This window comes from Triticum aestivum, chromosome 2D (assembly GCF_018294505.1).
Source record: "Triticum aestivum cultivar Chinese Spring chromosome 2D, IWGSC CS RefSeq v2.1, whole genome shotgun sequence".
Classification (NCBI taxonomy): Eukaryota; Viridiplantae; Streptophyta; class Magnoliopsida; order Poales; family Poaceae; genus Triticum; species Triticum aestivum.
In genome coordinates, this window is record NC_057799.1 from 35,536,469 (window position 1) to 35,608,557 (window position 72,089).

At 46.7% G+C, this 72,089-nt stretch overlaps 1 protein-coding gene and 2 pseudogenes across 2 annotated transcripts; 2 read left to right on the forward strand and 1 right to left on the reverse strand.

Annotated features, from left to right (window-relative positions):
- The first annotated feature begins 21,088 nt into the window (after window positions 1-21,088).
- On the forward strand, window positions 21,089-30,942 carry LOC123048549 (uncharacterized; annotated as a pseudogene).
- A 2,184-nt stretch (window positions 30,943-33,126) lies between these two features.
- On the reverse strand, window positions 33,127-35,575 carry LOC123051351 (uncharacterized). 2 transcript variants are annotated; one of them, XM_044474213.1, is made up of 3 exons: window positions 34,869-35,575; window positions 34,365-34,686; window positions 33,127-33,515 (listed from the first exon to the last, which is right to left on the reverse strand). In XM_044474213.1, the coding sequence occupies exons 1-3, from the start codon at window positions 35,391-35,393 to the stop codon at window positions 33,499-33,501; spliced, it is 864 nt and encodes a 287-aa protein (XP_044330148.1). In that variant the 5' UTR covers window positions 35,394-35,575; the 3' UTR covers window positions 33,127-33,498. The 2 variants fall into 2 exon arrangements, with proteins under 2 accessions (XP_044330148.1, XP_044330147.1); XM_044474212.1 differs by having other exon boundaries at window positions 33,127-33,539; window positions 34,869-35,572.
- Window positions 35,576-60,665: 25,090 nt separating this feature from the next.
- On the forward strand, window positions 60,666-61,892 carry LOC123055588 (uncharacterized; annotated as a pseudogene).
- The last annotated feature ends 10,197 nt before the right edge of the window (window positions 61,893-72,089 follow it).

Sequence of the window (72,089 nt, forward strand, 5' to 3'; positions counted from 1 at the left end):
GGAATCCCAATACCAGCAGGTTGGGGTGTTGGACAAGTAACTGAAGGAACGGCAGAAGAGGAAGATGCAGAGCAGAAGGTTAAAGATGCAGTTCCTCTGATCATGGCCAAGCAACAGCTGCTGAACGGCCTTGACAGCAATGAGGAGATGAAAGAGCTTGTGAAGATAATGGGCAAAATCGATGTGCTCTGTAGGATGATTGTCTCTTTATTTGCAGTGTATGTAGCACTCGTGATGTATTCAGTGGCTACGACATGAGCACTTTGCTGAAACTAGTAATGAATGAAACCTGTGTAGCAGGCTGGGCGTAGTGTTGTGAACATCTAATGATTTCTATTAACGGAAATCAGGGGGTATCCCCTTTTGCTCATATAAATAAATAAATAGCAGAGGCCCTGTCGGGTCAGCTTTGTTCTCATTCGAAGACGTCGAGCAAATTGCAGTCCAACAGCAAACTATGTCATCAAATTCAAGTTTCACAGCCAAATATGAGTACAACTAAACAACAATGTCATCATGTTTTAGTTGTCATACAATCACCAAACACAAATCAGCATACATAACAAGTGATGTTCTCACAGCAAAATACTAAACAACATGTTCATCAGGTTTCAGTTGTCATAGCAAACACAATTTCACATAGTAGATAAAAAAACGTCTTCTGACAGGCAAATACGACAAAAGCAATGTAATCATCATCCGCAGCAGCAGCGTCAACATCTTCGCCATGTGTATCAGTCTGAATCGTAATTCCCCACGGTGTCATCTTCTTCTTCGTCCTCAACGTCCTCGAACGTTGGCTTCTTCTTGATCAACTCTTGTATGTCCACAGCACGACAGGCAATCTTTTCGCCGGCGTCATTGACGTGATGGTTCTCAAAGATATTAGGAACATCTGTGTTATCTTGTACATCAGGAGCAGTGTAAGCATCATCTTGTTGTGCAACTTCATTAAACGAATTCCTCTGCTCAAACCTTTGCAATACTCTCCAGTCATCGCTACGTGCAAATGTGTCTTCCAAGAAAAATATCTGTGTTGCTTGATTTGCCAAAATAAAAGGCTCGTTGGTCTGGTACGCCGCCTTGACATTGATGGATTTGAAATAATCATCAGCTCTGGGTTTTGCGATCCTGGAAAACAGGTTATACCAACGACAGCACAACAGAACCACACACCGATGATCCTCGAAACTGGAGATATACTGCAACTGAACAATGTCTGTTATGTTAGCATACATTTCAGTTGTCTCTTTGTCATACGTATCCGTGCTCATGATGGCACTGTTTTGTGTCTTCCTGCCTTCGTCTCGTGCAAGGGTGTTGTAGCGCACATCTCCAACAACGCAAGATTCATAATGTCTTACCCGAGTATCAGGACCCATTGCTAGTGAGTAAAGGGCATCATCAACTGCCTGCCCATCCTCCCGCATCTTCTTAACCTATGGTTAGAAAATAGACAAGCTGATCATCTTATGTACTCAATATATTAAAAAAACTGACAGTGCACTTCAAAAGCTTACATGGTTCTTGAACCATTTCGCAAATCCTGCCATAACCAGTTTGTCAATGTTTCTTGGATTTTGCGGCAGTAACTCCTCTTTGTAGATGCTGCACAACATAGTGATCGCGTCAAACATCTAAATATATAAGAATGTGCTGCAAGTTTAGTAGATTACGATGTATAAGCTGCAGTACTGCACTTACTTGATATAAGGTAGTATCTCAGGACAGTTATTCAACACATACCAAACCATTTTGTCCAAATCTTTAGGTTTGTCCTCTTGTCGACTCTTCCCTGTAACTCGAACAGAATAATCGAAAACATTGAGCCCGGGATTGTCTTCACCCACCTCTTTGCTAAGCTGATCAGCTGTTTCAATGTATTTTGAGCAGAATGTCAACGCTTCTGTAGCAATGTAGGCCTCTGCAATGGAACCCTCGGGTCTAGCTCTGTTCCTAACATAGCCCTTGAAAGTGCCTAGCCGCCTTTCAATAGGGTACATCCAGCCATACTGTACTGGACCTCTAAGTAGTGCCTCATCAGGTAGATGAACAGCCAAATGCACCATCACATCAAAGAAGGCTGGAGGATATATCTTCTCAAGGTCGCATAGGATAGTTGGTATCTTGTCTCTAAGACGCTCCAAAGCATCTATCCTGATATTCCTACTGCAGAGTTCCCTGAAGAATTGTCCCAACTCTGCAACTGCTCTGTATAAGTCAGGGCGGCCCAATCCTCTAAGGATAACAGGTAAAACCCTTTGAAGTAGGACGTGGCAGTCATGAGTTTTCAACCCTTGTACCTTGTTTCCATCTGCACTGACTCTCCTTTCAGGGTTGGAAGCAAATCCATGTGGGAATCTCACACGTGACAGGACCTCGCAGAATTCTTTTCTTTTTACCTTGTCCAAGACGTACACAGCTGGTGCCATATCCCGTGGTTTACCTTCATCTTGCACCTGCAAATCCTTTCTGATACCCAGGTGTGTCAAATCAATCCTAGATTTTAAGGTATCTTTCGTCTTGCCTTCAATATTAAGAAGTGTGCCGATAATGCTGTCACATATATTTTTCTCGATGTGCATCACATCAAGATTATGCCGCAGATCCAAATCTTTCCAATACTCCAAGTCCCACAAAGTGGACCTGCGGGTAAACAATAATCTCTCTTCTACCCTGCCACGCTTCCTTTTCCCGCTACCATTACCAGGATGGTTTCCTGGTGTAATATGCCTGACCTTCTCTAATTCCACTTGCAACTCATCGGCGGTGAGCCTCTTTGGCGCATCACGGTTTTCATGCTTTGCATTGAACACATGTCTTCGGTATTTTCTAGGATGCGGCTTGTCCTTGGCAAGGAAACGGCGGTGTCCAATGTAACAGATCTTGCTAAGTATTGCGTATGACAGCGGATTCCTGTCACAGCGAACACATGCATTGTAACCATGTGTCGTTCGCCCTGACATAGTGCCCAAAGCCGGATAATCATGGATGCACCAAATTATAACAGCACGCAGAAAGAAATCAGCTGGTGGGCTGCTATATAGGTCTCGAGTGAGAACACCCTTCCATAGCTGTTGAAGTTCCTCCACAAGAGGCTCCATGAACAAATCAAAATCCTTTCCAGGACTTTTTGGACCTGGGATGAGCAAGGCCATCATGTAGTTTGATTCTTTGGTGCAGACATTTGGAGGCATGTTGTAAGGGATAACAAGCACTGGCCACATGCTATATGTGGCGCTCTGGTGGCCAAATGGGTTAAATCCATCTGAAGCTAAGCCAAGTCTAATGTGTCTCGGGTCAGCAGCAAACTCTTTGTGTTTATCATTGAAGCTTTTCCACTCACTACCATGAGATGGATGGCTCATTACATTCTGATCTCTGTACTCCTGGTTCCTAGAATGCCACAGTACATCCTCTCTTGTTTCAGCATCATGAAACAACCTCTGCAATCTTGGTATAATTGGAAAATGTCTCAGAACATTATGAGGAATCCTCTTCACAGCATCGCCATCTTTCCATCTTGATGATTTGCATTTCGGGCATTCACTTAAGTTGGCATAATCCTTCCGGAACAGAACACAATTATTCTTACAAACATGGATCATATCATATCCAATTCCAACTGCACGAAGGAAATTCTTCATTTTACTGTAGGTGTGTGGCAGCTCAGACGCATCTGGGAAAGATTCGCGGAAAGCAGCCAACATCGCATCGAATGATTTGTTGGTCATCCGCTCAGATGTCTTCACCTGAAGAAAGGTGACCATAGCTGAGAATACTGACAGCTTATTTCCTGGGGTGACAGCAACGTTGCATTGTTCCAACATGCGGGCCCACCGTTTTTCTTCTGCAGGTGAAAGTTCACGGAATGCACGAGCATTTCGTAGCATTGTTTCAATGTTGGTCAAACTCACTGGCTCCGCCACCACCACCTCCTCCTCCTCTTCCACCTGAGCATCAGGCAGATCAAGATGGTGATCTGCTGCTTCCACGTAGTCAATAACATTGACGTTCACAGCTTCACCATGATGAACCCACCTAGTATATGTGACCGACATCCCATACAAGTGTAGATGATTTTGCACAGTTGACTGGGGTCTTGTAACTGAATTCATACAACTGCTACACGGGCAGAGCACATCTGATTTCGGACCACCGTACTCAGCTCTGATAAAGTTCATGAAGTTTTCAACCCCCTCGACATATGCAGCGGAGAATCTTCGAGCAGAAGTTATCCAAGTCCTGTCCATCTGTTAGACATACAAATTAGTTCTTCTACTAGATATTACAGGAAAAACATATATGCTTTTTTATGAAGTCCAGAAAAAAATACCTAGGTCGATGTCTAAAGCTATGGCAAGATATTTGGACGAGCAGATCTAAGTAACGAAATATATGTAAAGCTAATTCAGCAAACAGATTTGAGTGCCAAATTATGGCAGGCTGTTTCAGCAGTCAATGAGGCCGAGCACACAGCCATCGAACTATCGAAGGCCATCGCAGCAACAAAGATCGAGTATAAAACGGTGTAGAGCTATTTCACCTAACAGATTGGCTACTAGACCATGGCAATCTACGTCACAATAAATATATGGCAGGATATTTTAGCAACTAATCGGCCTTGGCATGCCATCTCAGCTAAGCAGATTGAGTGCAGAACAGGGCAAGGAAGCTTCTTAAGCAGAGCATATTGACAGTAAACTACTTCGGCAAACAGTGAGATTAACAGCGTCTATCAGCTAACATTCAGCGCTACACCGACATGAACGGGGCCTCAGTCTAGAATGCGCGTACCGTGGGAGAAGCTGACCGCCGTGCGTCTCCACACGAACGTCGCCAGCGGTGGCGGCGCTGACCGCCGTGCGCCTCCACAAGAACGTAGCCAGAGGTGGCGGCGCGGCTAGAGGACGGCAGTCTACGAGAGCGTACTGTGGGAGCGAGAGGATCGCCGAACCGCGGCGCCGACGTATCGGCGCGGCGGGGAGGGCGGCTTTGGCGGAGCGAATGGAGTGGAGGGGGACAGGGGGGAGGGGGTTTGGGGAATATTATTGGCTAGTTGGCCGAAGGGCGGTTGAATCGGATTTGGGGGGAATTTTTGGGTGTGGGGGGGGAGGATTTTCGCGCGGTGGGCGGGGGGAGTTTGGCGCATGGTCGGTTTCTCCAAGTGCAGTCCCACGTGTCAGTGAAGAGGCAAGCCGAAGCGCGTTCCGTTTGCGTGAGCCGTGTGCAGGACCGAACGTGTGTGGGGTGCAATGCGACCGCGACAGGAGTGCTGTGAGTGTACCGCCTTTTTTCCTTTTAAACTAGGTGCTTCGCCCCCTCAAAAAAAATTGTTGCTTCGCGCGATCCATCGATACTACTACTAGTAATCCGGTAATCCCGACTAAAACGGCGCGGCCGGGTCTTTTCCCGCGCGATATGCTGGGAGGTTGGCTTAGTTGGGTTTTTTAGGACGAGTAATGCTACACCTACGTAATCCCAGTTACGTAATTAACGTAATGTGAAACGTGTGAGCTGTTGATTGTAGATTGGGGGGAGGGAGGGGCCCACCACCATGAAAATCAGGGGAGGAGAGAGAGAGGCAATTTACGTTAACCCTTTCGTAGGTTCCCGTAGATGTAGAAAGATGTGAAATGCGTGAATGTGTAGTGGACGTACTATTGGAGTGCCTAAGATAATTTGTGTATGTATAGACCCTATGTGTTTATTTTACTTCGCATGTTAGATTTGTCTCGGTTCAATAAAAAGCAGAGTTGGTGATGATGGTGTGCCTGTCATCCTGCAATATAGGCCGTCCGATCTATATCTAACGGATAGGAAGGAAACTATGACAATTTACCCGCACTCCTCTCCACATTTGCAGATAAGGCTTTCCCTCGTTCATCCTTTTCTCCCACAAGATCTTGATCTTCCGTGCAACGCACGGGCATCTTGCTAGTACTCCTACAATATGTATATTATTGTGAAAGTTCATATACACCGGCCGAGATTAATGCAAACACGGCAGATTTTCATTACATTTCGAACTTTTATAGGACAGAAAAATAAAAGAAACCCGACCCTAAACCTATTCTACGGCGGCGACCGACGTCCTCCATCTGCGATCTCTATGTACGGGGGCGGGGTTCAAGACCCGTGAAGTGAAGGTGCGGTCTCCGGCGAGGAAGAGTAGAACACGGGATACGGACCGGCCAGTTGGCACACCATGCCCTGCCGCCTCCCATGCCCTACTCATCCTCGGAGGAGTCCCCGACCTCGGCGGTGCCGGACGTTGGACGGCGGCAAGTAGGACGCGTGGCTGACGGTGCTCCCGTCGTCGGCCGCCAGCGTGGCCACCGCTTGTGCGGTCGCGTCCGCGTCCGGCTACGCCGCTATTGCGTCGCGAGAGGCGACTTGAGCGAGGGCGGCGACCTCGAGCTTCATCCCCGAAGACAAGCTCTCCCGCAGAGCGTTCGCACTTGCGGTCATGGCGGATGTGGTGCCAGGTAGGAGGACGATGCGCTATGGTGTGGAGGTTAGCTGGGCGTTGCCGCTTTAAGTAGCGCATTCCGGTGAGGCCAAGCGTCCGGGTGCGTCATTAAGTCGCCGGAGTTGGTTCCTCGGGCACCGAGCCTCTTAACGACGGCATACGGACGGACGGCATGAATGCGGGCAGCTGGCGCCGGCTGGGAACGCACCGTGCGACGGCGCGAGGGACGAGGGTTTTTGGTGTGCCAGGGTAGTCAGCTGCGGTTGTGGCAACGTTGGAGATGCCCTTTGCTCACATGCGATCCCCGCATGTCATTGAAAAAGCAAGACGACCCGGCATGGTCTCAGGTCCAGAGGATGCAGTTGGCCGCGCTACACCACTCCGCGGACGCGTCGCGGCGCCCCGTGCATCCTCGACGAGCCGGGTGTTGGGGTGTGTTTGGATTGTGGCCAAAGTGCACCTTACCAAAATTTTGGTCATGACCCAAAGATTGGTCTTTGTTTGGATGGTTGCCATTTTTTTGGCATGCCAATGAACTCTAGCCAACTCTAGTTCATTTTTCTTGCCAATGTCGGCCAAATCATGGGCAACCAATACCTCAACCAAAATTTTGGTCATGACCCAAAGATTGGTCTTTGTTTGGATGGTTGCCATTTCTTTGGCATGCCAATGAACTCTAGCCAACTCTAGTTCATTTTTCTTGCCAATGTCGGCCAAATCATGGGCAACCAATACCTCAACCAAAATTTTGGCTACCCAATGCTTTGATGGGGCAACCTTGGGCACAAACCAAACATACCGTTGGTCGTGCCACAGCACTAACGCCACCCTCGGCACACTGAAACCGACCGTGTCTAGCGACGATATGAGCGTGTCGCTCACCGCGGTCGCCGTGTCCAGAGGCGGTGCTGGAGCTGCGCCCCGTTGTTGGCCCCAACGACCCACATGAACGGTTGTCGGTGGCGAGGAGGTCGTGGGCCAGCTCCTCCATTGGACTAGTCTGCGCTACGTCGTCCCGACGGGTGTGCCCCACATGTCGGTTTCCCTGTTTTCCCGGCCATATTCGAGCGTCAGTGCTCCGCGTTGCGCATTAGGCCTTTCACTATGTAGGCCAAGCGAGACAACTTATTGTTTATTTGAGCCGTTCAAGTATAATCATGTGGCGTTTGCTTATTTCTCATTCCTCTCCAACCCTCTTCTCCATCGATCATGTCGCCCTCCAGTCGAGTCCATCCTCCCGCATGCCTCATTTGAACATTCCGCCGAGTATCATTCGCATGTACCCACCCTAGTCCTCTTTCAATAGATCTCCGGACCCCGAGATGAAATCGAGAGGGAACGAGTGGGGGCACGTGATACCTAAGGCGGATTCAAAATTTTGAACCGGTGATCATAGCATCCGCAAATCATATATAAAGGGTATTCAATGTTCGTTTCGTTTTTGAACGTACAATATACTCCCCCTATCCTTTCTAGTTTACATATAAGTTTTATGTGTAGTCAAAGTATCTCTACTTTGATCAAAAAGGTATCAACATTCAACAACGCCCAATCAATATTGTTAGATTCGTACGTACTCCTAGATTTGTACTCGAGATGGTTTCCAATTTGACTATTGACAAGATTAATAGTACATGAGATGTATAATGTGAAAATTATATCATTGGAAACTCCTTTCACATACGAATTTGACCGTATGCTTTGTGTAAGTTGCATGTCATATATTATTACTCTAACATTTGGTCAAAGTTAGCCTCGAAAAACGCATTAGACCCTGTATGCTTTGTGTAAGTTGCATGTCATATATTATTACTCTAACATTTGTGTAAGTTGCATGTCATATATTATTACTCTAACATTTGGTCAAAGTAGTATAGTGGAAGTGGATCCTCTGACGTAGGTATCCCTGCCTTACCCTCCCTTTTGGTCACTTACTGGCGGACCCCATGCTTGCTAGGCCCCGCATGTCAGTTACTCAATGGGTTCGGCCACGTCAGGGGATCCTCATCCGTAGTATACTCCCTCTGTTTTTATTTACTCCGCATAAAATGGAGGGAGTGGTGGTATAATAAATGACGCGGGCGGGGGAGGGGGAGGGATGTCGGTTTGCTCTCAACTGCGGTCCCACAAGCGAGCAAAAACGCAAGACGAAGCGTATTCCATTCGGTGAGCGACGTGGAGGGTCCAGCGTGCCAGGCTGCAACGCGAACGCGACAAGAGCGATGTACAGTCAAAACCGATTGACCGGTCATCACCGGAACCACTATTCACACCAGAACCTTCGCTGCTCGGCCTACGCCAGCCACTGCCCTAAAACCACACCAAATCTCCAGCCCATTCCCCCACCTTTCGATCCCCTAGCCCGCATCAAGCGTCCCCTAGTTCGCCGGAAAGCAATGGTGCGCCGCAAGATCACTTACTACAAGATGCTGACGCCGGAGCGCCGCGCAGAAATCGCGGCGGCGGTCGGCGCCACAGACCTCCGTTCCCAAGCTCGCTTTGCGGCGGGCCAATCCCGAGTTCTCTGGAGCCAAGCTACGAGGAGGAGGAAGCCGATCCAATGTTCATGGCGGAGGTCGCGGCGCAGAAGGCCCCCGATGGGTATGAGACGATGGACGTCGACTTCGTGCCGGCGTCCGAGTCCCCCATGGTGCAGGCGGACCAGCGGTTCAACATGGCGATACTAAAGGAGGACCGGGAGGCAGAGGCTCAACTCGACGCGGAGCGCGCGCATGCCGCTGCCATCGAGGCTCTCCTGCAGGCGGAACCGGATGTCGTGGATGTGAACCGGGCGGCGGAGGCTCAACTTGAGGCGGAGCGCGCGGATGCCGCTGCCATCGAGGCCCTCCTGCAGGCGGAACCGGACGTCCTGGACTTGAACCGGGCGGCAGAGGCTCGACTCGACGCAGAGCGCGCGGATGCCGCTCTCATCGACGCCCTCCTGCAGGCGGAACCGGACGTCCTGGACTTGAACCGGGCGGCGGAGGCTCGACTCGACGCGGAGCGCGCGGATGCCGCTGCCATCGAGGCCCTCCTGCAGGCGGAACCGGACGTCCTCGACTTGAACCGGGCTGTGCTCTCGTCCGTGCAGAGCGCCCGCACGCTCCGCTTGAACGAGTAGCTGGAGGCCGAGGACAACCACGGTGCGGAGACACACGTCGGCAGCGACGGCTGGTTCGCGCCGGCAGCCAAAGACGACGAGGCCGTCTCTTTCCGCGAGCAGTGATAGTTTTTCTTTATGTTGTTGTTTTTATGGATCTTTTGCTGTGTAAAAACATATATTTGTTATGCAAGTCGCCTGACTTGGGTCAGTCTACCATTTCAGGCGGTTGGATGAATATCCTACGTCTCCTAACCCTTCTTTCCTTCTTCCTCACCTCTTCTTCTTCCCCAACAGACCACCGCACGGGCCGTACGGATACTCCCCAACATGCGGTTGGATAAACATACTCTATGAACGAAAATTATGTGTCAGCGATAGGATGGCTGAGTTTGGTTTGTTCACATGCGACAGCACGTGTCAGTGAGGGTGCGTTCCCTTGGTTGGGTTTGCGGCGTGCAGGAGCGACTGTGTGAGGGTGCGGTGCGACCGCGGCGTGCAGGAGCGACCGTGTGAGGGTGCGGTGCGACCGCGACAGCCGTGCGCAAGTGTACCTCCTTCTCATTTTGAAAACTTTAGGCAAGCTTGGCAAAAATGTGTGGCGAAGTTTGGCAATGCAAGGCCTAGACCCAAACAGGATAAGTACGTACGTACTAGGAGTACTAGTGTTAAAAAAGAAAGGCGGGGTTTTCCTTCGCGGGATTTAATCGATACAAATCCTCGTTTCACGTGTCAATTAATGCGTATTTTTTCTCCAAAGACCAAAGAGCTAACCATCTCACTCCTCATCGCTTGATTAATGCAGCGCCATGCAAACCAACCTTCTCACTTCCGCATGCATGCAGGGGATATTAATGTCCTTGGTTGCTAACCCCATCAATTTTGCCTCGATTAGTGTTAGTGGCCCTTTGCAAATTGTAATTTTGATATACTGGCCTTGTGTACAAAAAAATGGAGGTAGTAACTATATTTGACTTCCTTCCCCATTGCGGTGACGTCGACGATATCTTTTTTTGGTGGTTTGGCGAAGTGCGTTCGACGGAGAACACCATTGAGGGAGACCACGGTAAGTCGTTCGCAAGTGCCGCCTGCAAGCCGAGACAACCGCCTTATTTGCATCCAGGAAGTCCTTTACTAGTACTACTAGGAGTACTAGTGCGGTGAGATGGTTTCTCGAAGAAGACGATGGAGAAGCGGAGTCAGCGAAGAGTGAAATGATGGTTGCTTCGTCCGTGCTTTTGTGATTTGACGCCTCACTGCTTTGTGATTTGTGATAGAAGGGACAGGGGAGTAGACTCTGTGCTCTATACTGTACTACATGCGTCCAAGCATGGGAGAAAGAGGAGAGACGTTGCATTTTTCTATTCCTTCAATCAATCAATCAGGGAGCTTCGGTTCCATCTTTTTGGCTTTGGCAACACCGTCCACAATGGTTCCCACGATGCCAAAAGCTATTTTCACATTTGGCTACACATTGTGGATGCCCTTAACCGTACCACTTGGTTTTGCTCCTGTGTGCTATCTATACAAATCTCAATTATATTGATCTAAAAAATTATAGAATCAAGATTAGTAAAAAGGAGGTGATTTTGCCGCGCGGATGGCGGGGGAGGTTTCTTATTTGAGCAATGCTACATCCACGTAATGGTTTACGTAAAGTTACGAACTGATGTGATGTGGGACTATTTGATTGGATTAAAGGAGAGGATTAGGCCCACCCCACCTGAAAATCAGGGGGGCATATATAGATTAGATGGAAAGTATACGTAGCAGCTACGTAGCCCTTTGTAAGTCTAGGATTAGGCTTCTTATTTTCGGAGGACGTTGTCCTGGCGGTTTGCTAACATGCGGTCCCACGTGTCAGTGCTTTACCAAGCCGATCCGCGTCCCACATGAGGCAGAACAACGGCAGAAGCAACACGTGGTTAAGTTGAAGAAGATGAGGGAGAAGCGGATTCAGCAACGAGTGAAATGATGGTTGCTTCGTCCCTCCAACTTAACTGCGGGAAAGGTGCAGCTTGTGATTTGACGCCTCATTACTCATTACTACACCGGCGCCATGACTGGGGTGCTTCACCCCAGCTGCTCTGCACTGTATTCCGGTATGGCACGTGGACCCGGTAGCTTGATGTCCCACATGTCGGCGAAAGGGACTAGAAGATTTATGAAAGCGAGCGCTCCACTCTTACGACGGAGGAATAGACGACACGACGGCCCAGTGAACTGTCACTTGTAGTACTGTATAGTACTATAGTTTTGCTGTTTCGCACGATCCATCGATACAAACCCGATTAAACAGGAAAGGGCGGGATTTTTCCCGCGCGGTAGATGATACTGGCCATACATTTCAAAGGAAATTTTAATGTATGCAAACTGAATAATTATAAGTAACAATATGATATCTAGTAAAACTAAAAACACATATGATTTATTGTGTTAGAGTGTAGTAGTAGTGTTGTATTGCATAGTTGTTAGCTGTAACATGCGAGAACGTGTAGAGATGTAGTTTTGGAGGGCCTACAGAGAGAAAGCGTAATCCGGTCACCGAACTTCAGAATTAGCTGATTACGGTCACTATATACGTTTTGCGGTGATTATACGGTCACTTGCTCACAGTTCAGCATCGGATTGCACTCTGTTGACCGGCCAAATAGTCTGCGTGCCGCCATGTTGACTAGTTAAATTGACCACGTTCCTTGTGGGTCCCACCTGTCAGTTCGCATAGGCAAAAGGTCAGATAAACACAAATTTACGCAGGCGCGACAAGGCTCCAACCCGTGCGCGGGAATCACCTGGTTGTGTATGTGTCTGTCAGGGCCTGATGTGTGCGCATGCACGTGTAGGTTGAGCACTTGAGCATGAGAGTGTGTGTTGGTCGTGTGGTGTACTGGTGTGTGCATGCATGCGTGCGTGTGTGCGTGTGAGTGTTGCGTGCGTGCGTGTGAGTGTTGCGTGCGTGCGTGGCTGCGTGTGTACGTGTGAGTGTTGCGTGCGTGCGTGGGTGCATGTGTTTGTGTGAGTGTTGCGTCGATGCAGTTCGTGTGCATGCGCGCGTGTGTGTATAATCACCACACCAGCTCCTGTGTATTAAAACAGACGACTCAGCATACCAATACAAGGCCACCTTGTCCGCTGTGCCCGCGGTCATGACTTCGAACCACCATCCAAATATTTTGTTGTTGTTTGTTTTCATTCTTACTAGCAAGATGCCCGTGCGTTGCACGTAACATCAAGATGCATTTATATGACTTGTTTATCTTGTGAGAGAAAAGGATGAACGAGGGAAGGCCTTATTTGCAAATGTGGAGAGGTGTGTGGGTACCTTTTTGCAAAATTGCCATAGTTTCTTTCCTATCCGTCAGATATAAATCGGACGGCCTATATTGCAAGATGGCAGGCACAGCATCATCACCAACTCTGTTTTTTATAAGAGTGTATTTTATGTATTTTATAAGAGTGTAGATGTAGAGTAGATACAAGTCGACAAGTGGGCACGATGGTAGTGAGATAATGTGATGCAACACTAGAGGTGCCACGTGGAGCGTTTAACTGGTCAACTAGTCATGTCATGAGCAAATACAGAGTTGTACGGTGAGCCCGTGACTGTATAATAACCACTAAACGTAAATGGTGACCGTAATGAGTGTTCTGAAGTCCAATGTATGTATCGTGCTTTCGCTTCAAATACAATGATCATCATTGCATATATCGCGAGAGAAAGATGAAACATGCATGAATTTTCTGGGGGCTTACTTTTAGAGGACCCGGAGATAGTTTTGTGTGCATACGTGAAAGTGGCGTACAGGGGGGGTACGCGATGGAGAGAGAGATGCTCTTCGTTTCTCTTTATTATGACTAACTTTGTATATGGTATAAAAATATACAAATTCACAGTGCGGAATAAATATCATTGTGGGCACCATGCAATGCAAATTAGCGTTCGTACTCCTCCATATAACTTTGTAATGTTGTATATATGTAGAAACTCTAAAATAATTTTTTGGCCACACTTTATTCAAAAGGAATGTTGTATGTGAAATAAACGTGAAGAGAGGGCTTTTTAGATCAATGGGGTACGTGATGTAACATGTGTGAATGTGTAGTTGATGCATTTGGCGGGGCCTAGAGAGGTATGTGTGTGTATTACGTATTCGAGAGAGGCAATGGATAGAGGGGCCGACGGGGGGGCGTGGGAGAGATAGCATGAGAAATGAGAGTGGTCTAGAGAGAGAGAGAGAGACGAATATGACGTCACGACAAGAGATTCCATTCCCTTGAGTATGTATATGCAAGGGGGGAATAGAGGCACTAGGAGAAATTTTCTGTGTATGTGGTGTTTGTGTTGGTATGTGTGGGTGTGAGAAGATAATGAGACGTGGGGGCAGAGGGTGTGTCACCGCGTGAGGTCCGGTGGGTCGAGGTGAGGCCCTTCGTTCGGTTCCGACCTGCGCCACATTGGTCGGCCCGTGACGATTTTTGGAAGACCCATGGATGACTAGTCGTACAAGACAAAGATAGCAGAATTGTGAAGGACTCTATGTCCACTGACAAAGCCGGCTAGGATTTGTAACCCTAGGTTCTTTGGACTAAGGTAACCCCTTTATCTCTGATATTACTATTCATCCAACCTAACTTTAAGGGGCATCCTACAGAATGCTCTGCTAGAATCATACTCGTCGATTAGGAAGAGAGGTGTGAGACAATGCGTGAGAGACAGGCGTAAAGATAATGTGCATACATGAGACACGTAGGCAGGTCCATGTATATAGAAAGGGTCGATGAGGATTGTGCGTGTGTATGTTTGCGAGAGGAAGAGTGCTTGTGATAAAGGTTAGTGAAAACAGTTGTAAATGGTTACGAGAGGGAGGGAGGGTTATATCTAGAGCATGTGTGCGAGAAAGACACCTCGGGAGAGAGTGTGTGAGCATGTGTGAGAGACCACCGATGGAGAGTGAAACTACACGTAAAAGACTGCTCTACACATTGATTAAAGATATAAATTGTATCCAAATATTAGGATGGGATCATGATATTTGCAATTCGCGTAAGGAGCGGTCATTGATCCATCAGACATCTAGATTCTATCGAATTTGAGCATGTCTATGTTATTATTCGACACAATTGATCCACATAGTTAGTATTTTGAACTCCAGACAATGCATCGCTTTAGCAATCGAATATAAACGTGAGTATAGTTCATGTTGTGTGTGTAAAGCACATTATACATATGAAAGTTACACAATGGACATTATAAATAGCTACCTATGAACTAGCATACATTTGAATTCAACTTAAGGTGGTTTAAAATAATCAAATTCAACATGAAGTCCATTCAATTATTTGAATTTGATATCATGGCATTTGTAAACCATACCTAAATTATGGGGCACCAATCTTTGCTCTGATTTTGTACATAATAGCATATGTAGTCGTGTACAAAATAGATTCAAATTTAGCTCCTCCATTCCAAAATAATCATAGTTATAGGATTTTCAAGTGTCAAAATTTCAAAAAGAAGCGGATAATTTAATGAGGTTTTCAAACATACAAGGTCAAATATAACGTTGTCTATTTAGGTCAATCCTCATAGTTCAAGAGTACTCTAAACGTGAATGCTTGTGTTTCAAAATTTCGAACCAAGCGCCAAAAGAGCCTCTACTCGCCCGAAACCGTGTGAGACCAATGTTTGGTAGTACAAGGAAATTACTTTTCTCATAACTCCGACCCGTGAAACCTACCGGCCCGACGTCCAAAGGTCTAAACCGGGGTAGGTTTTTAGCTTCATCTAGACGCCACGCAACCGCATCCGAAAAACATTCAAACACAATGGCCGCCTAAGCACACATGCGCGCGGCCGAAATCGCTCCCGCCCACTATTTGGGACACCTGGGATTACCATCCTACCCCCGACCAGCAGTAGGTCCGAAATTTAAGAGGGGGCAAAGTTTGTACTTTCCCCAAATTTCAAACAAGCGCGTCCCATCTTCTGTTCAAAAAAGCCAAAAACAAGCGCGTCCCAGACCGAAATATGGTTCCCCCCACCCGTCCGATTCCCCATTCGTACTCCGTGGGCGCCAAAACTACCTCTCCACCAGCCGCGAAACCCCGGCGTCCTCCGTCCGCCACCCCATCCCACCCATCAACCGCCGCCCTCCTCCATCACGCCGGAGCCGATACCCCGACGTCGTCGTCCACCGCAACCTCAACCGCAACGCCCTCCACGGCTAGTAGTTGAAGCCGAGGCCGAGCCATCCGTACCCGAACCAAGAATGTCCAAAAATACACCATGTTCAACGGAGAGTGTTCGGGTACATGAGAATGCTCCGTCCAAAAGCACGTTGTTTCTCGACATACTTGAAATGGCCCCAATTATTTTCATGGACTTGTATGACCAATGCAGGGCACATTGCCAAGTTGTTGTTTTTTTAATTCCTTTTTGTGTTTTTTGGCTTTTTCTCGGTCATTAAAGGCCCATAAATGGCTAGACGTGTTGCAACTTGCATACGGTGTAGAAAATCATTCAAACCTGACATGTGTGCCTACCATGGACATGACCACCTAGTGGAAAACTTGGGGCTATTTTAAGGATGTACAAAAATAGACCATGTTGAACCGAGGGTATTCAAGTAGGCTTGAAGGCTCCGTCTAAGAGTATGCTGTTTCTCGACATCCTTAAAACGGCCTTAATATTTTTTCATGGCCTTGTATGATCAGTCGAACGCACATGGCAAGTTATTTTGGTTTTTGACAAGTTTTGCATTTTTGGAGTTTTCCTAGTAAAAAGACCGATAAATGGTCGGACGTGTCGCAACATGCATACAGTGTCGGAAGTCACTCGAACCGGGCATGTATGACTAATATCGGCATGCCCACCCGCTTGCAAAAGTTGGGGTCACTCCTGAGATTCCCAAGAAAATACCATGTTCAACAGAGTGTGTTCGGATTGGCCAAAAGGGTCCATTTGGGAGCACCTCGTTTCTTGACATCCTTTAAATGCCCCTGATTTTTTATGGTCCTGTATGACCAATTCAAGGTCCGATGCCAAATTGTTTGAGTTTTCGACAAGTTTTGCATTTTCGAGAGTTTTCTCAGTTAAAAGACCGATAAATGGCCGGACATGTCACAACTTGCATACGGTGTCGAAAGTCATCGAAACCAGACATGGATTCCTACCTACTTACAAAAGTTGACGTTATTTCAAGGATGTCCAAAAATATACCATGTTCAACGGAGCTTCTTCAGGTAGGCCAGAAGGTCCATTTGAAAGCTTGTTGTTTTTCAAAATCCATCAAATGAACCCAAATTTTTCCCCACTACATTCTATGACCAATTCAAGGCATCCAAGTTGTATGGATTATTTGACAAGTTTTGTATTTTCTGGAGTTTTCTTGGTGAAAAAGGGCCGATGAATGGCTGAATGTGTCACAACTTGTAAACGGTGTCTGAAGTCGTTCAAACCTGCCATGGATGCCTCATATGTCTGTGTTAGGCTGTTGCAAGAAGTTAGAGTCATTTATCCATAGTGAAAAAAACACCAGTTGAGAGGAGTGTGCCAGCCTATGCCAAACGGGTGCATCTGTGATTATGTAGTTTTTCTTAATTTGAATACTTCTGTTATTTGTAATTTCCATCATTATGAATCAACATGAATGTTTTCTTTGTCCTAACCATTTTTTTGAAATTTGTTAACAATTATACAATTTAAAATTGGGTATGAATATTTTACAAACTTGAACACCTTTTTTCCAAAATTCTTAACAAACTCCCAACAATTGATGAAAATTTTAATTTTTTTTGCAAACAATGTACTTTAACTTATCAACGTTTTTTGAACGAACATTTTCTAAATTTGTGAACAAAAAAATGCAAAAGCAGGAACATTTTATGAAATCCCAAAACATTTTTTTGAAATTTTAAACAATATTTGAAAATAAGAACATGTTTTGGTATTCCAAATATTTTTTTAATTTTTTGAACATGTTTAAAAAATAAAGTTCAAAAAGAAGGAAATGAATTAACAAAAAAAGAGAAAGAAATAGAAAATTAAAAAAAATGCTTAGGCCTTGACCCAACTAAGCAACGACGTTGCTTCCGTCTCAGCCCCGCAATCTGATCCATGGGCGTCTGCACCCAGGGGATCCCGACCCGAATGGCTTGGGTATGGGTCGTCATCTTCATCCATGGGTAAGCCCGATGGGCATAAGGTCCCGCCCATGGGTCCCCCGATTAATATTACTAATGAAAATATAATTTATTTTATATCACACATGGACATTTTTAGTGAAGATACATGCTAATTAGTTTTTATATATAGAAGAACGTAACGATGCCTGTACGTATGCATCTTGATGTGCTTTTTGTTTGCGGGTTGACGCTCCACTTGTCCACTTAATGTACTATATACCTTGATGTGCTACTTAAGCTCGAACCTGACTCTATTCTATCGACTAGCAGCGTTGCCGATCATCCTGCAGACTGGAGATCTATTCCTGTGTGCTTCACTTTTCTTCCCTTTTCATTTCAGTTATATGCGCGCTAATGGGCCGGCCCATTATTGTAGACGCTTAAGGCGCCGTACGCTTGTTCCATATTAGCGGGCGACGTACTTTTAAGAAAGGCTATCTTACCCCGCTTAAGGTGAATTGCTTGTTCCGTATCAACGGGCGACATACGCTTGTTCCCCTTTATTATGAAGGGGTATGAAGAAATCTCCATCATTAATGTGTTTAGGGTTGTACCGAAGGAGAAGTGTTTCTTTTTAAACAAAAGAATCATGACCAAGCAGTTGAAACATTCAATAGCAGAAGTCGAGTTTGCAAAGTCTCGGAAAAAGGAGGATGATAAGGTGTTTGAGACTAGGCCAGAAGTGTTTGTAGAAGGCGAGGCCAAAGCCATCGTGTCCAGGGCTGGCATTCGGGTTCATGTGGAGAACGCTTCTTTGATCTCAGAGACAGTGAAAGGCAGGTCCAGATGCCTAAGTTAAGGGATAGATACATGGTAGATGTCATGGAGATTAAAATTCTGAAAGCAGGGGTGCGTGCCTAGCAGGTCTTGGTATGCTATTTAAGAATGAGTGATTTGTTTTTTCTGATAAAGGGCGGATTTTATTGGGTCAAAACGAAGTATCAAGAGAATACAAACATGATGAACATACACCTGGCCTCTTCATAGCTAGGATGCACACAACCAACATTAACACACACAAAAGCACACGCAGGCAAATAGCAAAGTCATATAGGACCAAAACTATGCATAGACGAGGCAAAAGAAAAACAAAACTAAGTGATCAGATCCTTGATCAGCAAACTATAGGAAAGACCATATCCGCACCAACCATCTCATGACAACACGTGAACGACGAGATTCTTCAACAGCAACGCCTTCACAAAGGGAGACAAAGGGAGCGATGCTTAGGCGCCTGCGTCACTGGATCCAACCACCGAAGGATAGAATCTAGGTTTTCACCCTGAAAAAACGGTCCGAGCATATCCGAGCAATGCCATCAACAAGGTAACGACGTATGAACGTCACCATTGCCAGGTATAACCAACTCCGGTCAGACCCGGGCTTTCATCCCGGAGCTCGATAGTTGGTGCTCGAGAAGCACCACCATTTGTAGTCATTCATGTGATGTTGCCACCACTTTTCCGCAATCCAAGCAGCTACACGCGATACAAAACGCTGCCGCTGCACGACCATTCTTCTGCGTCAAGCCGCCATCCATAGTTTGCATCTCATTGCCGAAGCACCGAATTTGGAGAGATGAATCCTCACGAAGATTTTTCGTGGCCACAACCGCCATGGAGCCGCAGGAGGTCAAAGTTGCATAGTCTGCATCCACCACCAAATAGGCCGATCAAAATCTAGATCACCACCACCGCCTGAGCGCCCGTCCACCGGCAAGGGGAGGCCAGACTGAAACAAGTGCATGCCCGCCCGTGAGGATGCATGCAGCCATACGCTCTGGAACAATTCCACGCATCGCTAGAACAAATCCATAGCCCTGGCCAACGGCATCACCCATCCAGCACCCGTCCATCTAGGCTTGTGCGCGCCCATCGTTTTCGTCCAAGACCATCCGCCAGGGACAGCCGCCCGTGTCCACCAAGCCGCCGAGCCCCACCAGGACCTTGCGTCCCAGCGTGCACCGATGCGCCGCCCTCATCTGTGCCCACCAGATCTGGGTGCCGCCACGAGAGGAGTCTCCGCCGCCGCCATCAGCCACACAGGCTTCGCCCGGCGGCGTCCGGCGACGGCGCGGCAGCAGGTGGAGGGAGGGTTTGGCAAGGGGCGCCCGAGCCGCCCTGGGCGAGGCGACGCGGGGTCGTTCCTCCCCCCAGCCTGATGAGGATGAGTGATTTTGTGACCGTGTGAGAAATAGTGTATGCCCTGGTTGTGAAGCACATGGATCAGTTTTTTTCTAAAATGTTGGGAGGCCGAGACATGGAAAAACCTCATGTTCTCGTCGTCGGAAATGGTACATCTGATTTTCACCCGTTGTTTTAAAAGGAGCATTCCATCGCGGATGGCTCTTTGAAGAGCAAGCTTCACTACTTTCATAAGGTTGATCTTGGAAGTGGTGAGAGATCATTGTTCTTCTTTAGCATCAAGGAGGTTAATGCCGTGTTTGTGGCGACTCTCTCTTATGTGGGTCGGGCTTATGGATTTGGACCAACATTTTTTAGGCGGCAGCGACAAGTTTGAAGAGTGCGGGTTAAAATGGCAAAAGTAGATTGATGTGTGGGGCCATTGGATTGGCAGGCTTGGGCCACAATTTGGTGACAGGCTGGGCAGAAGGCCCAGAAACGTTCAAAACGAAATTGGCGGGAGCGAGGAATGGAGGTGGACAACGTGATTATGAGTGGCACATGATCAGAGGTGAAACAAGATAGCTTGGTGAGGCTAGAGTCGGAGAAGGTGAAGTTCCATGCCAAGTTAAAAAGGTACAGTCGATGCATTCAAGAACCCTTTTTTTTCTCGTTGTTCATCATGCAAATCGTGTCGCTGTGATGGAAATTGGTGTTCTTCTTCTCATGTGGGTAACGAATGAGGTTAAAATCTTCTATAGAAAGAGACACGAATAGATTCTTGCATAAGTATGAGGTGTTGTTTAAGAGAGATCAGATAGGATTTTCTTGCATCTATGGGCATCACCCAAACCCCTTACATTCCATGGACACAGCGATAAGATCGAGCCATTCATGTAGTACAAACACATGACATCAGGACATCTAGAACTTCATAAGATCTGTTCATCGGAGATTCTACTATTGGAGCTCTTTATCAAGAAATTGATTCGAGTTATTTTTTTTGTCTCGGTCCTCGAGGCAATGCTCGTTTAGAAAAACAATCAATTTTTTTGAATTATTTTGAACACCAATTTTTTTTGAATTAGTAAAGTATAGTTGAAATTAAGTGCGTTCACAGCAGCGCAGGTCACGCAGTGCGCGTGTTTGCAGCAGAGAAAGAGAGGGGTCTGAGTCTGAGTGACCTGTTGACCTCCGCCATGGCCGTCCTCCCGACCCGAAATTAGTTTTTATTTTCCTTCCTCGGTCCGCTGCCGTCCACATCTCTCCCTCCTCACTTGCTCCCTGAGAAAAACCCTCGCTCCTTGCTTTCCCTCCTCTCCTCTTCCTCGTCGGCATCGCCCGCTGCCATCCGCGGAGGCCCTCGTCGTCGCGCCCGCGCATAACCGGCCGCCGACGATTAGGTAGGTAATCGCACTGCCTCCTCTGCTCTCCCGCATGCCTCGAGTCGAGGCAACAACTCGCGTTTGATTGAATACTACTAGTACTGTGTACGTCTTGACTGGTGAACTTTGGTGCCGGCGAATCCGGATTCAGGGTTGGATATCTCGGATCTATTTTTTGATCGGCTAGGGTTTGGGGGAACTTGATTTTGGGTTGCTCCGTCACGCCGATCTGTATACATGGGCTCAATTTCTTTCTTCTGTCATTATAGTCTTTCCTTTAGCAGGACCCGTATGCACCAAACGATTGGTATCTCTGTTGGTGTTGCTCTCCTTTCGGAAACATGTCGCTGCAGTGGAGAAGTGGGGAAATTTTTGTAGCAGAAAACAGTGAAAACTTTTTTTGAGCAATTTTTTTGTGGGAAATGCTTTTATAGTGTTATCTTGTTGCTTGAATATTCAATGCATTCATTATTTCGTTATTGAATTAGAGTTTTTATTTCTCTGTTCATTTGGACAGAAAGAAACAGAAGTCGATCGATTCTAGATTTTGCCTGGGTTTCCTCTGATTAATCGGGCAACGGCCTTCTTAATTAATGACACAAGGCAAAGCAGTGAAAGCTATTCTATTTTTAGCCTCCTTTTCCTTTCTGTATTGAGATGGAGCAAAATAGCTATAAGAATCATATTGGTTGGTGGTTCCATGCATGTAGCATTTATTTTTGAAGTTTGTACGAATATTCACCGTAGTGGTAAGTATGTGCTGACGAGCGAACTTCAGCTCGTTAGTATTTCCATTTTTGTTTGCGCTGGAATAACGTATATCTTGACTGATGAACTTCAGGGCAAATCCGGATTCAATCCGCTAGGGTTTGGGGCTGATGAACGCCGGAATACCACCGAGTTGGATATCTAGGATCTCCTTTTCTATTTGCTAGGGTTTTGGGCCTTGGAGGAAGATGTGCCGTTTCCTTTCGCCCGCTGATTTTGGGTTGCTCCGTCACGCCGATTACTAGGCTCGTAGCCATGGGCGCAGTTTGTTCTGTCGTTAGTCTTTTAGCAGGACTCCTATTCACCAAAGGATCGGTATCTCCTTTGGGAAACGCTGGTGAACTTGAAGTCACCTTATTAGAAACTCTGTTGGCATGTTTTATTAACCACACTGCTTTGTGCAAAACATAAGTGCTTTTGATTCAGGCTTTTGCTGAATTATTCTGCCAATTTGAAGGACACTGAAGGTTGCATCTATGTACGGAATTTGTTCTGGTCCCTTATGCTTTAAGTTCGACTATGTTAGTGACTCTGTTTTGTGCCAAAACTATGTGCTGCTGAGCCAACGTCAGCTCGTTAGTATTTCGGTTTTTTGTTTGTGCCGGAATAGTGTACATCTTAACTGATGAACTTTGGGGCAAACCCAGATTCAATCTGGTAGGGTTTGGGGCTGATTAACGTCGGAATATCACTGAGCTGGATATCCAGGATCTTATTTGGGTTGCTCCGCCACGACGATTCGTAGACATGGGCCCAATTTCTTTCTTCTTCCACTAGGCTTTCTTTTAGCAGGACTCCTATGCACCAAAGGAGGATTGGTATCTCTGTTGGTCTCCTTCGGGAAACATGCCACTGCAGTGCGGAAGTGGGGAAAAGGGGGGAATTTTTGTAGCAGCAAACAGTGAAAACATTTATTGAGCAAAGAAATGGGGGAAATACTTTTGTAGTGTTATCCTAGCTTGAATATTCAATGCATTCATTATTTCGTTGTTGAATTAGAGTTTCCATTTCTCTGTTCATTTGGGCAGAAACAAACATAAGTTCATTCCAGGTTTTGCCTGGGTTTCCTCTGATTAATCGGGTAACAACCTTCTTAATTAATGACGCAAGGCAAAGCTTTTGTCTTTGTTTCCTGAAAAATATCAACAGTGAAAACTGTTCTATTTTTAGCCTTCTTTCCTTTTCTGTATTGAGATGGAGCAAAATAGCAGTAAGAATCATATTGGTTGGTGGTTCCATGTAGCATTTATTTTTGAAGTTTGGACGATTATGACCGTAGTGGTAAGTATGTACTGCTGAGGGAACGTCAGCTCGTTAGTATTTCCGTTTTTTGTTTGCGACGGAATAGAGTACATCTTGACTGATGAACTTTGGGGCAAATTCAGATTCAATCCACTGGGGTTTGGAGCTGATGAACGCCAGAATACCACCAAGTTGGATATCCAAAATATTATTTGATCGATCGGCCAGGGTTTGGGGCCTTGGGGGAACTTCTACTGTTCCCTTTCGCCCGCTATTTTGGGTTGCTCCCTCACGCCGATTACTAGGCTCATAGCCATGGGCTCAGTTTCTTCTGTCGTTGGTCTTTTGACACGATTCCTATGCACCAAAGGATTGGTACCTCCTTTGACAAGCATGCCACTGCAGTGTGAAAGTGGGCTTCAGATGTACAATGCTTTTTCTGTGTTATTGGGAAAAAGGGGGAATTTTTTGAGAAAAAGGGGTTTGTTACCTTTTAAGCTTTGTATACTGAATGTGTTCCTTATTTTGCTCCCAAATTAGAATTTTAGTTTTTATTTATCTTAGCATTTGGACAGAAAGAAACAGCAGTTGACTCTAGGTTTTGCGCGGTTTTCCTCTGATTAATCAGGCAACAACCTTCTTAATTAATGATACAAGGCAAAGCTTTTGCCTCTGTTTATTGAAAATACCAAGAGTGATACTGAGAACTATTCTATTTTTCCCTTTAGCTTCCTTTCCCTGTTTTGTAATGAGAAGGAGCCAAATAATAATAAGAATCATATTGGTTGGTGGTTGCACATAGCATTTATTTTTTTATGTTTGTATGATTATGAGCATAGTCGTAAGTTGAAAACAAACATTAATGAGACAATTTTTTCCGCAGACAGTACCAAGCTCGTGCTCTCCTGCCTGTCATGATGATCATCTGTGGTAAGTATGAACTTTTGTTTTGCCGGTTTACAAACTTTATCATTTTTTGAATCACACATGTACAACTGGACACGCTCAATATTTTCCTGGCCTAATTTACATGCTGGGTAAATTCTAAAGAATTTTATTTTCTATGCATCTGCTTATTTGTCACAAGTCATGACTACATAATATTATTCCACTGCAAGATATTGTCTTGGGCCTTCTGATATCAGTTAATAGCGTCATACCTTAATTACAAAAGCTCTCAGATTCCAGCATATTTTGAATAAAGTGATCAGTTACGTTTTCTTTTGATTCCTTCATTGTAGTTTAGATCCTAGCCGGTTATGTTGTGATTGTTCACTTTACTTTTTTTCTTTGTATAATATGACATTAATTATAGTAAAAATATTTCACTAATCCGTGGCTAGTGAGCTTAAAGTCACCTTATTGGAAACATCGTTGGCTTGCTTTATTAACCACATTGCTTTGTGCAGAAAATATGTGCTCTTGATTCAGGCTTTTGTTAAATATGTGCCTTATTTCTTTTACATTGCACATGCTATTTTTGGATCTCAAAAGCTTATGGTTGGATGCGGTACAAAATAAGTTGCTTTCCTAACAGAAAGTTCATTGCAAACTGTAAACATTGTGAATTGTTATGCTTCATAGTAGTAGTATATGATGAAAAAGTTGTAAAACTTGTTAGAAAATATTTATTGCAGTAAATTATTTTTTTGCATTTACTTGGTCTGCGTATGACATCTAGTATCCTTGTGGCCTTGCTTGCACTCCCTCAACTCGGGTTTATTGGGCCTATTAACCAAAACTCAAGGACCAACGATGCGTAATTTCAGAGAATAGCAACAGCCAACCAAAATCGCAGGCAATTTTGCATGGAGCTGACTGCATGGTTCGCTTTTGCATGCAACTAATCCAGCACTAGCTAGCATTTACAGCACGCAGCCTGATTGAACAATGAAGAATTTGCAGTATAACTGAACTGGGAAAGAAGGTAGAGAGAAATCTGATGTATTACCAAAAAAGGCTTCTGCTCTGCTTTATATATAAAGCAACACAGCCGAACTGATATAAGGCTATGAGGAGACCCTATTACAAAGCAGATCAAAGGTAAAAAGCAAAAGTACAGGAGAAGCCACATCTACCACCAAATGACCTAGACTATTGACAAGAAAAGTAACCGGGCCACCTTGGAAAACCGCTGGACCTTGATACGCCGCTCAGACCAACCTATCGTCAGGGAGGGCCCCCTGCCCTCCCACTCCAGAGTGTGCAGCGCCAATCCTGCCTGCAGATAGCGAGGAGCACGAGTGGTGCCAACAAGGACCTGTGTAAAAGATGAGGAGGCAAGCGAGACTGCCTCACGCTAGAATCAAAGAAGCTTCAAGATAGGATCCAAACTTGCCCACTGACGATGGCGTGGCACGACCGGAAGGAACATGGACTCCACGTCAATGGCTCAAGAGAGTGACGGCACAACACGTTGCCGTCGCCGAAACCGAAGAGTGGTCAACGGTTTTCACCTGGGGATCTGGCGCAGGGAGAGGGACCATATGACGCCCTCAAGAGGGAGGTGACACCCACGAGCATCGTCGTCACTGGCACCGGAGCGCAGAGTTTTTGCCTAGAGCCTCTCACCCACGCTACAGGAGGAATCACGAGCACTAACCCACCCCCAAGGGTCACCCTGTCGCCACCAAAACAGAGCTCCAGAGTAGGATCTGGGAGCAACCACAGCCGAAGCACCACCGGTACCAAGATCACCCACCACCACACTCGCCGCCAACACAACCAAAGAGTGCAACCACCACCGCCGCCAAGAAACATGTTGAAAGGCAAACTAGATGGACCACCACCTGGAGCCGCCGCCCCGACATCCAATTAACCCCACACCCTAGCCTCATAGTTGGCCGACATGGGTATGCCCATCGGAGAAGACATACCACGACCCTCCACGAAGCCGCCCCACCTGTCAGGAACGAGACCAAGCAAGGCGAAACCGCCCCGACGATGGGAACACACTACCCACGAGCGAAAGACGGCGGCCATGGCCAACCATCTGGTTCAATAGCCTTAGATCTGGGCAGGGCCGGCACGGGCACTTCGGGCAACCCGTCCCTGGCCCAAGGTGGGGCAAGGTAGCCGCCGGTGCCCCTGGCCCTAGTTGTGGTGAGGAAGCCACCGGCACCCCTGGCCGTGACCCCCGCGGTGCGACCGCAAATCGACCGGAGAGCCCCACCGGCCCCTGGGCTGAGGCAAGCTCCATGTTGATGAGCGCCCCAGTCCAAGGCAAGGTATAACGCCGGCCCTCCTGGTCGTGAGCACCTCTGCCCGCCTCGGGAAAGCCCCACCAGCAGTAACCTATACTACGGTTAGGGGGAGAGAGGGGAGAGATAAGGGAGGGAGAGAGGGGGAGGAGGCTGCGAGACCGTCCCGCCGCCACCAACCCACGCCGGGCCTTTGGTCGGCAGGGACGATCCGCGATGGCGAGAGGGGAGGGGGGAGAAGGTTGTGCCAGCAGCGAGGGGATTAGGAACCGCTCGAGTCACCCCTGGGGATGACTCGGGGGCAGGGTGAGGAGCATTTTGAGATCAGTTTATAGGCAAGAGGAATCTGATGTATTAAGGGATAACACTCGTTGAAGTCACTGATGAAGATCACCATTATTTTTTTCCTTTTTTAGCGGGTGGATCAATTTATAATCTTGCTAAGCTATCAGTTGTCGTTGTCCTTTTTTCTTCTCGAACACACATCTAATCGCGTGTCGTTGTGCATTAGGCGCCAAAGAAGGCACAAAGTACAAGTTACCAACTGTGGAGCTTTAATTGCCCTTGATTTGTTTTTTGGCAAATTACCTTGAAACCAGTATTGTAGCCAACCTGTCAAAGGGTTCCTCCTCGAAACTCAAAAGGATAATGTTTGAAGGACAATAAAAAAACCGGGAAAGATACAAAGAGAAGATGAAAAGACAAATTTTATCGGAATCTATTGAAAAACCAAGTTGTTACTCTGCTGGGATTTTATCTGGAATCTGGGAAATTGAACCCTGCTGGGAGTGCTCTCTGATCAGTTCAACACATATTTGTTGAAACTGATATGTCACATGTTTAGCCTATGGACTATCTAATGAAGTCTAAACACATGCATTACACTTTTAGTCTCAATGGTCTTTCATGTTGGTAACAGTGGCTAAAAATTATGAGATTGCTGCCTTTTGAGTTAATTTTGTTATGTTAGGGTCGCAAGAAAGTGAGCAGTGTTCTTTGGTTGCTTGTTAGGCATGTACAATCATTGATAAGAGGGTCTTATCTCATAGCATGTATGTCATTTAGAGAGGACAAAAACATATGATGCACTGGATTATCTCTTAGTGCCATCTCTAGCAATTAATGTTTGCGTGCTCCTTAATTTGTGGGATGTTTGAAATTAAATTAGAACATCTGTAACTAAGAGATGACATCTTTTAAAACGGATAGAATTGTCTTATCTTCCTTTCTAAGAGATCATCTCTTAGCTGGAGAAGACAAACCTTTTTTCCTCATTTCTCTCTCTTCCAACTCAGCAATTATCCTAGGTGGCATTGCTAAGATAGCACCATTGTACACACCCTTATGTAGCAAAGAACGCATGTTGTTCTTCTGTTTTAGAATGTACTCATGAAATTTCTTGATCATAATTTTTTGTTTGTTTGGCGCAGGTTGACAAGTTACCTTTTTGGTCTATTGCTTGTTCTCTGTTGTCTGGAAGTAGTATACCTCAGTCCATACTACCATGAATCTCCATAATACATGTCAGCAAGAACAGCTATCGGGCTCAAATTCCGCAAGGCCGCAAACATTTTGGACCATCTGTCCAGCTTGTGACACCAAATATCAGTACCACCATGCAAGTTCACAGAAAACTGTCCGCTGCCAAAATTGCTCGAAGGCCTTTATAGCACATGTTTTAACTGACCAACCTGTTCCTTCTGGTCCAAAGCAATCCGTGTGGAAAAATGCAGGAGTATTTTCAGAAATCAGATTGCTTCAGAAGTTCAAACCCGGGCAGATCTGGGCTCTCTACAGTGACATAGATAAGTATCCCAATTGCTATGCCTTCATAGAGAAAGTTGAGCTGCAGAATAATGAAGTACAGGCAAGATGGCTTGAAGTTTGTCCCGATGGAGAGTTGGAGAAAATATCTATAGAAGATCGAACTGTCGGGTGTGGAACCTATAAGGTTGCCACCACTGATGGTATTATGATTTACACTGACATGAAATCCTTTTCTCATCGTGTAAATGCGATATTCACTGGTAGAAGGAACTCTTATGAAATATATCCTAGGAAAGATGAAGTTTGGGCACTTCTGAAGGGATGGGATATCGGTTGGAGTTCAGATGCTCACAATCAAAAGAAATACAAGTATGAAGTTGTTCAGGTCCTCTCTGATTTCACGACTGACACTAGCATCACCGTCATGCCGCTTGTCAAGATAAAAGTCTTTGTGAGCTTATTTATGCAGTCTAAAGAGGCTACTCCATATCTGATACGGCAGGATGATACAATATGGTTCTCGCATTGTATCCCGTACCGTTTGATGGGTGCAGCTGAAAGTGAAGGCATTCCAGAAGGAGCTCTCGAACTTGATCCTGCTGCGCTTCCCCTTAACTTGGAGCAGCCTCATGTTCGTGTTGTTTCAGAAAGCAGGTCGGTAAAGGGCTCGGAGTTTGATGCCGCATATGCTGGTTCGTCCAGAGGAAATAAGTCTCACAAGGAATCTGAAGGGGTTGGGGAGAGGCAGCATGCTACATGCATGAACCGAGGGATCTTTGCAAAGACATCGGTGGTAGAGAACAGAGACCATAACACTCCATCTACTGTAGAAGGTATGGATGTTGCTGAAGAATCTGACCACGCGCAAGCGAAAGTATTATGTCCTGAATTTTTTGACTTCGACCAACTTCGAGATGTAAGTCGGTTTAGACGCAACCAGATCTGGGCTGTCTATGATACTAAATGCTGTATACCAAGATTTTATGCTCGAATTACAAAGGTAAGAAGGGCCCCAAAGTTTGAGGTACACTTTGTTTCGCTGGAATTTGATCCCAGAAATAAAGCAGAGGTGGCATGGTCACGTGGGGAACTGCCTGTTGCTTGTGGACATTTTAAGCATGGAGCATCACACACGCTAAAGAAACTACGATCTTCTCCCAGATCATTTCCTATGAGAAAATCAGGACAAGAAACTCGTTTGAGATATATCCTAAGAAAGGTGAAGTTTGGGCCCTTTTCAAGGGATGGGACATTGGCTGGAGTTCGGATGCTAAAAACCACACAGATTTTATGTATGAAGTTGTTCAGGTTCTCTCTGATTTTACGACAAGCACTAGCATCATTGCCATGCCGCTCGTAAAAGTAAAAGGCTTTGTTAGCTTATTTACGGGGTTGGAAGAGGCAACCCCGTATGGAGGTTTTCACATTGTGTCCCTTACCATTGGATGGAGGGGACTGAAAGAGATGGCATTCCAGAAGGAGCTGTTGAACTTGATCCTGACGCGCTTCCCCCTAACTTGGAAGATGCTTTTGCCTCTGTTGTACCTGAAAGCAGTTACACTCAATCTGCTGTACAAGATAGTACTGATGTTTATGAGGAATCTGATGATATTATCCAGGCAGAATTTGAATGTGCTGAATCTGAATTCCATGAATTTACAGAAATGAGATCACTTGACAAGTTCAAACCTGGGCAAATCTGGGCTCTCTACAATGATATGGATAAGTTCCCCAATTACTATGCCGGCATAAGGAAAGTCGATCTCAAGAATAATAAAGTACAAGTGAGATGGCTTTATGTCTCCTCGGGGAGAGGAGGAGAAAAGATTGGTCAACGAAGATCGCCCTGTTGGCTGTGGAATCTTTACGGTTTCCAGTGAAAATGATGCTATTATGACTTGCACTGGTACACAATCATTTTCTCATCCTGTATGTAGTAGACCAACTGGTAGAGAGAAAGAATTTGAAATTATTCCTCTTCCTCGTGAGATCTGGGCCGTTTACAAGGACTGGAGGGCTGGATGGACTGCGTGCGATTTTAAAAATTGTGACTATGAATTGTGGAGATATTAACCCATACGGACTCGTCCATACAAGTCAAGCTGTTGAGAAAGGTGGATGGTCACAGGACAGTATTTAGAAGAGAGCCATCTGTGGAAACGATATGTAAGGAGGAGTACTTAAAGTTCTCTCACCAGATCCCTCGCTTCCATCTGACAAATGAAAAAGGAGGCAAGCTTCGAGGCTGTTTGGAGCTCGATCCTTTCTCGGTGCCAGAGAGGTTTCTCGGCATTGATTCAATGTGAGATAACCCTGTTCATGGTGGCTCTTTGGAACCCTCTCTTTTCGAAGGAATGACAAGACGGAAGGTTGTGCGGAAGTTGATCAAACCGTGTTTCATGCTGCCCGGAGTTCTCCATGTTCCAGTGATGTTATTATGTGCTTGTTTAGTCTTCCTGCAGCCGGTGCCTCTAAGATCTAGTTAGAGGCCTGACATTTGTTGCAGCTGTTGTTTTAACTTTTCGTCCGGTTATTGAACTGACACTCTTCCTTCGCTCGTAGTTTAACTAAAACCCGTAGTGGTATGATTTAACTGTGATGGATTCTGGATGGAATCTGCCTTCCCCAACTTGTTTGGGACAAAAGGCTTTGTTGTTGTTGTTGGACTCTGGATGGGATCTCTGAAAATCTGTCAAATGAAATCCAGCTAGAGCTTTGTGCTAAATTTACATTTTATTGTAGTGCTCATCACCATTTTTGTGTGGCTCATTGTGCATTTTTGTGTACTTCACTATTTGTGGAGTAGTACCCTACACGACCAAACCATGTGGCTTTTCACTTTGCTGGGATCACATTTTCTCCAGGGTCTTCAAAAAGGCTTGGGGGACAGCGTTCATGAAATTTAGTAACTCAGTAGAATCTGGGCAATCACTGGTAACTCGTGAGTACGATAAACCTGGCGAGGAAAAATATTATGTGTCAATTCAAGGCATTGTTTTCACTCTTTCGTTTTGCCTAGCAGAGAAGGTGTATGTTGTTGTGCACCAGCACAGAAAACTGAAGTAATGAGCCTGCAAATGTTGAATTACCATGACTCTGCTGTCTTTTGCACTTGCAAAAAAAAGAAAAGAAATATTCTAATTCTAACTTTAAGCCTGCAAACCGAAGCAACACGACCAGGATCGTGGGCACACATTAAGTGCTTCCAATTAAAATTCTAACTTTCATATAATCTCAATTGGCGACCTTATGGCATGGAGTTCTTTGACTCTTTTCTCGACCAAGTCGGACATCTACAGTTTTGGCATCTTACTTCTCGTCTTCTCGAGGTCATAAGCGGGAAGAGGAATGCAAGCTCCTTGAATCTCACAGGACATGCACTAGATCCTTGAAAACCAGGTCCTTGGACTGCTTCTTGTTTAGTGGAGGTCCTGAATCAACCGCTTTATTGCGTTTGATCAGATCCGTAATTCAATGTTTGCCTTTTGCTCACTTGGTGTGAAGATCGATGATAATATTAACACCAGACTTGGTCCTTATGTTTTCAAGATATGTCAACTTGCTTATGACTGGGGCTGGGTTTTTTGGTTCCAGCCTGGGATGGCTGTTTTTGGTGGCAGGGTGTACACAACTATCACTTGCATTCCTTCCATTGCATAACCATGCATCCTGACCATATATAGAAGTCAGGGTGCACACACTTGTCACTTGTGTGCAAATTTCAGAACATGACATGATACAGAACAGGACATGCACTCAGATTCTCTTGTTTGCTTGATGCATACAAAACTGCATATATGTTCTGTGTAAAATTCAGAACTTCGCATGCTGCGGGCTGCACACAGGCAAGAACAGGACATGCCATTTGCATATCTATTGCATAATTATGGCTTGCATACATATATGCTTCCAATACATTTCATGATTTGCAATTGCATACATACAACATACATACTCGTTCCTTCCAAACTACTCCTATTAATTTGATCACTAAAAATATAGCTTCACAATCTTGCCAGACTGCTTTGTTGAATTCTAGATTCTAGTAGCTTAGCTGCATTAAATTGTTTGTGTCCTGCTCCGGTCCTTTTCTAAGCATTAATCTCAGGTCCCAGAAAGGCAGCACGTATGGTCACATTCCATAAGTAAATCCAAGCACCGAGCATACAATCTTTGCATCTGCTGATCCCGACAGATTTCACGAGAAATCGGGTACTCAAGCATGTTCAGTAGCCTGACAGACTACAGCATGAATAAGTTGTTCTTGTTTTCAGTGTCTGTCTATAAAAGAAAGATTGAATCCCAAGCCACTTCGCAAGGGGCTGGCATCCGCAACGCTTCTGACGGGATGGATGATCTGGAAGCAACGAAACGCTTGTGTCTTCGAAGGGGATCAGCCATCAGTCCACCAACTAACAGAGCACATCAAAGCAGAGGCCGCATTATGGGCTCGGACTGGGGCTTCAAGCCTTCGATTGGTGATCCCCAGCACCTGGGATGTACACTAAGATCATTGTAACATAACCTGCAAATCACCTCCTAGGAGGCATGTAAACTGCTCCCCCACTCTTCAATGAAAAGAAACGCAAAGTCTTTGCGTTTTCTCGAAAAACTTGTATGAATCTATGGGAAGTTCCAGTGTGCTATCACCATTTTTTTCTTCTTCTTCTTAAAAGCTTCGTACAGCTCTATCATAAGGCCTTTTCGCTTTACTCATGGCCACAGTTCTTCCTGGTATGTGCACTTGTGCAGGTCAGGAATTAAGGACTCTAAACACCCAAGGCAGCACAATTAAAAACACGATCAATAGCTCTCAGGAAAAACCCACTAATTTTTCCATTTGCACGATCCATTTGTCTAAAATGAATGCAGGACCATTAACTCATTGTCAAAACCACTGCATTTTCCAGTGACGCGAAATGTATGATCTCAAAATATTGCAGGATTGTCAACTCACTGCAATAAACCCTACAGTGAAATGCTTCTTCTACGAAGCACACCAGAAATCACATCTCAGAGATGAATGTCAAAAGAGCGACACTGCAATGACCTACAAATTGTTCAGCCATTGGAAGCAACACTATAAGCAGTTCTGAATCCAGAACGGCGCATGTTTTGCAAGCAGAAGAAACGAAAAGAGTTTTCTGAACCTATATCTATCTAGCTATGCAAAAGTAGGCGTCCAGTTCTGCTGTCGTCGAGGCGGCGAAACTTGTGGACAGGTGTACTTTCAGGGCTCCCGCGCTCCGATCTTTCTCTACTCCGCGTTGACATCTGGGTGTTGCAGCCCATTGTAGGCTGAATTAGCAGAAATTATGAGCCAATTACCGGCAGCCAACAATCAATAACAACATCAAGAAGAAAAAACTGAAACAATATAATGTGCAAGGAACTAAAGATTTTTTGCACTATTGTAAGATACTACCTGAATTTTATTCACAGGTTAGAAAATAAGTATCCTCTCTGCAAAGGTAAAATAGATGACTGAACTTGATTTCGCTTTTCAGCTACCATAATCTATACTATGAAATCAAGGGCAGAAATGTGCAACCAGCTTTGATAAATTAACATGGCATCTACTATTTTCACCCAACTACTTTTACCTTTTTCCAAGTCATAACAAAACGAATCATAATATCCTTTTTCTAAGCACGATCAGGTTAGAAAATAAAAGGAATAACAAGACCAAGGTTGCAGCTCATGTACAAAACCTGAATAAAGCTCAGGCGCAGAAACGAGATTTATTTAGTATTGTTGGCTAAATCAAACGCGAGTAAAATTGGCTAAATCAAACGAATCAACTTAGTTGCAATTTCAAGTTCCATGATGATTTATGTCCCCAATTTCGACTTAGTTGCAGACAATTCCCAACACCTAGCAGTTTCAGACTTCAACAGATTCAGTTAACTATTTTTCAGACTACAACAATTTCAGTGAACAGTTTCAGACATCAACAGATTCAGACTAGAACAATTTCAGTAACAGCTTCAGTAAGACAAGTAGATTAACACCCCACTAAATGAAACCCAAAAATATAGATGTGTACCACAGTCTTCAGTTCTTGTCACCGTTAGGAGATACTGTACTTTGGAAGTTGGGGCATGGAGAGAGGCTCTCACTCACCAGGGGTCTCGGCCCGGATGAGGACAATCTCGAGGGTGTCGCCATAGCCGCCGTCGGGCAGGTCGACGACGAGCGGGGTCAGCCTCCCGTGGCGGCCCGCTCGGACGCACATGGCGATGTTCCGGTAGTAGACGCCGGCGCCGACGAGGAACCGCAGGTCGTCCCTCAGGCGAAACGCGGACCTCCCCCTGAACCAGAACTGGCGCCAGGCTTCGTGCTCGGGGTCCTCGGGGTAGTCCCCGTTGTCGAGCGCTCGCACGAACCGGATCAGCCGTCCCGGCTCCAGGTGGATGACCCCGAGGAGGTATCCGTATGGGGGATTCTGCAGTTGAATCACAAAGATGGAACAGAATCACAAAGATGGTTATGTTCAGGAGATCAAGAACTGCTCGCAATCAAATTTCGCAAGAACTACGTCTACGGTTCAAGAAGAATTCGCTGAATCGCCGAAAGCAATTCAAGAAGAAGAGGTATCAAGAAGCGGGTCGGTCATGGCAAACTCACCGGAGGCGGGGCAGGAAGGGCAGGCATGTCCTCTCTGGCGGGGATGGGCTCGACGACCCAGTACATCATGGAGCTGGCCTCGTCGTCGACGCTGACGCCGGAGGAGTTCCAGGGGAGGCACCTGCCGTTGGCGCGGAGGTAGCGGCCGCCGACGTTGCGGAGCAGGACGACGTCGTCCCCGAAGCCCGACCCCACGGCTTGCCACATGAAGGCCTCCACGCCCGGCTGGTCGTAGTCGCGCAGCTCCGCGCGGAGGCCCCGGTGGCCGAGCCTCGCCGGCGTGGCCGTGGCGGCGAGGTAGCGGCCGTAGGCCGCGCTGTGGAGGAGCAGGCGCTGGCCGCCGTCGTAGTCGCAGCCGACACCATCGTCGTCTCCGCCGTGGTAGATGTGCACCGCCCACGCCGCGTTTAGGGATCCGTGGACCTGGCTGAGGGTGACGCTCTCCCCGTCGTCGGCGGCGTGGAGGTAGGTGCGGTGCACTAGGCTCCGCAGCCGCACGTGGTGCCTGTCGTCGAACCGGTCCATCGGTCACCGGCGCTGGAGGGCGGAGGCGGTGGGCTGCTGCGCGGTGAAGGGAGGGCGAGGGGTTCTTGGTTTGTTGGGGACTCCGGCGAGGAAAGCTGTTGGTTGGGGCGGTTACGCTGGGCGCCAAGGCGGGAGGTATTTCAAGGCGCCTTTGGGTACGAGGTGGGCTTGCAGGCCGTTTCCTTGGCCCAGCCCACCCTATCGAGCTCCCCCTCTATATCTCTGTTCCCACGAGTCCCATGGAGGAATGATGTACCTTTTCTATACTATTATTAAAAGAGCAAACTAAAACTCCCCTAAAGCCACACAACAAACTGTACATAAGATAACCACAACCCTCCGATCAAATCACCTTAAACATATCCTATTGCCCACGTTACATCAATAATCTGTCAACTAAATCAATGGCTTAGATCAAATGTTCTGCCAGGCAGACGCGGTGGTCTGCCGATTCTCCCAGCGCTCCGCGTCGCCCACCCGTAATATGCGGATCGATTCCACCCGCCCGGCCGCCTCTATCGTTCCCCACCCCTCCCTCCTCTCTCCTCCTTGCTACCGCTACAGGGCGCTGCCGGGCATGCTCGGCCTGCGTCGGCGGAGCCGAGGTCGCTTCCCTCCCTCAAGCAGCGTCGATGGCGCGGGACGCAGCGGGCTGGACCTGCATCGGCGGTGCTAGTGTCCCTCTCCTCCGACGAGCGACGACGGCGACGCGGGACGCAGTGGGCCTGACCTGCGCCGGTGACAGTGGGTCCTTCTCCTCCGTCGAGCAGCGGCGGAAGCGCAGGACGCAGTGGGCCCGGCCTGCGTCAGCGGCGACGGCGGGGGTCCATTTCCTCCCTCAAGCAACGGCGGCTTGGGACACAGCGTGCTCGGCCGCGAAGATGGATTTCTCCGATGGGGCATTCGATTCCTGGCCTCTGTTCCTCTACGCAACGGTGAGACACACGACGTAGCCTCTGCCCTCCAGCACCATGGCAGCACGCCGTGTGAACGCCCCAGGGAGGCATACTGGTAGGGGTTGCACCATGTAGCGTGTGGATGCCCACCAAATGTTCGATGTGTTCCCCAAATTGATCTCTCTATATAGAGGAAATAGCATAAAACTACTACTTTACAGGTTAGGGTTCCAAAAAACTACCGGTTTTTAATTTTTCTCAGATAACTACCAAACGAGGGATGAGACCCGCACATAAGAGAACCGTTTGTTTGACTGTTACCTTACATGTAGGACCCACATGTCAGTATCTACAAAAAATCGCCCGCGCCAAGTTTCGAACCTGCGACCTACAGCACGCAAGCGGAGTGCGCTAGCCACCAGGCCACAACGAAGCTTGCGTTAGGTTACAGGCGGGTCGTCCTTTATATTATAGTAGACACTGCCGATCCCAGCGCGGCTGCGTGCCCTGAATTACTTATTTTTAATCATAATATTAATACATTTTTTTGCGATTACATATTAGTGCACTAAAACAGTGCAACTTTTATTAAAAAATTGATGTGTTTCTCGAAATGCTAGAATGATTTTACGCAATAAGTTTTTAAAACATGCTGAACATTTTCTCAAATACACATTGTCAAAAAAATTCATCATGTATTAAGAAAATGTTCGACCTATATTACAAAAATGATCATCGTATATATTAAAAAGTGTTCAACCTAAATTACAAAAATGTTAATCGTATATATTAAAAAAATGTTCAACCTAAATTACAAAAATGTTCAACCCAAAAGTTTAATATATTAAAAAATGATCACTGTTTGCAAAGTAAAGTTCATCAAGCATTGAAAAATGATCACTATACGCAGAAAAGGTGCTCAGCGTACATTAAGATAATGTTCATGCAAATTCAAAAACATGTTCATCATGTATTTCAAAACATCATGTATTGAAGCCTATCTAAAAAAATGTTTAGTAAGTATGTTAAAAACAGAAGAAAAACGAACCCAGTGACAGAAGAAAAACGAACCCAGTGAATAAAGAAAGAAAGAAAGAAAAACCTAAAAACAAGCGAAAACCAGAAACAAAAATAAAGCATAATAAGATAAATAAATAGAAAAGAAATCTGGGCGAACGAGCACAGCACGCGCGTCAGTAAAACGCGAAACGAAAAAACAATTACAGGCTTTGGCTGGCCCAACCACCAGCCAGCCTTCGTTTATTGTATAAAGAAAATCCTGCCTGGACAGTAACACGACCAGCCCTTGGCCTGGTGGCTAGCGCGCTCCGCCTACCTGCTCCAGGTTGCAGGTTCGGAACTTCGGGCGCGCGATTTTTCGTCTCACGTTAACAAATGATTGTAGGGACCCGATTGCTTTTTTAAAAAGTTTGTAGGGGCTAATTTGTAAAAAATCTGTGGATGAGGCGCTGACATGTGGCCCCCACAAGTCAGGTAACGGTCAACCAAACGGTGCGTTTAGTGGCGGGCCCGACCTGTCATAAACATGTTTAATTTTTTAACAAAGAGGATTTGGGGTTTTTGAAACAGCCGACCACCCATTTGGTAGTTATCTGAGAAAAATTAAAAACCGGTAGTTTTTTGGAACCCTAGCCTGTAAAGTAGTAGTTTTATGCTATTTACTCCTCTATATAGCTAGCCCGCTTTTCAGTCTCTCCCTGCTCTCCATGCCTTGCGTTGTCCATATATGATCTTATTTTGTTTCAGTTTTTTGCTAGATTTAATAGTGTAATTTGTTTAAGACTTTAAATCTTATCCAGGCTGAACCATTGAAAGTAATCAGCACGGTCATGTGTTTCTATATGTTCATTGTGACTAGAAACCAACATGCTGACTGCCAAAGTTCTTGCAGGCGTGATTGCTTTAATTTGAGAAGGCACTGATGTAACACAGGAAATAGTTACTACTGAAGAAATCATTTCCGCCACACTCAATCTTGAGTCTGCACTTGCTAAGAGATGCACCCAAAACAATATACTCCTGATTGTTTGATTGGTAACATCCTCTCGCGGGAAACTCAACTTAGCTTCTTTTTACTTCCTAATCTTGACATTTTTCATTTTAATTATTATCCTATATGCACGGGATTGTAGAAAAATATTGGTAATGTCTACATTGGAAAGGATCCAAACTCTATACAAGTGATTGGTGAATAATTTTTTATCTAGGTTCAGAAGTTGATAATCCACTACAGTTCTTTCATTGTGCAGGCAACCTCGGGTACAACTAAAACGACTTTCTTTTGCTTCTGCCGTCACATTACTGAATACGACTTTGAATCTCAACTGCACTTGACTGCACCTTCTATCTTGATCCGCTTGGCAACTTATAATTTGCATAAGCATTCCCCTGCATAATTTGTCCTTGGTCTGAAAGAACAATTCCTAAGGATATACTCCAAATCAGGTTGTTGCCTGGATCCTATGAACAATATGTACAGTCACGCTGTTTTAATCCGTTTACCATCAAGTAAGTTTTCACTACGTTTTGTTTCAGTTCCATTTCAGAATTCCTAAATTATATAGACTAGCTAAATACCCGTGTGTTGCCATGGACCAACAAATTTAAACATGAGACATTGATCAAACATAATCGTTATTCATGGCAGGTACGTTGCATCTGGTTTATGATTATGTTGCGTTAATTATTGCTTATACACTTGCTGATAAAAAAATTCTACTCATACTCAAATTCCAGCTAACATATTTATTATTCCCTCCGTTTTTGTACACAGAGCCAGATTATTGTGTGTAAAATCTCTCATGTTCCACGTCAATTAGTCATCGTGCATCTCAGATTATTGTGTGTAAAATCTCTCATGTTCCATGTCAATTAGTCATCGTGCATCTCGTGCCTCTTTCTCTATGATTGCATACAACGTTTGCATTAATAAGCACCATTGTAGGAGGCAAAAATCTTATCATTTCTTCTTAAAAAGAGATACTGACCTTGTATAGATGCAAAATTGTTTTTTTATATTTTCCTTGTATTAAAAAACAGAGGAGGTATCATGATTCAGTCTGAGAAAGTATGTCTGATGCTCTAAACTAAATGTCGTATGATTTCCTAGTTTCCTTTTTAAAAATTGATTTCTACAAAACGCTAATTGTACCTCCATCACAAACAACCCTTTAATAATAAAGATATATAAACATAGTTTACATTTCTTAAAATTGGTTATTTGTTTTGTGGTGATTTGGCTTTGTGAAAATAGAAATCAGAGGGATATAGTACATTCATGGTGGAATAAATCACTTGCAAATACCAAAACCTTGTGGTGAGTACAAAACATGCATCAAGCGCTAGAAATATATTTATACGTCATATGCATACATATTATATGAAAAAGATCCGTTAAGTATAAACTAAATTGACTATACGAAGAATGAGCTGATGATTGTCCACGGAACAACATCACACTTCACCTATGGATTTTGCATTGTATGGATCTTCATTTAATTATTTACAAGTGAAGTCTCAGTGATAAGATGGCTAAATACACCAGCAATCCATGGACCCACAATAAGATCAAGAGATATCCAACGGTCAATCCGAAAACAATAGATCTCTTGATATAGAACATGATGTAGAATTTGTAAGGACATGAAGCAAAACAGCAGGATATAGGGTAACATGGTCTCTTCTGTTAGGAAAAGGATCTTCTGTTAGTAATAGACTTCGTAAATATTAACCCCCTCATTATGTAAATGTCAAATTATGTTTTAGAAAGTGGGACAAGATGATACATTGCATAAATCAAACTGAAACCGAAATGAAACATTGCCATCTACAGATCTACTGAGATATTAGTAATCATTTCTGGAAACAGAGAATGGCATTTGTAGTCCACAATTGTTATCTACACGTGCTTATCCTGTATATATGCTATCCACCCAGCACGATCTTTCATAAGAGAATGTCACCTTCAACTACTTTTACCAAAAGAAAAGGTGCAAGCACAAAAAGAAAGCCCAAAATTTCTTGTCAAGGATCAAAAACAGAAATATTTCAGTAGGATACACCCCTCCCCCTTTTCTTCGCATACCTACCCCATCAACAAGTTCTATTTGCATTGAACTAAGTGCTTAGCCTTTTCTCTTGCACATCTTGTCTATCTATAAAATAAAAAGAAAATCCTATGTTTCCGAATATTGATGAAACTTCTGCTTGATACATCATTGCCTAAAATTGAAACTATATTATAGAAGTGTGACTGTGTATAAAAGAAAATGCATGATAACTATAGGGGTGCATTTTGCAGCCTGAAAGAATACCAGCTTTGGATGTAAAAGGTGAATCAATTTTAGCGAAGCATGCACTTCTCTAGGGGTTGGCCGCCATGTTTGGTTAGGCCATCCCGGAAATCTTCCTTTCGTCCCTGTAAACATTGTGACGACTTAATAAAAGCTTCGCGAGATTGTCTAAAAAAAAAGCTGTTCAGGCCACTGCTCGTCCAGACCACCTAGCTGCATCCCTCGATTCATATTCTTCCGTCGTCTCGCCGCCGCTGACCTCGTCGGATGTCGTCCCCGCCTACCTCACCGTCCTAGGAGCGGAGGAGATGATTTCCTTTCCGTCTGGCCCGCCCGCCGCTCAGAGCCTCCGCGCGTCCGCGGCTCCCACCGTCCTGCGTGGATGTGCCCCAGCCCAGGTGCGGCAAGCCAGTAACCGGCAATGCCCACTGCCTGACGAGCGGTGGCTGGTACCCCTGCAAGCCAGTGCCGGCCCGGCAGCCCAATCCGCAATTCGGCACTTTGCTATTTTTCGATTTGAGGTACTGCCCATTCCCCAAATTTTGATCGAGGGCTTGCTAATTGATATACGTTCCAGTGCAGTACATATGTAGATGAATTCATGAACACATTCGTGCAGGTACGTTGCGTCCTTCTTTTACGCAAAACCGAGACTTCATTGAGAATTCTACTACGTTTGTAAGGCTAGATTAATCAATTTATATGTGGTAATTAGTTATATAGTTCACATGTCATATTTGTTGTCAAAATATTTTTTGGACCACCCTGCTTCCAAATCCTAGCTCCGCCACTGATGTGAAGCAGTGCATGAATCGAGAGAAGGGAGCCACAATCTTTCATGGCGTGCTAGTCTAATCTGATATGAACCCCAATGAAGGAATGAAGAACAAAATGAACATGGATAGAAGGCAACCCTGGGTATACACTGTCGGATAGCATCCGGCGGCACGAACCATAGCTAAACGCGCCGCTTCGAGGACACCTTCTTCGTCGCGCCGCCTCAGCCGCAGAAGCAAAACCACCGTCTCCGGCGGCGGCGCAGCAACCGCATGGGTAGAGGAGGAAGGGGAGGGGTCGGTTGTCAATGTCACGGACCTGGATGACGATGATGGAGTCAGCCCACGGGTAGCCATAGCGATCTCTGATTTCTCCTCGTGAGATGCACGAACAGGGGCCAGCAGCGCTAGCAAGGAGGAGGGCGAGCAGGGCCGTGGTCGCGTCCCACGGCGTCAGGCACCAGGGCGCTGGACGGTGGGAGCGTCGCCCACGGCGCCGCTGGCTCACCGCGCTGCAGCCTGCAGCAGGTCCTTGGAGAAGGCCAGCAACTGGAGGCAACGCCGGGCTGTAGCTGTCGTCGCTCTTCTTGGCCTTCATGGGACTTTGAAGCCGATGACGTACCCATCACCGTCGGCGAACCCAGCATCCATGATCCAGCGGAGGAAGGAGCTTGGTTGACGCCGTTGCCATGCCACCACCGCCGTATTGGAGCACGACCTCCCAGTCCTTGCCCCGATGGTGATGGGGGGCTCCCACACCGTGATCGTACTTTTTTTGTGCAGACCAGTGTGAGAGGCAATTAGAGGGTTGGGGAAGATGGGGCATCGGTGATCGGACGTGGGTTCCTGCGTTGCACGGGAGGGGGGATCGTGGGTGAGAGGATCGGGATAAGACGGGGGCGTGGATAGCGTCTTTTTTTTTACGAAGGAATCGTGTGAGGACTATCGATCGCGAGATGGGGGTAGCCAAGGAGGTCGAACCATCAGCAAAGCTAGATGATGGACATCTTCACTAATCAGCAGGTCTGCTTACTACATTCCTCTTGTTTTCTGCAGTTGACGACTTCAAATTATTCAGGAGTGCGTGACGCACAAGGTTGTAAGGTTTCCGCACTTGTATTCATAGAATTCTGGGTGTTGGTAAATTCTGTTTTTGATGGATTTTGAAGGAGACTTCTGTTTTTATCGAGAATGAGACAATACCAAGAGGCTCTTGAAATAATTACTGGGACCTCTCATCTTGGTTATTTTTATATACTGCATTGCAAAACCAGAAGATCTGGAACTGCCTACCTATTCAAGCTAGGCTAGGCTCAGAGAATAATGGTGATGATTACTTAGCTAAAATCCTAGGATCTGGAACTGCCTACCCATTTGCTCTAGCTGGCAGCAAGAATAATAAAACAGAAAGCACTGTGCCCGGTTGCGTCGTAAATGTGCCTAATCAAGTTCCATATGGATATAATTTCAGTGTGTTTGCCTTGTGAAATGGATGCAGATGTGGTCATCAAAGTTTGATCTGGTCACGGACAGATGCGTCGAGCACTCGAGCTGCATATTTAACCAGGTATATTTAATCATTTTGAACAATTATTTAACCAGTGCTAATACAAATAAAAAGCTGCAGCAACATTTCAACCAGATACTTCCTCGATTTGTTTTCGACCAGAAGTGGGTTTGGATTAGGGAAACTTTGAACACCGGTGCACCGGCTTAACTTTGCGCCGGTCGCGCTGGCACGCGCTCGCACATCACACGTAAAAAGCTGGCCACGTGCCTAGGTGGGCCTGAAGGACACGCCCATCCCTTATATCTTCACACCGCACAACCATTCTCCTTGCAGTCTATCTCTTTTCTCTTCTCCTCCATTAAATTCCTCAACACCACAGGACGAGCTCTTCCATGTCTCCGCTGAAGGTGCGGCCATCTACTGCTTCTCCGGCCGTGGGAGCTCTGTAGCTGGTTACCCCCTTCCCTGCCCACGCTGCAAGGGGGAGGCGCGTTAGTGCAAGGAAGACGATGAGGGCACTGGGGAGCAGCCGGCCGGGGATGTTTCAACCGGCGGGGCTGGCGGAGAGTGGGGTGCGTGTCGTTATGATTTTTTGCTACAACCTTCGTCAGATTTTGCTACCACTGACACAAAATTTTGCTACAAGGATTTCATGGCGAAGCTGTAAGCACGACGGCAGTGACGAAGTTTTGCTACATCCATTGCCGGATTTTGCTACGATCAACGACAATTTTTGCTACAAGGATTTCACGGCGAAGCTGCAACCACAACGGCGGTGACGAAGTTTTGCTGCATCCATTGCCGGATTTTGCTACGACCGGCGATGATTTTTGCTACAACCGGCTGTCGGCAGAGCTGGAACCGATAGTGCGAGGAGCTACGAGTGGGCAGACGGGGATGCTACAACCGGCTGCCGGCGATGCTGGAACTGGCAGTGCGAGGAGCTGCGAGCGGATGGGGATGCTAGAACCATTTGGGTGTGAAACTACAACCCCAAGCGTCCTTTTGCTGGAAGCGACCAAACGGCGATGCTACAACCTTCATCGACGGATGCTACAACCGTCAACGGTGGGAGCAACAAGCAACGATGGCGAGATGGAAAGTCGTGACCATGGAGTCGATTTTGCTGGGATGGAGGACGACGGTGGTGGCGGAGCTGCAAGGGCGACCGGTGGCGGAGATGCAATGGTGTGTCCTCTCTGCAACCACGGGGCGCTCGGGCACGACGATGGCGACCTTGCGCGACGACGGCGACTTGTTGCGGTGCGCTGGCACGAGCAACCGACGGCAAGCGCGGGTCATGGGGCGGCCGACGAGCGCTTGTTGCGCGGCCGTGCAGGAGGCCGGCGAGCACGGATGAGGACGAGCGGTTGCGCTGGGCTCTATCCTCTTTTATTTTCCTGTGAGTTGAAGGAAGGATCGTACGGTTAAGAAGTGGCGTATCGTGTGGTAGCGCTGCGACCGGCCCAAATTTGGGCCGGTGCGCCGGCGCGTATCACTCGCCTTTGGATTAATAGTTGATATATTTCTATTATTAGAAGCACTCATATTTGCGATTTTTTGTTAAATTGATTGTGTATTGTATAGCTAATATTGATATGTTGCACAATATTCAAGCCCATTGATATATTGCATCCATATATTTCCTATTTTCTTGGTTAATCAGGATTGCAATTGATATCCCTGTCGTAAGAGTGCGAGTGCGAGCCCATCGTGATATGCACATCCATCCCTACTTTCTGTTTTTTGGTGAATATATATTCTTGATTTCAGTTTTTGTAATGGTTATTTAAGTGGATATGATAAATCGATAATTACGAAGAATGGGAATGCAATGGGCAAGAAAAATATACGAGAAGAATCAAGAAAAATATATGTCAGGCTCTGTATTTGAAATGGAACGGAACTATACATATTGCAATCCAGACATACTATGCAATCAAATTGGTAGAATCCATGTGCCCTGTTGTGATTTCAGTTACTTTCAAGTTTCAGTATTTTTTTTCGGTGATTTTGATCGCTTGTCCATTGTGTATATGTCTGCAAAGCTTCAGTGTAAGTGGCTAATGGCCATATCCAAGGTGGCATTCATTGCATGACAAAACCAGACTGGGAAGTTCATGGCTCAGTTCTACGATGCATTTTTCTTCTTGTATGGAAGCTTGTTTTAAGTTCGTTGTTTGATTAGTTGATTATATGAAACAGTTTATGCCACCTGAAATATCAAAATGCATGCCGATTCATTCCTATGTGATAAATTTACAATCATTTGGTTGCAGATAATCCTATCAATACCCCTGGACTAGACCACCTACGGATTCCATGTTTGTTGTTTGCTATGTGTTCATCCATTTGACCATTCTACATTTGATTAAACAGTTTCTCCGTGCAGATTAAGAAAATTGTTTACATCCAAGGGTTGCGACTGCATCTCCTTGAAGAATTGTCAATTTCATGTGACATATTATCTTGAAAATGGTCTATGTGCTAGGTTTGGCATGTTGTTGGAGATTGAAATAAAGGGTCTTGATATTTTGCCGCCAGTTCTACTTGATCCTAAAAAAAGGCGAGACATACATCGAAAATGATATATGTTGTTAGCATATTGTTACAAAGTTAATTTATGGGATATGATAAGTAACTGATGTAAAGCAAACAAATATGCATCTACTCTTGAATTTTATTATCCTTTTGTGAAAGATAGTCCCTGCAAACTTGTATGCTAAATATCTTTTTTCTATGTGACATAATGAATGGACATGCTAACTGTTAATTATGGGAACGCCATGCTAAATATATTTTTTCTATGTGATATAATGAATGGACATGCTAACTGGTAATTATGGGGACGCCATGACATGTATGGCAACAGGGAAGGATAAATTCAAAGCTTGCAGATTGAATGCCTGGATGAGAGTGCGAAGGATCGCTGACACTACATTGTGTAAATTGTTTTGTATCCACGGTAGTAGAGAATGATTGATTCTTTGCCCTTAATGCATGGATGAGCGAGTTAGGAGGAAAAAACATTGTACATTTGTAATTTGTTGTGTATATGGCTCCTCAACTTTATATGATTGCTCTATTGTATTTTCGTTGGTAATTTTGTTGTCATCACACGTGTCTTATTTGCCTCTTTACATTATTCTATAATATATATAATCTTTACATTTTTAGTGCATGTGATATGGTAAAAAAGTATTGTGGCCGTTTATATGATATCGAAAAGTGGATTTTTGAGCGCTCATATATGATGCGTTTGATCCTAATCCGTTATACCCCATATAAGCATGTCAAGTTAAATGTGTACTTTATTGTATGAGCAAAGGATAAATCTTATGCTTTAGGCAAGTTTGTGAAGTATTAGATCACATCAAGATTTAAACTCGAAGAGTGCTTGGGTGTACTCCAAAATCATTGCACATCCATGATTGTAGATATATGTAGTGCGTTTTAGGAATTCAAAATTTGTATTCTAATGAGACGTGCATTACACGTGCACACTTACTAGTTCAATTTAATGTTCCACCTACATATTCATTGCTCTGTGTCACCTTCGGTGGTCGCCTTTAGAGCATCTACAGCCTACGCCTCAAACCCACTTCATACGTCCGGACGGACTGCCCGGTCACTGTCCAGTCGTAAAGTTTTGATCCAGACGGGCACCTCAAACGGCCAGGCTGACTGGCACCCCTCATATCCAGCCTAAATATGGGGCGCCCGGGCACGCCCGTCATGTCAGACCCGACAGCCCGACCCCACTCCAAATTGCATCAAATCCACCCCCAAGACCTGCCGGATCCATTTGCTATACCCTCCCTTCTTCCTCCTCCGCGTCGCCCGTCTCATAGCTCCGCCGCGCGCGCGCTCCATAGCCATTCCTAACCTCTGCGCCGCCAGCTCCGACAGAGCAGTCCTCTCTCCCGTCCTCGCCGCGGGGGACGTCGTCGCCGGCCTGGACGCCACCGCGGTACGTCCGGTAACTCTTTGGCTCCTTCTTGCTCTTGATGTGTTCGACACATTGTCCGACCGGACTTTTTTGTGATTTTGTCAGGGAAAACGATGGATTCCGATGCTTCGTCGGACAAGGAGTATGGACCGACGGAGCTAGACCAAATGATTCAAGATGAGTTCTTTGATTCGTCAGATTCGGACGAAGAAGTGGACATGATTATGCTCATGAGCATGCAAGAGGAAATGAAATGACAAGTGGAGCATATTGTCAACTTTAAGGGCTCAATCAAAGGGAGAAGAGTGATCAATCGGGACAGAGTGTCCGGAGCAAAGCTACTACACAGGGAGTACTTTGCGCCCAAACCTACTTTTCCGGATGATCCATGGTTTCGTCGCCGTTTCCGCATGCAGAAACCATTGTTTTTGCGCATTGTGGAGGACTGGAGGGAGTGGAGGCACACGACGACTATTTCAAGCTCACAAGGGATTGCTGCAGACAACTCGATCTCTTTCTCTGCCAAGCAAAAGTGCACGGCTGCTCTGAGGATGCTTGCACTTGGTATTGCTGCAGATGTCATTGATGAGATGGTCAGGACGGGGGAGAGCATGTGTTTGAAGACAAGACTACTATCAAGTTTGCCCGCGCCGTGATGGAGGTGTTTGGACCTGAGTATCTCAGAAAACCAAAGAAGCAAGACACAGAGAAGTTGTTGGCTATTGGAGAGGCAAGGGGCTTTCCAGGAATGTTCGGATCAATTGATTGCATGCATTGGCAATGGAAGAACTGCCCCAAAGGTTTGCGGAAATGTATCAATGTTACACCAGAGAGGCCACCATCATATTAGAAGCGGTGGCATCACATGACTTATGGATTTGGCATGCTTTCTTTGGAATGTTGGGTTCTCACAACGATATCAACGTGCGTCAACGATCTCCGGTGTTCAGGAGGCTTTGCAATGGGGAATCACTGTCGTGCAACTACACCGTCAACGGACAAGAGTACAACATGTGATACTATCTTGTCGATGATATCTATCCTCGGTGGTCGGCGTTTGTGAAGACCACATCCGAACCGCATGGCGATAAACATAACCACTTTGCAACAATGCAGGAAGCGGCTAGGAAGGATGTGAAGAGGGCATTTGGTGTACTTCAAGCTCGTTGAGGAATTGTGACGAATTGGTTTCGCCGAAACCGATTAATTGTTGTCGGCTTTGGAAATGCCGACTCGATCCTAATCGGCTTAGCCAAAGCCGGCTGGATTCTAATCGGTTTCGTCGTATCCGACTGGATCCAATCGGCTTCACCTAAGCCGACGGTGTATTATTTTTGGAAATTTTCAAAACCACGTATTATTTCTTGAATTAATGAAAACAGATGTATTATCTAAAAAAATAGCTGAATGCTATATGTTTTTTCGAAACGGAGGCAAAAAGAATTGCCTCATCGATTAATTAAGAAGAAGAGAATTGCCCAATTAATTTACGGAAACCGGGCGAAAACCGATACAAACAAACTCACTCAACACGAAGCACCACGGCCACATAGATGGCCCGCCAAGTGCTCCCAACACCCAACAAGCACAACCCTCAACACTTCTACAATGCAACGGAACCCAGGGTGAGAAAACGGCAATGATGACTCAAAATACCAAGGCCACGTCGACAACACGAGAAACCGAGCACAATCCATCATGACATCGCAGACGCCTTTCCTCTCGCATCATCAACCATAGGAACCTCCAGCTGCTCACTTGACAAAGGTGAATCTTGACCCTCGCTTGAGGTCGTCGACGTGTCCACCTTCATATGATCCACTGATAAACTCAGACATAGCTCCCTAAGCTCGGGCATGACCTGCAGTACCGGAGCCACAAGCACGGCAATGGACTCGCCCTTAGTGGAAGACAACATAGGATGGGAGGTAGGCATCAAGGATGAATTGTCTCCAACACGAGGGGAGAAGGAGCCATATAACTCCACCCCCTATCCTCTGCGGAGCAAACATCGGCCGCACAAGGAGAGTGCGGCGTCAGAGAGGTCTGCAACAGAGCCGGCGCAAGGGAGAGTCTACTCAGAGCAGCCTCCGCTCGCTCTAAAAAGCTCTCAACACGCGCCAGACAACCTTGCAGCAACGCAGTCTGATCAGACAAAGCGGACTGCAACATCAGCTCCGACGAGGTTGGCGAGCCAACGGTACCAGAGACGACAGACGCCCAAGACCCACGATGAAGCGTCTTGGATGGGAGTGCGGATCTCATCGGACCCTCACACGAAGCAAGAGCAGGACGATGCACGACGTCGAGCTGCGACACGAGCGGCACATCATTGCATGGCAGTGAGCTTAGAGGACGCCATGGATTGCAACATCCACGCGCACGATGACCGTTCTCCAAACAACGGGAGCACCGCAACGGCTCTTTGCAAACAGCCGCGCGATGACCATGAGCGAAGCATCTGTAACATCTACCGCGAAGCCAAGCGGGGATGGGCGAGGAGCCATTGTCGAGGAAGGCGACGAAGTCGGACGACGCAGGCCGCGCCGCGGTAGCACCTCCTGCCAACCCTCGTTTGTGTCTGCGTCATGCCCCACGCACATCCCTCCAGAGTCAAGGGCCTTGGTGGCAGCCGGCGGTGTCTGGGGAGCCAACTCCTCTTCGTCATCTTCATCGTCATCGTCGTCAGCAGCGGAGGCCCACAACACCGCCCGTGGTGGCAGCGTCACGGCCATTTCCTCTTCACAGCCTACGTCGTCCCCATTGACAGAGGCAACAGGGGCCGGCAGCAACACATCCGAGGCGGCATCGGCAAGGACAGGGGAGCCAGGCGTCGCGACCGAAGCAGTTGTCGACACAGGCTCCGAACAGGGCGTGCACGCAGCCTTAAGACCCCCGTCCTCCCTCCTGAACCTGGAAGCTGGGGGCAGCGGCCGCGGTCGAGGGAGAACACCGGCGACCGGGGTAGTGCCTGCAGCCTGAGCGCACGACGCAGACGGCGGAAGGACGACGGGTGCAGCAGCCGGAGACGATGGAGTGGTGGCCGCCGCGGAGGCTCGGGTGAGCAGCATTGCAGGGCGAACCGAGAGACGGGGCGCCGCCGAGACTGGCGTGGGAGAGGTCTTCGCGGGGTACCCGGATCCGGTCACGGCGGCCGCAACGGAGGACGGAGGCCGGAGGTCCGGGCGACGGCGGCGCCCGCCCAGCCGCAACTTGCGCGGACGCGAGAGCGCCATCCCTTCCCAACGCATGACGCCGAGCCGAGCCGAGCCTAGCAGAAGAGAGAGGGCGAGCAGGGGACTCCGGATCTGGCCTGGGCAGGGGACTCCGGATCTGGCCTGGGCAGCTGCACAGCTAGCCGAAGATGGGAGATCGAGGCACCGCCGCCGGGGGCGCTCACCCGACGCGGGTGCTGTGGCGGGAGCTCATCCCTTGGCTATGTCCTGAATGCTATATGTCATTTATAGCGAGAACGTCTTACAAAAGAAAAGTTTATAGTGAGAATAGTATCCGAGTCGCCTGAAGGCACGCACATATAAGGCGCCCGTTAGCTCAGGTCGTTTGCTTGCGCTCAGGTCGTTTTTGAGGGACTCGTTGATCCGGCATAACTTGAAGCGCGAGCATGTAACAAAACACTAGCTTTGGGCCTTCACTTAGACTCTATCTGTGTCACTTCGGACTGCATTGAAGTGGGGCAAACATTGACTCTCGTGCTCCATGGCAATATGCTACAATTCTACGGAAATTGGCAATGGCTCCTAGAAGCCTTGGCTCCTTCACGAGAGATCAAGGATCAGAGGAATCTTTTCAGGAACCTCCAATTCATCCACGAGGGACGTCAACACAATGGAGAGGCTCGTATGCTTGCCAAGGCGGCAACCTCTCTTTCTATGGAGCGCCATTTGTGGCTGTCATTTTTGCTCAATATTATTTGTATCCTAATGATCATTGAATTTCAATAAAGGGTACAGTTTCTAAAAAAAAGTTTTGCTTGCTCGCTCGGTTCGACGTACTAGTTTGGTCCATTTTTTATGTTTTTTGCTTTCTTTTGTTTCTTTACCATTTTTCTTCGGTTTTTCTTTGTTTTTTCATTGGTTTTCTTCATTACTTTCATGTTTTACATTTTTTTTCTATGTTTTTCTTTGCTTCTTTCTCAGCTTTCACAAGCCTTTTTGCTTTTCTTTCTTTTGATTTCAACTTTTTTACATACACATTCAACATTTTCTGTATACATCAGGAACTCTTTTCTGTATACACGTTAAGATTTTTCAAATACATGATCACCATTTTTGAAACAAAATTTTATTCTTTTATGTCTATTTTTTATACACATTGCACATTTTTTGCATAGATCAGGAACACTTTTTATATAGATGTTTAACATTTTTAAAAACTTATATTTTTTTATGTCTAATTTTTTGATAACACAGTACATTTTTTGTATACATCAGGAACACACACACACACACACACATGTTTAACATTTTCTCAAATGCATGATTAATATTTCTGTAAAAGCACATATTTTTTATGTTATTTTATCCACACATTGTATGTTTTTTATAATAGACAAAATTTATATACATGTTTAACATTTTCCAAATACATGATTAAGTTTTTAAAAATTATATCTTTTATGCCTACATTTTTTTCATACACATTATACATCTGTTGTATATACATCAGGACTATTTTTATATACATGTTTAGCATTTTTAAGCATATACCTTTTGATGTCTACATTTTCATAAACATTGTACATCTTTTGTATACATCAGGACCTTTTGTGTACATATTTAAAGTTTCTCAAATAAATGATTAACATTTTTTTCATATAGTATATGTTTTGATGTCTATTTTTTCATACACATTATACAATTTTGGTATACATTAGAAACATTTTTCTATCCACATTTAACATATTTTTAGTAGCATGAGTAACATTTTTTAACTTTTGTATATAAAGTGATCTTTATAATAGATATATTTAGAATGTTTCAAAATACAAGTAAAAGGAAAAATAAAACAAAAAGAGAATGCAAAAAATGTAAAAAAGAAAAGAAAAGAAAAAAGCGTTGTTCTTGTTTGTCCCTGCTCGACCGGCCGAATCTGGTCTCGCGTGAAGGGAGACATAGGCACGTCCTCTATTCCCTGCATAGGTCATGGAATAGGGATCTAACGTGTACCCTCCCACACGACTCGTCGGCCGGCCCATTTTGGTTTTTCTCCGACCGGTTTTAGAGCAAGTCCAACAACTCCCGTAACTATGGCTGGACCAAAAGCTCGTAACTCGCGAGCTTAATGAGCGCTCGATAGTTCGGCTCGTTAAGTTCGTAGCTCGCTTCTTAATGAACAGAGCCAATCATTGATTTCAGCTCGTTAAGCTTAACGAGCTTAACGAGCGAGCTAATAAGTTTCACGAGTAGCTCGTTAGTAACAACACAACACATATTTTCATCTTACGTGACAAACTTTTGTAGAACCTCAGCCCATCTATTCAATCTAATCGACATATAAGGCAACAGACTACTGCATTTATTTCTGTAGTCACCATATTTCATTTTGAAAACCACAACTACACATTCATCCTGTATATCGTAACACATTATAATCTGTTAACGAGCGCTCGTGAGCGCTCACGAGCTTAACGAGTTTCAAATGAACCGAGCCGAGCAGGGTTTTCTGCTCGTTAATCTGAACGAGCTTAACGAGCCGAGCCTTAACGAGCACGAGCTTAACGAGTACGAGCTTAACGAGCCGAGCTGCTCGTTAGTCCACCCCTACCCGTAACACCAAAAGAATCGGGGTTTATGTGAATGCTGGAGCAAAAAAACCTCTCCAACAACTCTTGTAAATTGGCCATAAATTTTACAGGATTCCATAAAAATGATCTTTTTTCTTCCCCGGGTTTACGGGACGGTCATCTCCACATATAGTTATGGCTACTTACGCGAACTATTGGAAAGAGTTTTTTTTTCAACTTCCCGTGAATACTGGCGGAATGCTGCCACGACCACCTACCGCGGCCCGTGCCAACCACCGGAACGCCGCCGTCGGCCACGCCCGTGCCCGCGCCGGCGCTCGCGACCTCGCCCATGCTATTGGGGAACGTAGCATGCAATTTCAAAAAAATTCCTATGATCACGCAAGATCTATCTAGGAGATGCATAGCAACGAGAGGGGGAGAGTGTGTCCAAGTACCCTCGTAGACCGAAAGCGGAAGCGTTAGTTTAACGCGGTTGATGTAGTCCAACGTCTTCACGATACAATCGATCAAGTACCGAACGTACGTCACCTCCGAGTTCTGCACACGTTCAGCTCGACGACGTCCCTCGAACTCTTGATCCAGGAAAGAGTTGAGGGAGAGTTTCGTCAGCACGACGGCGTGGTGACGGTGATGGTGAAGTGATCTCCGCAGGGCTTCGCCTAAGCACTATGACAATATGACCGGAGGAGTAAACGGTGAAGGGGGGGCATCGCACACGGCTAAGAACAATTGATGTGCTTTAGAGGTGCCTCCCGCCCTCGTATATAAAGGAGGGAGATGGGAGGAGGCCGGCCTAGGGCGCGCCAAGTGGGAGGAGTCCCACTTGGACCCCTAGTCCAATTCGTCCCCCCCCCCCCCACCTTTCCTTTTACCGGAAGGGGAAAGGGGGAAGGAGAGGGAGGAGGAGAAGGAAAGGGGGCCGCGCCCCTCCCCTTGTCCAATTCGGACTCCTCATGGGGGGGCGCCACCCCCTTGTGGGCTGCCTTGCCTCCCCTCTATGGCCCATATCTTTCCCCCAGGGTTCCGGTAACCCCCGGTACTCCGATATGTATCCGATACATTCCGAAACACTTCCGGTGTCCGAATACTATCGTCCAGCATATCAATCTTTACCTCTCGACCATTTCGAGACTCCTCGTCATGTCCGTGATCTCATCCGGGACTCCGAACAATCTTCGGTCACCAAAAACACATAAATCATAATACAAATCGTCATCGAACGTTAAGCGTGCGGACCCTGCGGGTTCGAGAACTATGTAGACATGACCGAGACACATCTCCAGTCAATAACCAACAGCGGAACCTGGATGCTCATATTGGCTCCTACATATTCTACGAAGATCTTTATCGGTCAAACCGTAATGACAACATACGTCATTCCCTTTGTCATCGGTATGTTTACTTGCCCGAGATTCGATCGTTGGTATCTTCATACCTAGTTCAATCTCGTTACCGGCAAGTCTCTTTACTCGTTCCGTAATGCATCATCCCGTAACTAACTCATTAGTCACATTGCTTGCAAGGCTTATCATGATGTGCATTACCTAGAGGGCCTAGAGATACCTCTCCGATACTCAGAGTGACAAATCCTAATCTCTTTCTATGCCAACCCAACAAACACCTTCGGATACACCTGTAGAGCAAATTTATAATCACCCAGTTACGTTATGACGTTTGATAGCACACAAGGTGTTCCTCCGGTATTCGGGAGTTGCATAATCTCATAGTCAAAGAAATATGTATAAGTCATGAAGAAAGCAATAGCAATAAAACTTAACGATCATAATGCTAAGCTAACGGGTGGGTCTTGTCCATCATATCATTCTCCTAATGATGTGATCCCGTGCATCAAATGACAACACATGTCTATGGTTATGAAACGTTAACCATCTTTGATTAACGAGCTAGTCTAGTAGAGGCATACTAGGGACACTGTGTTTTGTCTATATATCCACACGCATGTATCAAGTTTTCGGTTAATACAATTCTAGCATGAATAATAAACATTTATCATGATATAAGAAAATATAAATAACAACTTTATTATTGCCTCTAGGGCATATTTCCTTCACATGCCACCGCCGCCCCTTGCCGGTGGCCACCGCAAAGCCTGCCGTCATGTGTGTCACTAGCGAGTCTGAGCCAATTATCTATTTTTTGTGTAATTAAAATTAAAATGAAATTGAATTTAGGGGAACTCACAAAAGTTGCTTTTAAAAAATTCCCTAACTTTTATGGGAAGGCCAAAAAACCAGTTTTAGGGGAAGTTGTCTAGGGGCCAAAAAAACCAGTAAGGTTCATGAACCCCTTTTTTCTTCTTTTTTTTGTTTTGTTTTATCTTGTTCTTGTTCTTTTCTTGCCGAGTCAAATCCCACCCTAATTTTTCCTCACTCACTCTCTCTCCAAGGGAAGGGAAGGGGATCCGCCTCGCCGTCACTGTCGCCGCCGCGGCTCGTCCTGCATTCTGGCTCCTCCGCTCCGCCGTCCGCACCTCATGCTATGGCCTCCTCCATCTCGAGCTCGAGCACCCCTCCTGGTCTGGGCGCGGACGAGCACGGCCCCACCACAGTTTGACACCCCCGCCCCGCCCTGCCTGGGTCAGCAAGCGTCGCTCCCCTCTACCTCCCACGGACACCTTCTCCACCGCCTTCCTCCCCGTCGCAGGTGAGCACCTTCGCCGTCGTCCCTCTCTATCCCTCTTCATTTTTCGGTACAATGGGCGGTTGGCGCTCAGATTAGATGCGACGGAACACGCTCGCGATGCGCACATAGCTGGCCGCCGCCGCCGGAGCTGGACCCTCCGAGGGTAAACCTCTTGTACTGAGTATTTAACCAAAAACTACCACATTTCACGGAAACGTGACAGAAAACTACCACTTTACGATTTTGTGCGGAAAACTACCACTTTTGTCCTAATCCGTGGCAAAAAACTACCAAGTCTCGAAACCGGTCGCTTGGCCCGCGCCAAGCACCAAACTAACTAGCCGGTCCCACGTTTCAGGTGCCACGGTGGCCAACCGACGCCCGCCGCGCGTTAATGGCGCGTCCGCGGTCGGAAACGGCGTCGTCAGAGGATCAGCATCAAATGGCCGATCCCACGTTTTGGTGCATTGAACGCAAACTGACAGCCGCCGTTTCCGACCGCGGACGCGCCGTTAACGCGCGGCGGGCATCGGTTGGCCACCGTGGCACCTGAAATATGGGACCGGCTGGTCAGTTTGGTGCTTAGCGCGGGCGAAGCGACCGGTTTCGAGACTTGGTAGTTTTTTGCCACGGATTAGAACAAAAGTGGTAGTTTTCCGCACAAAATCATAAAGTGGTAGTTATCTGTCACGTTTCCGTGAAATGTGGTAGTTTTTGGTTAAATACTCTCTTGTACTCTATGTTGGGCTATAGTGTATTTAGCTTCAGTAGAGTGTACATGATTCAGTTTAGCCGTGCATGACTGACTCTGTTTTCGCCAGTTATATATCACTCTGTTTCTAGTATGGACACGCAAGTCTTGAGTTGGTTGCATCCAGTCTCCACGTCCAGCACTTGCACTTGTCTCTCTCAAGTCCTGTATAAAATACCCCTGCAATTGCCATTACTGATCAATGCAATAGCTATGCTTTCTACCAGTTTATACCTGCTTGTCTACTTGACTAGCTGAATGCGCGTGCGTTGCCACGGATCAACAAAATCAGAAAACTACGACGACATACTACGACGACATACTACCATCACATGAAGTATGTAAATGTGTGTGTGCATCCGGTTTCTTTTCTCCTATCCAAGCGTCTCATTGGCAATCTAACAAAAAAATCAGCTTCCCACGCAAATGGGGCCTTGATTAGTGACGCAACATGAGCGGACATCAACCTTCAGGAAGTACCCGTCAAGCTCACCAGATGCCGGCTCACCGCAGAAGTAATTCTGCACACATGAAGACTTAAAAGGCAAAAATCAATGTCTTAGAAAATTAAAAGAAGCTACACATATAAAAGTGTAAAAAGGTATTAAGTGGGGGCAAAATTGTGGAATAGCTCTGATGAATGCATAAAAGGCAGTACACTACCAGAATAAATTAGTCTATGTGGCACTTTCATTATCATCGAAGTTTACATGCTCTTAATGTACCCTTCGAGAGCATAATGAAATCCTAAATAAAATAAAATTATTATCAGCATAAGCAACATACAAGGTGTCTAGAAAGCAAATAGTAATGGTCATTTTGACAGGAATCAAAATATGACACATTATTTAGAAAAAAGAGTTATAAATTCAATGTGCAGGCAACATGATACTAATTTATACACACGCACTTGTCATGCCCGCAGCAGGAACCATTTGAAAAACAAAGTAATCATTATTGGTATACATATACTTGTCTTGGACACAAACCGAAACCTACATGCAGCTGAAATCATGCATGAAACCTGCATGTACAAAATACATCTATATTTTCTCAAGGTTGATAATTTTATAGTTTGGTAGCCATCTGCAACCATGCATCAATTCTCAGAATCATATCATGATTGATTTTTTTTTCAATTTGGTAGTCTGCAGATCAATATAACAAGCAACAATTTGAGGGTTGGGAGACATTCCTAATATGATTCACTTTTTTACAATGTAGTTTCATCATCATCGAAAATTTCCCAATTTGGTAGTTTGCATATCAACATAACAAGCAACAATTTTCCACTTTCTATAACGCAGTTCATCTAGAAAATGACAAACGGGACGTGGGCTTGACACCTAATGATCATCTGCATATTTTAAATGATACCTTTTAGACCTTGTGATAAAAAAAGATGTTGAACTATTGGCAAAGATTCAAAATCAGTCAAGAGATTATTTAATTAGCACCATGATTCTACAACAAAGTGATCAAATTTGAGTACCTCTGCCTTGAGTCGAGCACCTCCATTGTCATCTGATTATTCAATGACGGACTGAATCAGACACAAGACACACAGTCATATGCCTAAATTCAGAATAACACAACAATCACACCAACACCCATCAGGAATACACACTCACTGCCCTGGCATGCAGCGGTTCATGCTCCTTTTGAAATTGCCTCTCGTGATGTGACTATCATGTTTTAACCATGTGCCCGACAATCAAATCAAGTCAGATAGTGACTCCAACTTCTTATTAATTGTGTGTTCCGTTGAACCTTTTAAGCGGTGAAATTACTTGTGCGCATACCATTCCGATGGGCATGCCGCAGTTGATGTTGGAGGAGCCATCCAGGGGATCAAAGCAGACACAGTACCTGATGGGAAATGAAGAGCCACACGTACACTTCATCAGAAACAGCAGAAGTAAAATTGCTCGACCATATCAAGTTTGTGAGCAGAGCATATGGAGTGGAGGTTTTTTACACACTTCCCACGGAGCTTTCGGTCCAAGTATGAAGCCTCCTCGTCCTCCTCGGACACAAGAACGCACTGCATATATGACGCCGTTCGCAGAGCAGTGTCACAAAACAGAATAGAAGCAACGATCTTGTTCAAAAATTAAAAGAACCGAGATGAGAGAAGAGTCATACGGTGCGGCCACTGCTGACAAGGGCATTGACCAACACCTCGTTGGGAGAGCACGTCCAACTTCTTTCTGCTCCTCCACCTGAAGAACCCACGGCAAAGAAAACAGGCAATCATCATCATAGCACCATTCTCACGGAAGAACAACTTTGATGAAGAGAGGAAACAAGCGCTTGCCTGGACGTTGCTCTGAACTGAGAGGCCGATGAGCTTGGCTTGGCCGACCTTGTTGAGTGTGACGAACTTGCAGCCGAGGACGATGTGGGAGAGGAGGATGAAGTCGCCGCGCGACTCCAGGTGCCTGCTCTGCTCCTTCAGCAGGTATCGCGTGATGGTCATCAGGTCCGTCCGGAAAGCGTCCGCCGCATGATCCATCTCGTTACTTCGACCGTGGACGATCCTCTCCCTCGCCGTTTACTTAGCCCGGATAGAGAGTTTTGTTGCCTGCGCCCCTGTTCCCATCCCGCCGCCTCCGCCTCCCACGGCGGCTCAAGAGGGAGATCTCGCCTCCGACGCCGCTGCTCCCTCAAGGACCCGCGTGCGTTCCCGCCTCGTGTACGTCTCCACCGTGTTCACACTGCGTTGGAACCGGCGATCCACCTATTTGACACCTATTCCATTCGCCTCTCCTTCGTCTCCGGCCACGCGCTGCATGACTACTCCGGTGCCGCAGATTCAACCCACCCAGCTGTTCGAGGAGAGTGATTGGAGGAGTCGAGGCAACGGGACGATTGCGATGGCACCAGTCGAGGAGAATGGATCGGGAGCGAGGGGAAAGCACGAGATCGGCCAGAAGCCCAGAACCGCCGCTGCGCTCCTGCCTCTCCCGTATCTCCCTCTCTCTCTCTCTCTTCCACGGCAAGCGGAAGGCACGGGATGGGAGGCATCCCAATCCTCTAGACCCTTACGGCACCCGCAGAGGATCATGTGTGGGTTCCGCAGAGGCGAGCACAAGGGGCGGCGACGAGATCGGGGGCGAGGGGTTGGGACGTGCGACGTGTGTGACGACAGTTTTCGTTCTTGTTTCGAGCTGGGATTGATTAACCGGTCGGTTCCCTCGTTTACTTACGCTGGTTAACTCGAAAAAAAAACAATTAGATGGGGGCGACGTGGGTGGGAGGATGTATCGATAGCTAGCGATAGGAGGGAGGTCGAACCATCACGACGTTCGATTCTCCTTTAATAGTAGAGATATTAAGCTGCCAGTTCAAAACTGAATCTCGGTCGACTCCTCGTAACGTTCCCTCCTCCTCGCTCTCGCGACCGCGCCCCCCCCCCCCCCGGCAGGCGGCCGGCCGCGCACCTCTCTCTCCCGCCTCCAGCCCCCCTCTCCCCTTCCTCCGCGCCGCCGTCGCTGGCGCCCGCGGCCAGCCTGGCCCCGGGGTCGCTGGTGGCGGCGGCCTTCCTGCCCTTCCCCTCCCGGTGGCTCCGGCGCGGGGCGGAGTTGCACCGGGGGGTGCTCCTAGGCAGCGGCGGTCCAGCTGGCAGCGGGGTTCCCTGTCGCAGAGCAGGCGGGCGGCTGGGCGGCGGCGCCGTCGTTAGTGGCGGGGTGGCACTGTGGCTCGTCCTGGCGGCGGTGCTCGGCCCAGATCTAGGCCCTGCGGGGCCCATCTGGGCCTGGGCGGGCCGCCGGCGGGGCTGGTTGGCGGCGTGATTCCCGGGATGCAGGGGAGCGGTGTTGCGCGACGGGGGCTGGCAGCACCGATGCCAGCTTGCTGCAGCACGGCCGGCGGGGCTTAGCAGGCCCGTTTCGGGCCTGGCCGGGCCAGGGGTGGCCTGGTATGCCCCGCTGTCGTGTCCGGTCGACTACCGTGATAGTGCCGGAGGCTCGACTTCTCGCACGACGGCGGTGGAAGTGGTTCCCTTCTGCTCGGCATTGGTGCTGTTGTTCTCGTCGCGTGGCGCTTCTCTCCGGTCTTCTCGGCCTCGTGGTGGCCCTCGTAGTGAGACGGCCTAGGCGGCGGTGCAACCGCGGTGGCGCATTGGGTGGTAGTTTGGATGGTTGGCTCCAGATGGGCGGTGGTGTTTGGTGTCCGGGAGAAATCCTTGCCGGTTCGTCCGGCGCCGATGCGGTGACACCGGCGGGTGCCACCATTCCTTCTTGAAGGGCGTCGGTGGTAGCCATCCCCTACTTTCCTCCGCATACCGGGGGAAACCCTACGACTTGTCCGGGCAGCAGCGTCGTCGGCGTCGCATACCTTCTTGGAGGTGCTGCTTGGTATGCGGCACTTGGAGCCTCGGGCGGTGGTGGGGTGTTTCCGGAGGGTGCAGCGGTGGCGGTCCTTCCGCGCTTTGTCGATCTGCCGTTGTTGGCATTATGTTTCTTCTTCTTTTTTTGTCTTTGGGCTTGTTGTGCTGCTCGCCCCAGCGTCGAGATGTATCCTATGTTGGCTTGTTGCTTTGGAATGCAAAGCGGGGGAAACCCTTTTGCGGTCATATTAAGCTCCCCCCCCCTCTGAAGGAGCTAGCCGTGTGGAGGACTAAATCTTGTCGCTTTTCAGCTGACCGGACTCGACGGAGCACTACGATGGCCGGCAAGAGAGGCGCAACCCTGCTTGAGGACCTGCCCGAGGAAATCGTTGACAAGATACTCATCAGGTTGGCGCCCAAGGACGTCGGCCGCTGCCGTGCCGTCAGCAAGTCATGGCGCAGCGCGACATCCACGCCTGCATTCATGCTCGAGCACCGCTGCTGCCAGCCGTTGCTCCCCATTGTCGACGGGTAAGGGCGGCCGGCCAGCCTCGTCGTTCTCCGTGATGCCGGTGCCGTGAAAGCCCTCCACCAGCAGCAGCTCTAGCCTTTCCTCCCGGGCTACAAGCCACTTTCCCAAAATCGCCTCAGAGGCGCTTGTGATGGCTTCCTTATCGTCTCTCAGGGATACACGTTCTACATCTGCAACCAGGTCATCCGCAAGTGTGCTCTCCTGCCGCGGCCTGAGAGGGAGTACAATGTCGTAGCCGGTTTCTACTGCCACCATTCAACTGAAGAGTATAGGGCGCTCTGGGTCTCATGTCCAGACGACTTGTCTAACTCCAGCTTATACATCCTCACGGTGGGATCTGACAGGCCGAGGCACGTCAATGTCAGAATGTCAACACTCTCATCACCTTCAGCGGAACAGGGTTTACTGAGCAAGTTGTACTCTTCATACAGTTCACCACCAGTCCACCACCATGGCAGCCTGCACTGGGGTCTTTGCGTTTACGTCAACATTACAGGAGGTGGCGTAGACATTATTGTGTTTGACACAGAAGCAGAGTCATTTCGGTGGATGCCCGGTCCCATCCATTCCCAGCCATACTGTTACTGGAAGCTGTTTGACATGGAGGAGACGCTTGCTTTCTGGTGCAGCTCGAGGGAAAGGTCTTCTATGGATGTCTGGGTGATGCAGGATTACAAGGCTGAAATCTGGGCTTTCAAGTACCGGATTGACCTGTCAATGGTAGAGGCATCAAGACAACTTTATTTAACTTCTTTCAAAAAGAAAAGGAGACTATCACTTGATTCAACACTGCAGTATTTGAACAATATGGTTGTGCTAAACGAGCGTGAGTTGCTGATCACGTTTAATAAGAAAAATGTGTTGCGCTGGGATATTGATGGCAAGTTCTTAGGTATTGTGAGCATTGGAAAGAATCAGTACTGCATGTCGCTTACGCACCACCGCCTCCAAGAGAGCATTGTTCCGATTCCAGGCCATGATATGATGCAAGAAGAATATGAGGAGCATCCATTCTCCACAGGGCATGCCTGAAAGGTCATGACTTCTGGTTTGCTTTTCTCTTGGACTGGGAGCATGCCTCTTCTTCCTAGCTCTTCTTACCTGTACTACCAGTCAAACATGTCGTTTTGGATGGTCGCTATGATGATTTTGTGCTTTTTATGATGTCCTGATCATCTTGTTAATGTTCTGAACTATGGAGTATCGATGTATGACATTAATAACGTTTTACTACTGTTCCTCGCTGCCTCCCAAATCTACTTCAGTGTTGGCATGGTTAAGATGCACAGATGGCAGCGTTCATATGAGTGACCCGCTCTTGGTCATGCTCTTTGAGCGAATGCATATTTTTGTTGCTGGAATGTTATTGTGGATCTCTTCTATATGCCATTTGTTTGATTTCTACTGTCCGGCGTGCAATGTGGTTGTAACTTTTAAGTTTCACCAGGTTGCACCTGTTCTTCATGTGAAATGTTATTTCAGGCATACTTGCATAGCCGTGCATATCATCATCAGTGTCTTATGAAGGAAGAAATCCTTGGTTCTTTTTGTTAGGGCCTTTTGTTTCCTCCTTTCTTTTTGTGCACAAAGAAACTTCTTGAAGATTTGCTCTCCTGGGGCAAGATGGATATGATGGTTCTTTGTTCATCTTTCCCCGTATAAAATATTTTTGTAACTTGACTACATGGTGTGTTATGGCGCTCCTAGAAGGAGGGCGCGAGAGGGCTGGCCGGGGGCCTTTTTACCCACAGCCGGGCAAGAGGGAAGGGATTTCCTTCTTAATTCTTGCTTGATTAGATTGATACATCTCCTCTCTTTATATAGAGAGGTTTACTTGACTCCCAAGCAAGGCTTACTTGACCCCTAAGCAAGCGACCCTTATCTCTAATTAACCCTAAGACTAACGGGCTATACTGCCAGCCCAGGCCATTAGGCCCATTACGTACTCTAACACTACACCCCACCTGGACATGCAGCTTGTCCTTGAGCTGCAGCCTAACCAACTTATAACCATGACTCGACGCAACACAAACCAAACACCTAAAAACAAGCCTTTTACATGTCGGCTTGTTTTATTACTCTCAACCTGAAACGGACTGGGACGATTTATTTTGGACCCCTTAACAAAAAGTGGACACCATCCGCACGTCGAACGTGCACGTGTACAGCCACCTGGATCCCATGGACACCATTTGGACAAAAGGAGTGCATGTGTATGACCACCTGGAAGTGGTCGCAAGAGCGACCAGCAGAGACGCCCTCGCGGCGGCCGGCGGAATGCAGTGGTGCTACGCGGTGCGCTCCTGTTGGTGACACCTTGCCGTCTCCCCGCCGGACGGCTGTTGGTCTGCACCACACAGAGAAGAGTGGAGGGCTTGCGATGGAGAATGATGAGGAGGGGTGCGCCCCCCAACCGCTGATGTCACAGACTTTGAGGTCGTTGCCCGCGGGGAAAACAGCATGCCCAAGATCCCCGACGCAACGGACGAAATTGAGCTCCTTTGCATAGTGAAGCGCAACTGGGAGGAGCGGCAGCTGCAGACCACGCATCTCCCGCACACACCGACGTGCTAGGAGGCCGCGCGCAGTAGCCTGCAGCCTCACCGCCGCCGACACATGGCGGGTAGTGATCCAAGCAGGAAGCGGTGACGGCGACGGCGGGAACTTGATCTGCTGGATGGGGACGTCCTGGGGAAGCGGTGATGGCGACGGCGGGAACTTGATCTGGTGGATCAGGACTCCCGCCGGCGCGATCGATGCGGAGCCAGAGCTGACTGGCGACGGCTGCTGCGGTGCCACGCCGGGCACAGCGGAGGCCGCCAGGAGCGGCAGCTGCCACTTCAGCCAGGGCAGGGCGGTGGTGGCGGTGGATGGCAGCTGCAGCGGCTGCGGTGCCGCGCCGGGCGCGACGCAGGCCGCCAGGAGCGGCGGCTGCTACTGAAGCCAGGGCGGGGTGGTGGTGGCGGTGGATGGCAGCTGCAGCGGATGCTGCAGTTGTTGGGGAACGTAGTAATTTCAAAAAAAATCCTACGCACACGCAAGATCAAGGTGATGCATAGCAACGAGAGGGGAGAGTGTTGTCCATGTACCCTCGTAGACCGAAAGCGGAAGCGTTAGCACAACGCGGTTGATGTAGTCGTACGTCTTCACGATCCGACCGATCAAGTACCGAACGCACGGCACCTCCGAGTTCAGCACACGTTCAGCCCGATGACGTCCCTCGAACTCCGATCCAGACGAGTGTTGAGGGAGAGTTTCGTCAGCACGACGGCGTGGTGACGATGATGATGTTCTACCGACGTAGGGCTTCGCCTAAGCATCGCTACAGTATTATCGAGGTGGACTATGGTGGAGGGGGGCACCGCACACGGCTAAAAGATCAATGATCAATTGTTGTGTCTCTAGGGTGCCCCCTGCCCCCGTATATAAAGGAGCAAGGGGGGAGAGGCGGCCGGCCAGGAGAGGGGCGCGCCAGGAGGAGTCCTACTCCCACCGGGAGTAGGACTCCGTCCCTTCCTTGTTGGATTAGGAGAAGGGGGAAAGAGGAGGAGGAGAAGAAGGAAAGGGGGGTAATAAACATTTATCATGAAATAAGGAAATAAATAATAACTTTATTATTGCCTCTAGGGCATATTTCCTTCAGTCTCCCACTTGCACTAGAGTCAATAATCTAGATCACATCGCCATGTGATTTAATATCAATAGTTCACATCGCCATGTGATTAACACCCATAGTTCACATCGTCATGTGACCAACACCCAAAGGGTTTACTAGAGTCAATAATCTAGTTCACATCGCTATGTGATTAACACCCAAAGAGTACTAAGGTGTGATCATGTTTTGCATGTGAGAGAAGTTAAGTCAACGGGTCTGCCATATTCAGATCCGTATGTATTTTGCAAATTTCTATGTCTACAATGTTGTGCATGGAGCTACTTTAGCTAATTGCTCCCACTTTTAATATGTATCCAGATTGAAGACTTAGAGTCATCTGGATTAGTGCCAAAACTTGTATCTACGTAACCCTTTTACGACGAACCTTTTGTCATCTCCATAATCGAGAAACATATCCTTATTCCACTAAGGATAATTTTGACCGCTGTCCAGTGATCTACTCCTAGATCACTATTGTACTCCCTTGCCAAAATCAGTGTAGGGTATACAATAGATCTGGTACACAGCATGGCATACTTTATAGAACCTATGGCCAAGGCATAGGGAATGACTTTCATTCTCTTTCTATCTTCTGCCGTGGTCGGGGTTTGAGTCTTACTCAATTTCACACCTTGTAACACAGGCAAGAACCCTTTCTTTGCTTGATCCATTTTGAACTTCTTCAAAACTTTGTCAAGGTATGTGCTTTGTGAAAGTCCAATTAAGTGTCTTGATCTATCTCTATAGATCCTGATGCCCAATATATAAGCAGCTTCACCGAGGTCTTTCATTGAAAAACTCTTATTCAAGTATCCCTTTATGTTATCCAGAAATTCTACATCATTTCCAATCAGCAATATGTCATCCACATATAATATCAGAAATGCCACAGAGCTCCCACTCACTTTCTTGTAAATACAGGCTTCTCCAAAAGTCTGTATAAAACCAAATGCTTTGATCACACTATCAAAGCGTTTATTCCAACTCCGAGAGGCTTGCACCAGTCCATAAATGGACCGCTAGAGCTTGCACACTTTGTTAGCTCCCTTTGGATCGACAAAACCTTCCGGTTGCATCATATACAACTCTTCTTCCAGAAATCCATTCAGGAATGCAGTTTTTACATCAATTTGCCAAATTTCATAATCATAAAATGCGGCAATTGCTAACATGATTTGGACAGACTTAAGCATCGCTACGGGTGAGAAGGTCTCATCGTAGTCAATCCCTTGAACTTGTCGAAAACCTTTCGCAACAAGTCGAGCTTTATAGACAGTAACATTACCGTCAGCGTCAGTCTTCTTCTTGAAGATCCATTTAATCTCAATGTCACGCCGATCATTTGGGCAAGTCAATCAAAGTCCATACTTTGTTCTCATACATGGATCCCATCTCAAATTTCATGGCCTCAAACCATTTCGCGGAATCTGGGCTCATCATCGCTTCCTCATAGTTCGTAGGTTCGTCATGGTCAAGTAACATGACCACCAGAATAGGATTACCGTACCACTCTGGTGCGGATCTCACTCTGGTTGACCTACGAGGTTCGATAGTAACTTGATCTGAAGTTACATGATCATCATCATTAGCTTCCTCACTAATTGGTGTAGGAGTCATGGGAACATATTTCTGTGATGAACTACTTTCCAATAAGGGAGCAGGTACAGTTACCTCATCAAGTTCTACTTTCCTCCCACTCACTTCTTTCGAGAGAAACTCTTTCTCTAGAAAGGATCCATTCTTAGCAACAAATATCTTGCCTTCGGATCTGTGATAGAAGGTGTACCCAACAGTAACTTTTGGGTATCCTATGAAGACGCACTTTTCCGATTTGGGTTTGAGCTTATCAGGATGAAACTTTTTCACATAAGCATCGCAACCCCAAACTTTAAGAAATGACAGCTTAGGTTTCTTGCCAAACCATAGTTCATACGGTGTCGTCTCAACGGATTAGACGGTGCCCTATTTAATGTGAATGCAGTTGTCTCTAAAGCATAACCCCAGAACGATAGTGGTAAATCGGTAAGAGACATCATAGATTGCACTATATCTAATAAAGTACGGTTATGACGTTCGGACACACCATTATGCTGTGGTGTTCCAGGTGGCGTGAGTTGCGAAACTATTCCGCATTGTTTCAAATGAAGACCAAACTCGTAACTCAAATATTCTCCTCCACGATCAGATCATAGAAACTTTATTTTCTTGTTACGATGATTTTCAACTTCACTCTAAAATTCTTTGAACTTTTCAAATGTTTCGACTTATGTTTCATTAAGTAGATATACCCATATCTGCTTAAATCATCTGTGAAGGTCAGAAAATAACGATACCCGTCGCGAGCCTCAACACTCATCGGATCGCATACATCAGTATGTATTATTTCCAATAAGCCAGTTGCTTGCTCCATTGTTCCAGAGAACGGAGTTTTAGTCATCTTGCCCATAAGGCATGGTTCGCAAGCATCAAGTGATTCATAATCAAGTGATTCCAAAATCCCATCAGCATGGAGTTTCTTCATGCGCTTTACACCAATATGACCTAAACGGCAGTGCCACAAATAAGTTGCACTATCATTATTAACTTTGCATCTTTTGGCTTCAATATTATGAATATGTGTATCACTACGATCGAGGTCCAACAAACCATTTTCGTTGGTGTGTATGACCATAGAAGGTTTTTTATTCATGTAAACAGAACAACAATTGTTCTCTAACTTCAATGAATAACCGTATTGCAATAAACATGATCAAATCATATTCATGCTCAACGCAAACACCAAATAACACTTATTTAGGTTCAATACTAATCCCGAAAGTATAGGGAGTCTGCATTGATGATCATATCAATCTTGGAACCACTTCCAACACACATCGTCACTTCACCCTTAACTAGTCTCTGTTTATTCTGCAACTCCCGTTTCGAGTTACTAATCTTAGCAACTGAACTAGTATCAAATACTGAGGGGTTGCTATAAACACTAGTAAAGTACACATCAATGACATGTATATCAAATATACCTTTGTTCACTTTGCCATCCTTCTTATCCGCCAAATACTTGGGGCAGTTCCGCTTCCAGCGACCAGTCCTTTTTGCAGTAGAAGCACCCAGTATCAGGCTTAGGTCCAAACTTGGGCTTCTTCACTTGAGTAGCAACTTGCTTGCCGTTCTTCTTGAAGTTCCCCTTCTTTCCCTTTGCCCTTTTCTTGAAACTAGTGATCTTGTTAACCATCAACACTTGATGCTCTTTTCTTGATTTCTACCTTCGCCGATCTCAGCATCGTGAAGAGCTCGGGAATTACTTTCGTCATCCCTTGCATATTATAGTTCATCACGAAGTTCTATTAACTTGGTGATAGTGACTAGAGAACTCTGTCAATCACTATCTTATCTGGAAGATTAACTCCCACTTGATTCAAGTGATTGTAGTACTCAGACATTTTGAGCACATGCTCACTAGCTGAGCAATTCTCCTCCATCTTGTAGGCAAAGTACTGCCAGAGGTCTCATACCTCTCGACACGGGCATGAGTATGAAATACCAATTTCAACTCTTAGAACATCTTATATGCTCTGTGGCATTCAAAACATTTTTGAAAGTCCCGGTTCTAAGCCGTAAAGCATGGTGCACTAAACTATCAAGTAGTCATCATACCGAGCTTTTGTCAAACATTCATAACGTCTGCATCTGCTCCTGCAATAGGTCTGTCACCTGGCGGTGCATCAAGGACATAATACTTCTGTGCAGCAATGAGGTTAATCCCCAGATCACGGACCAAGTCCGCATCATTGGTACTAACATCTTTCAACTTAGTTTTCTCTAGGAACATATCAAAATAAAACAGGGGAGCTAAACGCGAGCTATTGATCTACAACATAGATATGCTAATACTACCAGGACTAAGTTCATGATAAATTTAAGTTCAATTAATCATATTACTTAAGAACTCCCACTTAGATAGACATCCCTCTAATCATCTAAGTGATCACGTGATCCAAATCAACTAAACCATGTCCGATCATCACGTGAGATGGAGTAGTTTCAATGGTGAACATCACTATGTTGATCATATCTACTATATGATTCACGCTCGACCTTTCGGTCTCAGTGTTCCGAGGCCATATCAGTTATATGCTAGGCTCGTCAAGTTTAACCTGAGTATTCCGCGTGTGCAACTGTTTTGCACCCGTTGTATTTGAACGTAGAGCCTATCACACCCGATCATCACGTGGTGTCTCAGCACGAAAAACTTTCGCAATGATGCATACTCAGGGAGAACACTTATACCTTGATAATTTAGTGAGAGATCATCTTATAATGCTACCGTCAATCAAAGCAAGATAAGATGCATAAAAGATAAACATCACATGCAATCAATATGAGTGATATGATATGGCCATCATCATCTTGTGCTTGTGATCTCCATCTTCGAAGCACCGTCATGATCACCATCGTCACCGGCGCGACACCTTGATCTCCATCGTAGCATCGTTGTCGTCTCGCCAACTTATGCTTCTACGACTATCCCTACCGCTTAGTGATAAAGTAAAGCATTACAGGGTGATTGCATTGCATACAATAAAGCGACAACCATATGGCTCCTGCCAGTTGCCGATAACTCGGTTACAAAACATGATCATCTCATACAATAAAATTTAGCATCATGCCTTGACCATATCACATCACAACATGCCTTGCAAAAACAAGTTAGACGTCCTCTACTTTGTTGTTGCAAGTTTTATGTGGCTGCAACGGGCTGAGCAAGAACCGCTCTTACCTACGCATCAAAACCACAACGATAGTTTGTCAAGTTGGTGCTGTTTTAACCTTCGCAAGGACCGGGCGTAGCCACACTCGGTTCAACTAAAGTTGGAGAAACTGACACCCGCCAGCCACCTGTGTGCAAAGCACGTCGGTAGAACCAGTCTCGCGTAAGCGTACGCGTAATGTCGGTCCGGGCCACTTCATCCAACAATACCGCCGAACCAAACTATGACATGCTGGTAAGCAGTATGACTTATATCGCCCACAACTCACTTGTGTTCTACTCGTGCATATGACATCTATTCATAAAACCAGGCTCTGATACCACTGTTGGGGAACGTAGTAATTTCAAAAAAATTCCTATGCACACGCAAGATCATGGTGATGCATAGCAACGAGAGGGGAGAGTGTTGTCCACGTACCCTCGTAGACCGAAAGCGGAAGCATTAGCACAACGCGGTTGATGTAGTCGTACGTCTTCACGATCCGACCGATCAAGTACCGAATGCACGGCACCTCCGAGTTCAGCACACGTTCAGCCCGATGACGTCCCTCGAACTCCGATCCAGCCGAGTGTTGAGGGAGAGTTTCGTCAGCACGACGGTGTGGTGACGATGATGATGTTCTACCGACGCAGGGCTTCGCCTAAGCACCGCTACACTATTATCGAGGTGGACTATGGTGGAGGGGGCACCACACACGGCTAAAAGATCAATGATCAATTGTTGTGTCTCTGGGATGCCCCCTGCCCCCGTATATAAAGGAGCAAGGGGGGAGAGGCGGCCGGCCAAGAGAGGGGCGCGCCAGGAGGAGTCCTACTCCCACCGGGAGTAGGACTCCCTCCCTTCCTTGTTGGATTAGGAGAAGGGGGAAAGAGGAGGAGGAGAAGAAGGAAAGGGGGGCGCCGCCCCCCTCCTTGTCCAATTCGGACTAGAGGGGGAGGGGGCGCGCGGCCTGCCTTGGCTGCCCCTCCTCTTCTCCACTAAGGCCCATGTAGGCCCATTAATCCCCCAGGGGGTTCCGGTAACCCCCCGGTACTCCGGTATATATCCGATAACCCCGGAACCATTCCGGTGTCTGAATATAGTCGTCCAATATATCAATCTTCATGTCTCAACCATTTCGAGACTCCTCGTCATGTCCGTGATCACATCCAGGACTCCGAACAACCTTCGGTACATCAAAACATATAAACTCATAATATAACTGTCATCGAAACTTTAAGCGTGCGGACCCTACGGGTTCGAGAACCATGTAGACTTGACCGAGACACGTTCCCGGTCAATAACCAATAGCGGAACCTGGATGCTCATATTGGCTCCTACATATTCTACGAAGATCTTTATCGGTCAGACCGCATAACAACATATGTGCTCAACGATGCAACCAGGCTGGCATGTTCTAGTTTTGCAGTTGATCCGGGAATAAATTGTTTATCATCGGTAGCCAGCCAAGCCTTTCAGGTTTCCGGCCATGAAACTGATAATGATCTTGTCATACACTCGCTCTAACGCCGCACATGTACACAGTCAACTTACACAAAGTACTCTATATCAGCATCTTCGTAATAGGATACAGGATACTGACAACCATAGCCAAAAGGAACATTGTTAGATTTAATCCAGTAGGATAGACGTGATTAGATCTTAAACCTAGTCATTAGATAACCTAATTGCATAGATAGGAGAAATAGATTAGGATCTTACCACCAATGGAAGCAACCATCGGTGTAGTCGATGTGAAGTCTCGTGTCTACTTGATACAGGCGTGATGTAGGCTTGGGGTAGATTGTCGTAGCAAGTAGCGGCATTCCTCCGGGCGCCACTGACACTGCCCTGGAGTAGGGGAAGAGCTTGAAGATGATCTTCTCGGCGTGCAACGCTCCCCTGATCGGTTAGGGTTTTAGGGATGTGGGGAGCAGGAATAAACCGTACGGGAACGGGTTAGATCCTATGTGCCGGCTACTCCCCAATCTAATATATATGCGATGGCGACAGGGGACCAAAACTATGGTGTCCCCGATCAGGGGAGTTGGGGTGAGGGGAACGTATGTTGGTGTATGGCCCCTCCCCTTAACGTTATCTTTATCTTTACAGCCTGTTGGGCCTTTAAATCAGTTTCAACATTCTCCCCCTTAATCGTTAGGCACAATAATTTTTGCCCATTCTCCATAGAAATGACATATCAGAGTAAGGTGTTACAACAACCAATGAAATGCCATTGAACCTACATACACATAGCACACATCTCATTTTGAAATGGAATACATATTACTTTATGGGGAGTGGTTTATATTAGTGGTCCCATAATTCTAAGATCAAAAGGCTTTCGTTAGACCCATGCCGGTTATATACTCACAAAAATATTGGATGGTAAGTGTTGAGGATATAGACCTGGGGGTCACCCGCCAGGAGGGCCGGGTTACTCCAAGGATCATTACCAGAAGCCCGGAGCTAAGTTTCAGGATAATGGGCTAGAGATGGGCTGAGACCCGGATATGGCTTAAAGCCCGTAGTTACAATCATTGTTATAGTAGACTTGTAGTGTAAGGCAAGTATTGTTTTAGAGCCCGAGCCGGACACTCTTATGAGCCGGCCGGGACTCTAAGGGCTGCTGGGCGTCAGCCTCCCTATATAAAGGGACGACCCGGCAGCGGTTTGGGGACGACAACAATCTCTCCGAGAGCCGGGATAAGTGTTTAGTTCCCTGGCGATCGTAACCCTAATCAATAACACCTCGAACTGGACGTAGGCTTTTACCTTCACCGTAAGGGGCCGAACCAGTATAAACCCTCGTGTTCCTTGTCCCGC

Coding starts and splice junctions, on each gene's coding strand:
- LOC123051351 (XM_044474212.1), bottom strand. CDS start 35,393: ATGGACCGGTTCGACGACAGGCACCACGTGCGGCTGCGGAGCCTAGTG. Junction 34,687..34,868: donor CCCTTCCTGCCCCGCCTCCG/GTGAGTTTGCCA, acceptor ATTCAACTGCAG/AATCCCCCATACGGATACCT. Junction 33,540..34,364: donor CATCCGGGCCGAGACCCCTG/GTGAGTGAGAGC, acceptor CTGCTAATTCAG/CCTACAATGGGCTGCAACAC.